The sequence below is a fragment of the Gobio gobio genome (genome assembly GCF_949357685.1).
Source record: "Gobio gobio genome assembly, chromosome: 17".
NCBI classification, from domain to species: domain Eukaryota; kingdom Metazoa; phylum Chordata; class Actinopteri; order Cypriniformes; family Gobionidae; genus Gobio; species Gobio gobio.
The window spans coordinates 23,460,345-23,532,433 of NC_137110.1; the positions used below are offsets into that span (position 1 = coordinate 23,460,345).

At 38.1% G+C, this 72,089-nt stretch overlaps 1 protein-coding gene across 1 annotated transcript; it reads right to left on the minus strand.

The window, feature by feature from the left end:
• Window positions 1–4,757: 4,757 nt before the first annotated feature.
• tprg1 (tumor protein p63 regulated 1) lies at window positions 4,758–34,046 on the minus strand. Its single transcript, XM_079841467.1, has 6 exons — window positions 33,939–34,046; window positions 32,663–33,271; window positions 31,712–31,803; window positions 27,759–27,935; window positions 9,586–9,739; window positions 4,758–7,456 (listed from the first exon to the last, which is right to left on the minus strand). Exons 2-6 carry the CDS (start codon window positions 33,263–33,265, stop codon window positions 7,262–7,264), a joined length of 1,221 nt encoding a protein of 406 aa, XP_079697593.1. The 5' UTR covers window positions 33,266–33,271; window positions 33,939–34,046; the 3' UTR covers window positions 4,758–7,261.
• Window positions 34,047–72,089: the final 38,043 nt, after the last annotated feature.

The window sequence follows — 72,089 nt, forward strand, 5'->3', positions numbered from 1 at the left end:
GTCAAGACTACAACTCCCATGATTCCACGTTTATTCAAAGCGTCATCAAGCTACGCCTTTGTTTTGAATAAGCGACCTCTTGCAGCGAAAGTTACATACTGTGCCTCTAAAGACAAAAATATAAATGTTCATGGTGAGAACCTGGCATCATTACATAAGAAAAGGTTGGTATCATGTACAAAACTAACAATGTAGTGTAGATAACAGGTTGAGAAGCAAGCCATAAGCTTGTTCAGTTGTAAATGGATATTGTGAGAGGTTGATGAATGGAAAGAATGCACATATTGACAGAGCTTCTGGTTTGGGATCTGGTAGCAGGCTCACTGTGCCATTGTGCAGCCTACAGAAATATAATCAGATAAACAAGAGATTAACACGTAACATCTGCCAGACCAGAGTTATGGTGTACATTCTTTAAGTCTGCATTCAAAAAACGTTCTGCATGTTCTCTTGCACAATCCAATGTGCACTGTGTAAGCCACTTTGGGCTCTCTTCTCTTCTCTTCTCTTCTCTTCTCTTCTCTTCTCTTCTCTTCTCTTCTCTTCTCTTCTCTTCTCTTCTCTTCTCTTCTCTTCTCTTCTCTTCTCTTCTCTATATTTGTTTGAGAAGCCGTTTTACCTTGACATATGTCACAATAGAGAGGAAAAGGTTACTGCAACTTCAGTTTCATGCCGACTTTAAGGAAAAAGACACCACAGCTGAATAAGGTAAAAAAATCAATTAAAAAAATCAATTAATATCAATATAAAAAATTTATATCAGTTGTTTTGTATTTCAAGTTTAAATATGTAAACAAGGAATTATCTTAGTAAATATGCACTGATTTGCATACATTTCTTGACCAGAAATCTGAATGCTGGATAAAACTAAAATTAGTGTTTAATTTTGCAGACATATTAGAGTTAAAGGTTTTTACAAATAGGATTTTGGAAATCTCTTTTTATCACTCCATGAAACAAGACAAGGAAAAGAAGTTAAATTGCCAAAAATCTAAAAATTGACCGGTGCAGTTGCAGTTGATTCAATTCTATGACTGCTTTCTTGAAGGACCCTTAATTAGGGGCCAAGCACGGAAGGTGCGTAGGCACCTATTGTAATCGTTGGTGAACTTATTATACAGTTAAACTATAACTGCTTGCAGGAAAGTTTTGAGATTTTGCACACAGATGGAGTCTCTAACTCAATCCCTCAAGTGCCACTAACTGTCCAAAGTTGCACTCACATTTATGCTAATAACTTTTGAACCTTAAGGGCTAAAAACCAAATAATTTTTCTTTGATTCCTTGGCTCAAGACGATTCATTGAACCAGATCATCTTCAGACCATGCCGACAAAGAGTTATGAAATTCAAGCCGATTCGTCATACCATTCTCGAATAATGTGCAAACGAATTTGATGAAGTGCCCACCAAAATGAATGTGAGGCTACATCTTTGCAGCGGTTTAGCGTATTCTGACCAAACTTGGTGTGTGTTATGACAACCAATGACCTAAGGATACCTGCACAGTTTCGACGGTGGTGAAGAGAAATGAAAAATTGCCATTTTTGCTTATCATTTCTGAATGCTTTGGCCAAAATTTACAAAACAGGGGCCTCATTTATTAAGCGTGCATACGCACAGATTTGATCTTAGTGTGTGCATACACTAAAATCGACGGCAATGCTTATATTTTTAAAAACTGTCTTTGACGTGGAAAAGTGCTTAGCGCCACGTCAGGGTCTGAGCAGACGTACGCACTTGTCCTTGTCGGGGTACTGCAGGGTTTTGGAAATCATTTTAAATGAAAGGATTTGGATGATGATGGTGCTCTTTTATATGTAAGTGACATTAATTGGAAGTTGTTTTACTGAAACCATTTAGCTGCGCGCAATTTCAAGATAATTTCAGATTTCACATCTGAAAGAGAGGCGTACGCACGTTTTCTGTGCATACATTCATTCTATGAATCACACGTACGCACATTTCAGAAAATGATCGTAAGATCAAATTTAGGATGGTTTCTACTCACCATTTTTATAAATGAGGCGCCTGGTCTCTTTAGATTCGGTGCAGTATGCAGAGTCGAATGATACATTTTCCCTATCGCCCATTTTGAATTTTTGTCGCAAAATGCTATATTTTACGAACACATTGATCTATTGTTACGAAACTCGGTATGTTTCTTTGGCACCATGCCCTGAAGTTTTGATTTAGAAATGTCCAAAAAATGCTAATAACTTTTGACTAAATTAGCCTATTGAAATTAAACTTACTAGATTCCTTGGGTCAAGAACATAGATACCTATTTTGCCATATTTGGCCAAACTTCCTATCCGCCTTTTTGATTCTCTTTCAAAACATACTTTTTCTAACTCCTAGACTGTTTGTCAGATTTTCACCAAAATCGAATCGTATCATCTTCAGACTGTGCTGACAAAAAGTAATGGATTTCTTTTTGATACATGAAACTGTTTTCGTATTCTGAAACAACAAATTGTTAGCCTACCAAGCCAGACCCACATCAAGATGTTGGGTCTGGGAACTCACCATTGGCAGGGCTCAATCCGAGGGGCGGGATAAACAGTTGTCTTTCAAATTCCCTCTGCACGCAATAGGATAGCGCTACAACCAACCAGAGCAACGAAGAAAGTGAAGTGGAGCTAGTTGATAGAATAAACTTTCGCCGTATCTGGTCAGAAAAACTCTGAACACATCTTCCTTTTTTAAGAATGACTTCGGTGTCGTTCTTTGTTCTTTTCTCAAAGAAAAGCTTAACTCCAAGCCTTCTAGTCGCAGCCAAAGCCCATTCGAAAGACCGCTGTTCACCAGCTTCTTTGTTTACAAGTAGCACATGGAACCACGGCAACTCTGCCATCATTATGGTAAGCCTGCCCACCGACTCTAAACAATGTGATTGGCTTGTGCAGAGTTTGGTTTTTCCAGCTCGCAAGCCAACAAAGATTTGCTAGACTACCCTGGCTGCAAATTAGATTTTCGGCTGTATCTCTGCAATGCTTTGACATATTGACACCAAACTTTGTAGGTGTCATTGTCACGTTGCTCTGACCACATCACATCAATATGGTCACAGCGCCACCTATTGGTCAAAAGTGATAAACCATTAATTCAAATGACTAATTATTGCCATTTTGCCTAAAATGATCTTAATATGTCTTTAATTGCTCATTGTTGCAGTTGGTCTGATGCTCCCAGCCATGTTGGCATGACTTATCTTGTGTTTTTGCTTGGCCACCGATAATTGCTGCTTGAAGCTATATTTTCATTTCCAATTTCCCCCAGGGGCTCAATAAAGTTGTATCATATCTTATCTTTTATTGTATAAATAAAGTTTATATATTTCCCAAACCATTCATTCAGTTTTTTGATTGCTTACACACTAAAATTAAAATGAACACACAGTTAGTGAAACCTGACACTCAAGGCGCAAAACCTCAGCCCAGATCTGCACAACTATAAGCACATTCTCAGTCTCACACTTTTCGCAAAACACTACACACAGACACATAAATCTAACACAATGTCACTTTTTTGCCATTTCAAGGCACGGCTTTCCAAAAATACCACCCCTATAAACCAGTTCATCAAACATGGCCGTCCGCTGTGAGACATAGGTGCTTAACTGTAAACTCAACAATCATTGTAAGCACTATAAAAAGGCAACAGGTGAGTTCCCCTGTCTTCAATAAAAATGAAAGGCAATGTTACAGTAAGAGGAAGAGGGAGAAGCATCATTGACCACAGAGCTATTTTGAATATTGTGTGCTGCAATCAATAGGGTCCTTAGGAACTTGGGTCCTTTCAACACAGCCCACATACTCACATTTTTAGACTGACTACATAACATCGTCACAGCAGACCACCAAATGAATGCAGAGCAGATGAGATACATTCTCATCTGGGACAATGCATCTTTCCACCGATCTGCTCTGGTCCAAAACTGGTTTCATGAACATCCACAATTTTCACTCCAATACCTTCCACCATACTTTCCCTTCCTTAACCCCATTGAGGGAGGTTTTTTTTCCGGCTTTGCGGTGGAAGGTTTACGATCTCCAGCCCTATGTCACTCAGGATATCCCTCATTCACGCCATGTAGGAGGCCTGTGACCTAACTGATGAAGGGTCTGTGCAAGGATGGATTCGCCATTCAAGAAGATTCTTCCCTCGCTGTCTTGCGAGAGAGGACATCGTCTGTGATGTGGATGAAGTGCTATGGACAGATGAAGATTTTTTTGCTTTCTTTTTGTACTATACGATATTGTATATAGAATATGTTCTGATTTTCAGTACAAAATGCCACTTTTGGAAATGCTTGGATGTATTTTACAATGTGGAGATTTTCATCATTGTGCAGTACTGGTCTTGTGTTGTGTTTGGTCAATATAAGTACTTTACTAATAAAAATATATCTGGAAAAAAAATCTAACCCAGACTATATCATTATAAAAGTAGAAATGTTGAGAGTTTAAGATTGAGCACAGCCGTGTGTAAGAGGTTCAAACAGAATCAGATTGTATGAACCATGTGTGTGCCATACGGTGACAAAATTGGGTTTTGTTAAATAATTGTAAAGTTTTGAATGGAGTGTTTTGTTTTGCAAAAGAACTGAGGTGTTCTGCTACTTGTGTGTGTGGCTGTGACTTGTGTGTAGTGTTTTGACAAATTGACACTTGTTTTTGAAATTGTGCTTAAGCAATCGTAAAAAAAAACTGTAACACGTTTAGTTTTCGCACACATTCAAATGAAATCATTCATAAAACATAATTCATTAATTCAAGAATCAACTCAAATAGCACATTTATCCATGAGTAAATATTATAGCAAAACTGATGACACACCAATCAGAATCTCAGGTTAGCATAAATAGGAGCACAGGGGATTATGTGCTTTAGAAAATGTTCCTAACACTGGAGAGAGAGCTGAAGAAATCATCTACATGCGGTTTTTATACTACTTACACATACAGTATAATTACAGTACATTAACAGTACTTTAGATGAGGGAAATTTCACTTTGTACAGTAAACTGAAGAATGCTGTACACCAATTATTTTTTACATGTATGTTTTACATTTTTGCAGAAATGAGAGACAACTGTCTAAGGGAAGTTGTCAGAAGACCAATAGTACAGTGTACTGTAATGAAATGTGTCCAAAGGTGCAGAGGATGCTGAATGTATTGATTAATTTTCTACTGTACTGTAATTGACAGTATGCTCCTCTATTGTGTTGGATACCGAGTTCCTATTCAGTTCTTTGGTTTTTTAAATTTTCTTTTCATCTACTGTAAGATCACTTTACAGTAGTGTAATTAAAATCAATTTTTCCTAAAGCTCATTGTTGTATTTTATTTTCACTCTTTAATTTATGTTGTATACTGTAATAGGCTTTGAGCTGCAAACTCATTGCTGAATCCCAATAGGTTTTTGTTACAGTGTTATGAATTGATCTCACTAGTGTTCACTGGGTAGGGAAGTAGTATGTGTATTTGTTAGGTTTAGTGTGTCATCTGAGGCCAAAGTTTGATTCTGACAAAGTATGTGTTTTTGACTGAAATATTTGAGTTCGATGTGGAAGTTTGAAGTTTGTACCGTGGTGTGTAGTTACGAGATTGTGTTTATAGTTGAGAGAAAATTGTTGTTAGCAATCAAGAAAAAATGTAATGAAACAACTGAAAAGCATCCACATTCAATGACTGTTGTCAACCACGTTAACTGGGGTGGCCACACTGGAGCCAGTTTTTAGGGAACAATTTGTCTTTACCTTAAATGTAAAATGTACATGTTTTATACTTATTTTAAGCTTGTTACAGTTTTTCTCAATTGTTTAAACACAAATACGGGTACTTGAGACACAATGACCTCAACATGTAACTCATGCACCAACCCCCTGAACCAATTCTGCTAAACTACAAGCACAATTCCTGCTCAAATTAGTTCTAAAACAAACTTTTTTCAAAACACTACACACAATTCTCTGCATTTGGCACAATTTTCATGCAGAAAATCTCGTTTTCACAAGGAACACAATATGCACATTGACTCATCACATGGGCAAACACCTGTCACACAGTTTTACAATTAGCAAACAGAGCGTTAGCATAAAAGGGCAACAGGTGAGCTCTTCTGTGTTTTTTTAATTTTTTTACTGTAACTGTATACAGTAAATTATTCTGTTGTTTTGTATGTAGACCACTGTATGTGCAACTTTGTGTTGGTTGGGATGTACACTGTGTACACTGTTTTTGTGGGAAAAATTAAATATATTTGTTACCGTGTAATTGTGTGTTCTGAGTATAAAAGTAATATACTCAAATATTTTACAACACACTTATGTATGTACTGTCTGTAGTAAGTGTAACACTGAACCAAAAAAAGACCTAAGTCATTATGATGAATGGAGAAGAAGTGTTTTCCATTCATCATAGTGTTTTACATTGAGTACATCAACTGGTTCTTATAAATGTCTATTCATATGATGGTTTGTGTGTGTCATTTGAAAACAAAACACCATTTTGAGAAGAAATAACATTGTTTTGAATGTAAAGTTTAATTTTGCAGGAGAATTGAGGGGTTTTGCCCATTATGTGTGTGTTTTTTGATTTGTGTGTAGAGTACTGAGAGCATGAGGCATGCTTTCAGAAAATGTGTGTAAACAATCGAGAAAAACTGTAACATGGGGGAACTGGCCCCACCTTAGAGATGCCCAATACATCAAAACAGTTCAAACTAGTCAGATAAATGAAGCACAGCTAAGGCACAATTTAGTTTGAATTACTTCTAATTGCAGTAAACAAAAATGACTGTTTCAGCACTAATCAAGCAGGTTTGTTCTGTTTTTGAAACATATCAAGGCCACCGAGTGAATGTAGTAATTACACAATCAGGGAAAATCCAGAACTGCGTTCAGCTGTAATAATAAAACCAAAATGACACATAGCGAAGTTTCACACACCAAACACAAGATATTTCTACACAGGAAGTCGTAGGAACAGAGACAACATACTTTGTATGCTATGACACAACCTAAAGGAAATGTATGATTGACATTGTTATATAAAAGAAAATTGGGGCTAATGTAACGAGATGAAACTGAAAGGTTTGATGAACTTTAGTATAGATAAATGTACTTTAAGAATAGAAAGTATACATTCCTCCCGCATATTTAAAATATACTCCATTATCTAAAATAAGTATAAATTACTCAGCTAGTGCAAGAGAATTACTTAGTGTAAACAATCATTGGAAGACTCAAAGTGCCCTCAGAAACCAATATTGCCCCGTGCTAAGCAATAGCCCAGCTTGTTTTGGTTGCCTATGACAGACATCAGACCCACGTATGCTTCGATTAGAATGGCTTGACTCAGCACAAGAACCCCGTTGGCTTTCCCAGGTACAGGATTCTTACTGTGGGCTTTCTGCGCAGCCAAAGTCAGCTCGTTCCTGAAGTTCTGAATCTAAATGATGAAGAAAAAATATGGTAACTTAGTCATTTATTCAGTACTAAAAAACACAGCAAAAAGATATTTTAAATGTTTATTTGACTCAAGTTTGTTTGCCAGGTTGGCGGTTTCTGCTTGTCAAAACCTTTGTGTTTATGCTTTCTCTTTTTTATCAACCGTACTTCATTTTTGTTGAACTTGCTGTTCACCTCAGTAGGCGGAGTGGAATGTGAGGAATGGGAATGAGGCTGTGGGATTAGACACCCCCGTAGTCCAAATGACAGGTTATGCGATCTGTGAGGTCACCTGCATAAGACCCTTCGCTCACACCTTGAACTACATATATACTTAAAGGGCAGCAGATTGTCCTGGGCCCCCCACAGCCACGATGAGTGAGCCAGGGACCAACAAATCTAATTTCAACATTTTTGAAAGTGATCTTTCTATACCGACTTGGATTTTATTTCTCGTTTATTGTTTTATTAAATTATACAGCCTTAAATCACGGTTTCTGTTTATAAAAACTAGTAACATTTTATAAACCTCAAATGTCCACAGGCCCCCAAGTTGATCATGACATAATATAAGGCAGGGGTTATTTCTATAATTAGCAATGACAACAAAAACATTTAATAAAATATGAGTTTATCTATCTCCATATCCCTTGTGAAAAAGAAGACCTTAGATGTATTGAATGTGCACTTGTAGTGAACTTCAAATCTTTATCCTTGCTGATATTGTAATAACATTTTAAATTATTATCATTTTAAATCAATATGTTTTAGTAAAGTTGGCATGTTTTAAAGAAGTGCACTTATTTTAATGTTACTGTAACAGTAACTGGGTGTTATTCAATATAATATTTAAAGTGAATATATTAAAACATTTACTAAATTGCAAATTCATCATTACAATTACTAATGTACCACTAATTATATTTAAATACATAACATGCTTTGATGACATTTGTATTGAAACTTGTATATTTTTGTTTCCCAAGAATGCTTGTCAGTACTTTCATCAGTAAACTTTAAATAGATTTCAAAGACAAATTATGAATTATGAAAGTACATTTAAAAATGTACTTAAGTCCTAGTTAAGTGGGTCAAAAAGCACTTAGTTTAGCTAATTGCATTTAATAAAAATTTAAGTTATAACATTTTCATTTATTGCAATTAACATATAATTAAGTGTCTGAAAACAATACTTGTTGTTCGCACAAATATATTCTTTTAAAGTGTATTATTACTTCAAGCTTTTTTTTAAACTAAAGTGTACTTCTTTTTCGCAAGGGAAAGACAGATATAAAAGCTTTTATATGCATACAAACATGAGCAAAAAAAATAACAACAAATAATTAAAAAAATAACACCAAAATACCTGCAAAAACAAAAGAAAAGGTATTTGGTAAGCAGATGCTAAAAACGATAGGCTGATTTTTTTTTTTTGCAATGGCATATAAACTATAATTATTGCCATACTGACATCTAAATTAACAACTTTCAGTGCTTGGCCTCTTAAAACCTGGATTATGACTGTTTTATTGCCAGGAAATTACTTAATAGCATGCATATAGACAGATGAACTATAAACCTGAGTTTGGCTCACCCAAGTTTAACACGTCACTGCCGATGCATCACTAAGCCCCTTTGTAAAAGTGTCCAGGTGGAACTAGTGAGCCTTTCATACATTAATACTTATAGTGAGTAACTTAAGTCAATTTATTTATGCAGGAAATTTCCACTGACACCATCTGTTTTTTGAATGACCCCAGTTTGAGAAACGCTGCCTTAAGTAACCTTGCCTCAAGCCTCAAGTAGTCGTTCTTTAAAATCTTTATCATGTAGTGAAATAAATATTGCACAATTAATGTTAACTGAACACGTAATTTCTTCCTTAGACGACTTCCAAGAAATTGTGGATTCTTACTCCACCTCTGCAAGTCCTCTGGCAGCTTCTGTAACGCTTGTGATTAACAGCATTTGAGAATGGCTAAGTGAGCTAATTTAATGGTAGGGTTTTGCTGTTATTAAGTCTGATAGTTTAACTAAAAAAGGAGAAGATATTATAGAAAATATGTCAGAGGTAAGGAATGAGACCTGACTGTGATAAACGTGTTCCGTGTGTTGCAGTGTAATACTCACCTCACACAGGTGACCCAGCTGCTCATTGCTACCCTTGACAGGGTGATAGGTGAATGTAGAAAAAGGATAGTCAACAGAAAAAGGATTCCAACGGGACATGAAAGATGGTTCTCTGAGTTTATCCCAAAACACCCGCACACCCTCACCTTCTCTCCTGAAAAAAAAACACACATATCGTAATGCTTGTATGCTGGAAAACAATGACAGATAAACGATAGCATTGCTAGAGAAATCTACATTTACACTAAACTCTATAGGGGACTTTACAAGGAAATGCTATAGGGAAACGTTCATCACAGAATAAAAACAGAAACGTTAAGAGAAAATAAATAAAAATAATAAATAAATAAATAAATAGGAAAAAATTTAATAAATTAATATTATATTTTTTCTATTTCTATTTATTTATTTATTTTTATTTTTCTATTTATTTAATTTCCATTTATCTATTCAATTTTTTCTATATTTATTTATTCCATTTTCTATTTATTTATTTTTATTTATTTATTTATTCTATTGTTCTATTTCTATTTATTTGTTTGTTTCATTTCCATTCATTTATTAATTTTTTTCTATTTCTCATTATAAAAATAGAAAGAATAAATAAATAGAACTAGAAAAGACAGACAGACAGTTTATAAAAATAAAAAAAATCTCAGTATAAAATATGAAAATAATCATGTCTTTTTATTTTAGGACGAGGTTATCACCCCATTTGGGTGTCCCTGAAAAAACCCTGACAAACTGAGTGGAAGTGTAGTGGGAGGTCTAGTGGAAGAATTCGATGAGAGCAAAGAAAAACACTATGAAAATGCAGATACGCAGAAAAATGCATTACAAAAGAAAAACTAAATTAGTTCCACGAGTTTGCTGAAGCGTGCACAAAAAGCACTCAACTGTACAAAAACAGGAACAAGTGCCACATATCTTTTGATGCTGCATCTGTAAGCCCTTACTACTAACAAGTGCATTATCTGCTCATCGATTCACAATTTCATGCTTTCAATTAGGTCAGCTTGACCCCAGACCCCCCAGCTTCCCCTCCCTGCCAAAACTGTCACCATTTCTCTTCAGGTCGCCTCCTTTATGCACAGGCCAATGTACTGTTTGCTGAGCTTAGAGGCAATTCCCTCCGCTCATCAGATTTTCTTTCATCCCCTCTGCCTTTCTCTTTTGCCATTTTAAGTAAATAGATTTTAATGAAAAGCCTAGAGGGTATGTCTTTATTTTCCAGGCTGATGAAACCTCAGAAGACAAGAGAGCGCCTGGCAGCAAACACAGGGCTTTAAAACCTCCAAACATTCGCTCTTTGAAATGTGTTGGCACTCTTCCATATTTTACAAGCATCTTTCACAATAGACAATGTACTGTTTCTCCATCAGTCATGGAATAAAAGGCTGTGATTTCTGCAACTGTCCATGCAGTCACACTAAGAGACATTCTTCGTTTATCACCGATTTGTAAGTATTGCATCATGTATTGGTGCAACAAAATAAATCAACAACAAATAAATAGTTTTTGCCCTGCTTGGTTTCTATTTCTGTGCCATTGCTCCAGGTAGCCCCGCCCACAGTGAAATGGCATTGGTTTAAAATCACATTCCTCTTAAATGTATATGAAACAATAAATATGTTCTGACACTCACACACCGTTTTTTACTTGTTTAGAGAATGATTAATAACCAGACAAGAAGTTTCCTTAAAGGTCCCATTCCGCATGATCCCATTGTTCAAACTTTAGTTAGTGTGTAATGTTGCTGTTAGAGCATAAATAATACCTGTAAAATTATAAAGCTCAAAGTTCAATGCCAAGCGAGATATTTTATTTAACAGAAGTTCCCTTTCAAAGCCTACAGCGAACGGCTGGCTTGGACTACATCCTGGTACTTCCTGCTATAATTACGTCAGTAGAGCAGTAGAACAGACTAACCTCCGCCCACAAAGAAACGCGAAAAAGGGGGCGCGGTCTTGTTGCTGTCCCACGTGGAGAAGCGGACGGTCGCGTGGAGAAAAGGAACTGTTGCGTTGAGTGTGTTTATCGCCATGTCGTCGAGACGCTGTTATTTTCATCCAGGAGTCAAATCACCTTTGTTTGGCTTTCCCAGGGACGCTGTAGAGATTATTGAACGCATTCATCTCTACGTTAAGAGGCGTGATCTTTCCAACATGCGCTAAGCTGCTGTCGAATCACAACACAGGAACTGCTGGCACGTGCGCTAAGCTGCGGTCGAATTACAACACGGTAAGCGCTGGCACAATCAGAACTCGTTACGTGTTTCTGAAGGAGGGACTTTATAGAACAGGGAAATCACCAGCCGTTTTTAGGACAGTGGAAACAGCGGTACACAGATAAGTACATTGTGTGAAAAATACTGTGTTTTTTTACACGCGAAACATGAACACATGTTATATTGCACACTGTAAACACAATCAAAGCTTAAAAAAAACACGAAGAACGGGACCTTTAACTTCGTGAAAGCTAGCTTGTATAAATTCAACTTCAGGAACTATCTAGATAAAGTTTTCGAAAATGGAAGTAAAAGAAGTTGCGCTTCGTTAGTGACATTTCATAAACGTGTGGCCTGAGAAAAACACTTCTCGTGTGTCTCGCTGAGACTGATATGCCCTTCAGCACAACACCACCGTGGCCATTAAACCTACGCAACCACATAACCAGTGACCCAGCTTTTCCCTCTTGCACTCTCATACAGACAGACTGGGCTCCAGGTAAAGTCAAGCATCTACTGAAATCACTACAAAGCAGTCAGTGTTTAACCGCAGGAGGTATTTCTCTGTTTTTCTAAGCTGACAGATGGATCCATCCTTTTCTCTGAATTCACTCAAAATTATGACAGTTCTTGCATTCTGAAAAAATGGCCACATCTAAATAACTGTTAAGTTAAAGATATTGAATAATATCGCTGAATTAATCTAAATAAAACTAATATTTATGGGCTAAATCAGGTAGAAATAGTTTGTAGGTTATCTTTTTTTCAGTTTAGTACAGTCATAATCATATGATTTTAAGATATGATCATACATGTTGCACAAATATTAAGGGAAGATACATGAGAAAGAAACGTAATACAACCTTTATTTACTGACAGCATGCATTCTAGACATTTTTAAATCAATTATTATTCTCAAATATTATAATAAATTTCAAAACCTTAAACTGTTACCTTTTTTTGTTTTATTCTAAATGTTATATTCTAAAAGACATTGTATGGGCTTGACATTGACTTTTTTGCTCACCAGCCACTGTGGCTAGTGGTTTTCCAAAGTTACTAGCCACTCAGCATTTTCACTGGATACAATTTTGACATCGATACCATGTGGAAAACTGCCACGTTTTATTTTTTTTTTCTAATAGTATTGCTTTTTTTCCTAATAGCAGGTATATTAGGCCCCGATCAGATAGAGCATGTTTTTCAGGTTTGAAAACACGAGGCGTGCCGCCTTTTTTTGGTTTACATTTTTTTATTTAGAAAAGAGCAGTGTGCTGCAGTTTTTTTTTTTGTTGCTAGAAAACCCCCAAATCAGCTGTCCTGTCAGTCTAATCAAGGTAACCGTCACCACAACGGAAGGCCCGATTTTTTTTCAACTTCAAGTGCTGAGCGATCCTTTGTGCGGGGCGCACAAACAGCGTGCAAAGCGCTCACTGCCAATAGAAAACATTTAAAAAAGGCGTCTCTCACTGTGCCAAGTGTAAACGTTTGGTGGAGGGGGGGTTGTGGGAACAACCGTTGTGGGAACAGTTTGGGGTTGGCCCCTTGCTGTTCTAACATGACTGCACACCAGCGCACAAAGCAAGGTCCATAAAGACATGGATGAGCGAGTTTGGTGCGGAGGATCTTGACTGGCCTGCACAGAGTCCTGACCTCAACCTGATAGAAAACCTTTGGGATGAATTAGAGCGGAGACTGAGAGCCAGGCCTTCTCGTCCAACATCAGCGCCTGACCTCACAAATGCGCTTCTAGAAGAATGGTCAAAAATTACTATAAACACGTGTGTTTAAAGCTAAACCTTGTGGAAAGCCTTCCCAGAAGAGTTGAAGCTCTTATAGCTGCAAAGGGTGGGCCAACTCCATAATAAACCCTATGGATTAAGAATGGGATGTCATTAAAGTTCATGTGCATGTAAAGCGTCCAAAACGTTTTTTTTTTTTTGTATGTCAATGCATTTAACTTTTAAATGTTTAAAGTAGTTAATTGTATGGCAATGTTTATATTTTTATTCTTATTTGGACATCCATGGATAACAGTATGGAAGGATATCGCGGACAATTTTCAAAAGGAATTGCATAAAATGTGACAATCCAAACGCAATTGCAAATCTTGCATTGCCGTTTGCATTTGCGTTTACGCGAACGCACAACGACTGCCAAATTTCAAATGGAAAAGCAAAGTCTGTTTGCAATTGCATTTCCAATGTCTTACAAGTTATGACCCTGCTCACATCATGTCAAGTTTCTATAGATTCTCTGAATTTTAACTCATCATGATAATTTACTGTGTCCGCTGGAATATGATGATATTTGTCTGATACATAGCCTACCGAATGCAGTCATGTCAGTTTTCTTATTTGCTGTTTTTTCTGGTTGCCAGGTGAACATACAATCAGTTCTGCATTTTGACTTTGTTTGAACTAAAGAGTTTGAATTTTGGTTTTTATTACAAAAATAGCCAAATCCCCCATTTCCACCACTTGAGGGCGTGGCCTACTTTCAGACTACATCAATAAACCCCACCCTCAAGCCTGATTGACAGTTGACTGTGTTAGACATCGGAAATGCAAGTGCAAAGGGGATTGCGATTCCATTTGAATTTTGTGCAGGTTGTGGCAGGACATGAAATAGCAAATAGATGATTTTCTATTGCTATTCCAAAATGGCAGGGTCATAACTTGTAAGACATTGGAAACGCAATTGCAAACAGACTTTGCTTTTCCATTTGAAATTTGGCAGTCGTTGTGCGTTTGTGTAAACGAAAATGCAAACAGCAATGCACGATTTCGTCCACAAATTGAAAACGCAATTGCAAATACAAATTGCAATTCCTTTTCAAAATTGTCAGCGATATCCTTCCATATTACAGTTTGAAACAACATGAGGGCGAGCTAATAATTTCATTTTCATTAATACTTTAAAAGGTGCTGTATGCAAGAATGACAGCTAGAGGTTGAAATGGGTTGCTCAACTCACGCGGGTTGCCAGTTTGAGGGCACGCAACAGGAACGAGCACAATTAACAATGGAAGACGAGGAGACTTACACACTAAGTTGATGTGTTGATTATCCGTGTTTTATGTGCTTCCATTTCCTAGAGATGGAGGCTTTTAATGTCGGGTGGAATCTGTGATCTCTGACCCGGTTTGTTTGCTTCCATGGCAGCCATACGCAATAAGTGTTTTCTGCCAACTGGCAACCTGTGGTGTCGAAATACTATTGGGTAAACTGGCAACGTGCTTTATTGCCCAGACAAAAACAAAAACAGACATTCCGACATGGAACGCACATTTCAAAGTAAAATAACAGGCTGTAGCATTGTTTTTCAGAGAAACGATTATGTGAACTCAGCATGTTTCCTAAAAATCTGCAAAAATATATATATATTTTTTCGACTTTAGTCAAAAACTTACATACAGCACCTTTAACATGCCAAACAATTAATTATTGACTGAAAATCTTCCACTGCAGCTCTTATATGCCATTTTCCTTCAAACTGACACGTCGTGATTGGTTAAGACACAAACCAAAGGCATTCCTATTTTAAGGAAACTATAGAGCACAAATATGGACTACAACATGGTCGTAAGAACTATCATCAATACTCTGCTACTTTGTACCACAGAAACAAAAAATGAAAGGCTTACAGGTATGGAATGAAATGAGAGTGGGTAAATCATGACTAAAATATTGAGTATATAAATGATACAAAAAATATGTATGTATGTATGTTTTTTTTGGGTGGGTGATTCCTTTAAGTATGTGTAATTTGTGATTTTTTCATTTGAGCACATGACCCTTGGTTTTCAGTGTACACAGAGGTGTCAGTGCTTGGAATCTTTACATAAATATATATTCAGATGCATATCTTCAACACGAGACAATCGATCCAAACATGTGCACAGTTCCTTAAAACGTGCGTGTTGCATTTCCAGGTGTGTCATATTTTGGCAAAAACCAACAGACTCCAGAACACACCTTAAGAAGGACCAGTTCCTGCCAAACACACATACCTTAAAGCTACAGAGAAAGAGCGACTCTTCAGATAGGAAAAAAACATAACTACAGGGCAAGGCTGTGTCTACAGCTCTCCCGATGCTGCCTATGTTTACACTAACACTCTCAGACCTTGACAATGGCTGCTGAGGTCTCGCGGGCTACACCCTGCTGAATAAACTGTTGTGTTGAGAGAAAAAGAGAGGAAAGGTGATTATGGGGCGGCACAAAGACCGACTCAGAAAAAAGGTTGAAAATGTGACTGTTTGTTGAGTATGTAAGGTTTTTGTATGTTTGCTTAAAAGCGTTAAGTGTGCTTTGTGTGTACATGAGCAAGTACACACGCACACACTGTTTGTGCCAAAACAGTTGTGTATTTTACTGTGTGTGTGAGTTGATCCAGATGATTCCAGAGGTAAGCTATCAGTACGCGAGGGCCAGTTGAGACAGGCAGAGGGCTGGGCTGTAGCAGCCAACGGGCTGGGACATTCACTGTTTATGGTACAGGCTTGAGCTTTCACTGATCATTGCCACTCACTCTCTTACGCACACACACACACACACACATATGCACAGACAATTTCATTCCATCACTCTACATGATTGAGAAAGATTGAGAAGGGGAGGGAAAGGGAGGGATAAAAAGAAAAGGTGAAAAAGAGAAGGTGAAAAATGGATGCTAAGATCCGTCATGCATGACGCACAAGCTTCCCCGAGACGCATTACACACAGAAGTGCATTCCTAGAAATAAAGTCACACTGAATTTGAGGTTTCCTGCTGGCTATAAATTTGGAATAATAGCCAGCAGGAAACATTACATTTATTGTACAGTACGTGTGTACAGTACACAAAATGTACAGTACTTTTCTCAAACAAGGATGAAAAAGAGTGATTTTTAAAAATGTCAATAGTCTTATAAATAATATCTAAGTGTATTAATATTTTGCATTATTATTCAATTGAATAACATTATTTGGTAACACTTTAGCATGGGGAACACATATACACATTTAACTACGACTTTTGCATCAATAAACTCCTAATTTACTGCTTATTAATAGTTATTAAGGTAGTTTAGGTTTCGGTATTGGGTATGATTAAGGGATGTAGAATAAGGTCATGCAGAATAAGGCATTAATATGTGCTTTATAAGTACTAATAAACAGCCAATATCCTAGTAATACGCATGCTAATAAGCAACTAGTTAATTGCGAGCATTGAACCCTAAAATAATAAAGTGTTACTCATTATTTTAATTTTGAATGTTGTTTTAAGCATGCAAATTTGTTATTGTTCCATACTGTTTAAAGCTGCAGTTCGTAACTTTTGGTTCTCTAGCAGTTAATAAACAGAACTGCATGCGTCTTGTGGATGAACATTGCAGCCGGAGCTACTTCTCTCTGTTTATATCTATGGCAAGTCACGCAGGGACTGTGCTCCTCCGCAACAGTTCCTACCAGACCGGTCTGAAATAGTCCCAATATAAACACTTATTATAAGTGTACCATAATGATTCAGGGTAAGACAAAAACATGGTTTGGAAAATTGATTCATGTTGTACATTCTCATTATATAATTTTTTGTAAATCTTGAACACAAAAAAGTTATGGACAGCAGCTTTAAAGAAAGTAATAAACAGATTTGTTGTAAAATATAAAATTTTTGTAAAAAGGTCAAATACATTTTTAATATATATTTATTTATTTTTCATATTTACATAAAAGCAACTGTCACTCATTTTAATGTCAAAAAGTGATTTTATGTAAACATGAAAAATTCCTCATCAGTGCCATTGAACGGACAATGAGTTACATATTTTGTGAGAACTCACAAAGTTGTTATTAGCTTTAATAAGGAGCAATTTTACTGACAAGAACATGGCAGTCAATGGTAATTTGTTTTTTCTATATCAATTTATCATAACCTCGAATGACACAAGAAAGAAGATAAAGTTATTCAAATAGCACAGTTGGTTTAATTTAGGATTGATGAGTTACATTTTTTTAAACTCAACAATTTCCAGGTTGAAATGTCACTGCAATTGTAGAATGACTCAAAAATAAACACAGCAAGAAACACACACACCTAAATGTATTCTTAGTTAATCTTTGGTGCAGCGTCTTGAAATTCCTCTAGCACTGCACTTATGTATGGCTGAGGACTGGTAAATCAACACACTAGATGAATATCAGTAGTCTGCTACAGCTGTCAGAGTAAGTGACTCGCAGAGTGCCAGAGCCAACAAACAAATCCCCAGATTGCTCAATAGATCATACAATTGAGCAGCATGGGCATCCATGAGCCAGTTTTTTACTTGACATGATAGAAAAACCAAATTCATGCAAAAATATCAGAGCAACAGAATAAGGGCGAGAGGAAGAAATAGGTGGGGCGTTTTTCCTGTGACTAATTTCCTTCAGGAGGTGAAGATCCAGGAAAGTAAATGCCAAGAAATGATGCATCATAATGCTTCTGTTTTATATAGGCAATATTTTATTGCAATCAGGCACAAATCAGTGCTCCACATATACAACACCACAAGATTTAGAGATTTAGCGCTATGCTTCCTGACAATGACAAATCAGCCCAGAGTCTCTCAGGTCCAAACAGTGCTGACCCATTATTCTACATGAGCGCAGTGGACACAGTCAATACAGTAAATGACCTGGCAAGCTCTAGCATGTTGACACATAGTTAAGAAATGGTTAACAAATCCCTATGTAAACTTTAGCTAATCCTTCCCAGGAAGTCAATCACAATGAATGCAGCAATACAGTTCTGTTGTTTGTGCAGTTTTTACCCCACCCAGAGCACTTAAATGGAAACAGCTCAGATTGATTGCAAGGTCTAGGAAATATGCAAAAATTAAAAAGCTTAAAGTCATTCAGAAGTTATATCGGCAATGCAGTTCTTAATCAGGTAATGTGTGCAAGGTGGTTTTGGTTACAGTGCAGTTGTGGGAGGATATGTATTGAATGTGAACGCTGTGCACAGCTGGTCTAAATGTGTGAAATTGCGCCCTCTGCTGACCAAACTGCACAATTATTCATAATCAAGTGATGGTGTGGATTAGTTCAGATACTGGGAAAGTTTGGAAAAATGTTTTTGAAAGTAGTCTCTTAATCTCACCAAGGCTGCGTTTATTTAATAAAAAACACTGTAAACACAGTAGTACTGTGAAAAAGTATTTCAATTTATTTCTGTTGTAATATATTTTAAAATGTAATTTATTCCTGTGATGGCAAAGCTGAATTTTCAATGTCACATGACCTTTCAGAAATCATTCTAAGATCATTTCTTATATGTTGAGAACAGTTTTAGCTGCTATTTTTTTTTTTTTTTTTTGATAAATTAATGACACACTGCCATTCAAAAGTTTGGGGAAAGATAAAAAAAAAAAATAGAAAGAAATACATTTTCTTTTCTTTTCTTTTTTTTTAGCAAAGGCACATTAAATTTATCAAAAAAGACAGTATGAAATTGTACCAATTTTTTTTGGAACTTTCTATTCATCAATGAACCCTGAAAAAAAAATTCCCAGAATCTACAAAACATATTAAACAGCATAACTGTGTCTAACATTATTATTATTATTAATATTATTATTATTATTATTATTATAAATAATAAATGTTTCTTTGGCAGTTGAAAATTCAGCTTAGCCATCATAGGAATTAGGGCTGCTCGATTATGGAAAAAATCATAATCACGATTATTTTGGTCAATATTGAAATCACGATTATGTAACACGATTATTTCACATGACTTTGGGAATGTGTTGTATTTATTAAAAATACACCTTTCAACAATTCAATTGAAATTGTAACATTTGTTGTACTTTTTGAACTATTAAAATAAATAATATAACATATATTCAAATCAAAGTATAAAAGTATTCAAGTAAAAATGATAATCACAAATAAATAAGATCAACAATATGGTTCGGCTAGATATGCTTTTCAGGTACGTCTAATATTAGTTTTCAGGTACAGAAATGTATCAAATGTAAGGTAGCATTGCATATTTGAGTGCATAAATTAAAGATGAATCCTATTAAACTTACAAAAGCTGTTCAATCCGGATCGGATATGCGTCGTCTTTCTCGACTGTATAAAGTTCACTTAAGGCATATACAGACTATGTCTGCTAGGATACTCATCAAGATGGACATGTTGACATACGTTTTGTGTGAGTTTGTCCGTTCAAGAGCAAGACTTGAAAGAGAACTCAATATTTGCGCGCTGAGAGACGTGTGCGCGCTCTCGGATGAGCGCACAGAGATACATTTCCTCACAGCGCGTGCGGCTTCTCATTCGCGTCTTCTGGCACAAAACCCGGGTGATGACGGTGAAAACGACTGGTCATATTCAAACATACGGCAGCACTCGCATGCATTGAACAAAGTTTACAAAGAGAGAATTATTTGAAAAATATGAGGGGAAAAAAGGACGTTTACACGGCACCCCTGCTCTCGTCAGTTTTTGTTTCTTTATTAGATTGTCATAGGTCACTCTGTTTAATTTTCAAGTGGTTAAACAAATTCGTGATGTTCCCTTGCGTTGCAGCCACTAACATGTAGCAAATCTTGCACGTAGCATGTTTCTGCTCGTCGTCTGATTCCTCGAAGCCAAACTGTTCCCAGACAACGGAGTTGGTTTTGCCTTTTTTGCTCACCAAACGCTGCTGTAACTGCCCTCCTTCTGCCATCTTTACTCGCGCCGAGTTTTTAAATTCTGCACACGAGACTCCCGATCTGAGAAAGTTTGTGGCTTCGGGAGGGGCGGATGAGCGCGTGCGCGTTTCATTCAGAACGCAAGGCAAAATAATCGTTTTTTCTCGATTGTACTATTTTGGTGATCGTTGGGAGGCAAAATCGAAATCGAAATCGAAATTCGATTAATTGCACAGCCCTAATAGGAATACAAATATATTACAACACAAACCAATATAATAATATTTCACACTGTTTTACTGTATTGTTGATCAAGTAAATGCAGCATTGGTGAGATTAAGGGACTACTTTCAAAACACATACATATAGCACACTTTGGCATTTAATTTAATTTTGAAGTTATATTATGCATAATGTGCATGTATACTACCATTCTAAAGCTTGGTTTATTTATTTTTAAATAAATGTATATTTTTTTGCATAAAGAATGCAGGGCAAACAGCATTTAAATAGACAGGATAATAAACTAAGAAAACAAGACACAGATGAAACAGGTTAACTAATAATGAGCAGAGGATACTGGGAAAAGAAGTCCGAGAATAACAGAGTCTGTGGAAATGAGGCTGCCATCTGCTGGTACATAAGGGTACCCCAGCTGACAGATGTCACAGTTACATTTATATTAGCATAGAAAACTAGTTGTTCTCTATGTCTTCTCTGTGTCAATCGCTTTGCCTATCCAAGTTTTCTAATGACAACCTTCCTTGCTTAATTGAATATTTCATACTTTGTATGTTTTCATTTGACAGAAAGCTGAAAAATTACCTCCAAGTCTGACACATTTCGATGATTTATAAACAGCCTCTTTACACTCGAAATGCTGAATATATTTTTTATAGCAACAGTCCGTAAAAATGTTTAAAAAAAGCTCTTGTCAGCACGAGCTAGGCTACTGAAGACACATGAGTGATGTGCAGGGTAGATGGGTAATTACTTTGTCTAGACAGTCTGGGTGAAAAGCACTTTTTGACAACATTGCACACTTCTTCATCCAGCCACAGTGAATGAACTCTCTTTGCACCACACTGGGGCTAAGACTCATTCAAAACCACCATGAACCATTCTCACTGCAGTTAAGGGAAGTTATCAGTGGCCTGCAGACATCTGGGGTAAACCCTTACTATAACCCATGATATAACTTCTGGGGTAAACCCTTACTATAACCCATGATATAACTTGGCCATGTTTGAAGCACTGCATTTTTTTTGGCTGCACTGTAAATAAATCTAATTAGTGCTCTTTCTTTGAAGCTCAGAAATTAAAAACAGAAAGGGTAGAGATTCTCAAAAAGAATTGTCTCTCTCATTCTCAGTAAAGGCAGTAGTCCAATCATTAATCACTGTAATGACTCGTGGCTAAAGCCCACACACAGTCAGACTCCGCATACTTTTTTTTCCTACGCTGATAGTTGGAAAATACTGTGGAAATCTGATGGTTTTATATATGAAAAAATGAGCTGAGAATATAGGAATGCACATTCAAATTCTGGCTGATAACGATACAGTTCATTATTTTCATGTTATTATTTAAATTCTATACTACTTTGAAAAAAGTAAAAAAAACATTATAGTATACAAAAAATTTAAATCAATAGTTTTAAATTCTACATCTGAATTTAGGCATCACAACATTATGATGTACAATATGAAAGATTCATATTCATATTGAGATCTTCTAAAACATTATGCGGCACATAAAATGCTACTAGAGATGACAATAAAAGGTAATTTAAATTTGAAAACAGGGGCATATAAATATACAATATTGGCAGAAACTATCATACTACCATTTAAAAGTTGATTTTTAAAAGAAATGAATACCTTTATTCAGCAAGGATACATTAAACTGACCAAAAGAGAACTAAAAATTATGTCAAATAAATAGCATTCCTTTGTACATTCTATTAATCAAAGAATCCTGAAAGAAAGATCACAGTTTGCATAGATAATAATAAGATATGTTTCTAAAGCACCGAATAAGCATATAAGAATGATTTCTGAAGGATCATGAGACAGAAATAAATTACATTTAAAAAAAATGTTAAAAACAGCTGTTTTAAATTGTAATATTTCCCAATATTACTTGGTGAGCATAAGATCTTTCAAAAACATAATACACATAGTGTATCTAATCTTGACTGATACTAATGTATTATTAAAGAACAATTATATCAGTAACAAAATTGTAATATATTCCAGTAATATGTTCATAGTGGTAGCAGAAAATTAGCAGATCATAAAAAAACCCTGGGGCCCTGATCACCCTGTCTGTGGTATTACAGTAATATTCATATTCAGTTTCCCAGTGTCAACGTCTAATGACTCAAAGTGCGATTGCTCTGTTAGTGTGGTTTATTTGAATAAGTGTGAATGCTGCCGTTCGAACCCTGGTGTGTCCCAAACAAGTGGACCCAGACCAGTGAAAAGGGTCCGCTTCCAAACAAACTCTGGTGCGGTTTGACTGAAATATGAATGCAACATGGACCAAAGACATCTAAACGAACCAAAAACAAGATTGATATCAAAGATGCAACCCTAAAAAGGACAGAATGCTCAAGCATACCTACGCTGCGTCTGAAATAATTTACTTTCCTCAAATGTAGCGCCTACTCAAACAGTATGCGATTTTGGACACAGCTCTGTTTTTTTCATAGCTGTAGGAGCTGTGTTGCCCAATACAGTTCAGTACAGACACCGGAAAGGCCATCTCCTTGCAGCAGATCTTTGTTTGTGTGTGTGTGATGAAGGAATTCCTGGTGCTGTTTTGACCCCTTTCATAAGCTCTTCACAAGTTCTCAACTGGTAAAAATGTCATAAAAGATGTTTTTTTGTTTTGTATCTTTAGGTTCTGCCTTAAAAATGACCCAACATTAAATGTATCATTTTCTTTGACCAAAAGAACCGAACTACAAATGTGAACACATCCTACGTTTCCTTAGAATGCATGCAAATACTGTGATGTGGGGCGTCACAATATACAGTCCCCTCCAAAAGTATTGGAACAGTGAGGACTATTCCTTTATTTTTTCTATAGACTGAAAACATTTGGGTTTGACATCCAAAAATGTATATGAGACAAAAGATCAATCTTTCAGCTTTTATTTCCAGGCATTTACATCTGGATCTGATACACAACTTAGAAGATATAACCTTTTGTTTGAACCCACCCATTTCTCATGTGACCAAAAGTATTGGAACATGTGACTGACAGGTGTGTTTTGTTGCCCTGGTGTGTCCTATTACATTGATTATTCAAACAATAAATAGCACTAAATGTCTGCACTCAGTTTCAGATTTGGGTTTTGCCTGTGCAGACTGCATTTATAGTTAGACGTGTAACCAACATGAAAACCAGAGAGCTGTCTATGGGTGAAAAACAAGCAATTGTGAAGCTGAGAGAAGAAGGAAAATCAATCAGAGCCATTGCACAAACATTGACCATAGCAAGTACAACCATTTGGAATGTCCTGAAGAAGAAAGAAACCACTGGTGTACTAAGTAACAGACCTCGAATGGGTAGACCAAGAAAAACATCAGCTGTTGACGACAGAAACATTGTGAGAGCTGTAAAGAAAGACCCTAAAACAACTGTTAGTGACATCAGCAACAACCTCAAGAGGGCAGGAGTGAAGGTATCACAGTCTACTGTCCGCAGAAGACTTCATGAACAAAAGTAGAGAGGCTACACCAGAAGAGGCAAACCTCTCATTAGCAAGAAGAATAAGAAGGCCATGCTGGAATTTGCCAAAAACTACAGAGACAAGCCTCAAACATTCTGGGGCAAAGTTTTATGGACTGATGAGACAAAGATTAACCTCTACCAAAGTGATGGAAAGGCTAAAGTTTGGAGAAAAAAAGGACCTGCTCATGACCCCAAACATACAAGCTCATCTGTGAAACACGGTGGAGGTAATGTCATGGCTTGGGCTTGCATGGCTTCTTCTGGGACGGGCTCATTGATCTTCATTGATGATGTAACACATGATGGCAGCAGCAAAATTAGCTCTGAAGTGTACAGAAAAATTTTGTCTGCCAATTTACAGACAAATGCAAACAAACTGATTGGGAGATCCTTCATCATGCAGCAAGATAATGACCCAAAACACAGTGCCAAAGCAACAAAGGAATTCATCAGGGGCAAAAAGTGGAAGGTTTTAGACTGGCCAAGTCAATCTCCAGACTTAAACCCTATAGAGCATGCATTTTACCTGCTAAAAAAGAGACTGAAGGGAGTAACCCCCCAAAACAAACAACAACTGAAAGAGGCTGCAGTGGAAGCCTGGAAAAGCATTACAAAAGAAGAATGCAAAAGTTTGGTGATGTCAATGGGTCATAGGCTTGATGCAGTTATTGCAAGCAAAGGATTTTCAACTAAATATTAAGTCTTATTCACTTTAATCTATTTTAAGTTAATCTGTTCCAATACTTTTGGTCACATGAGAAATGGGTGGGTTCAAACAAAAGGTTATATCTTCTAAGTTGTGTATCAGATCCAGATGTAAATACCTGGAAATAAAAGCTGAAATGTTGATCTTTTGTCTCATATAAATTGTTTGATGTCAAACCCAAATGTTTTCAGTCTACAGAAAAAATAAAGGAATAGTCCTCACTGTTCCAATACTTTTGGAGGGGACTGTACATGCGGACATGAAGATCATACTTCATATGCAGAACACAGCTCTGCACCATTCACTCAATATTCACTAATTCATCGGACTGATGCTGGACAATGGTGTTGGGTCATTACTGAGGTTTGCCTTTTTGAGTTTGTTAGTATTCTGCTGTCCCGCTACTGTACTGTAATTAGGGTTCTGTACAGAAACATCAGAGGTGCCATCAAACAGGTGACTGACCATAACAGAATGAAGGACTCATCAACTGGAGTGATTAAAGTCGAAGAGACAAACAAAATGTAGTGGAAATGAGAATCAGAATAATTTTTAAGTGGTGTGTTGTGAGTAAAATGAGAGCATGAGCGGAGAACTTGTTTAAAAGAGAGAAGTGCAGACAGCTTGAGCATGAGATTAAGAGTGAGAAAAGACAAAATAATGAGGGAGATGGAAAGAAATGATTAAGCAAAAATGGAAGGAGACGGAAAAAGAAAGAGTGGCTTTAAAGCTTGCCTTTCTCCTCCAGCACTCTAGGGTGGTTTTCAGTGGCATTTTATTTATAATTGAATGTAATGTACGGAGATAAAGTCAGCCCAATACGGCCTGCCTCTCCTAAGCACTTCACGCCACATTACGTTTTATTCATCAAATTAGTTTTACTTGGGTTGGTGTCCCCTGAGCCAGCTTTAAAAGGTTTGGATGAAAGGACTACATTAATTTCTACCACTAATCGGTTACACAAGAGCTATACTGACAGCTCTCCCCTCCCTGCGTTATAAAGTCCTCCTTACATCCCATTTCTATTCACATAATCCCTCCACACAAAAATTAAGAGAAGAAAAGACACTCTGGCCTCCTTCCCCTCTGATACCATTTGTTAAATCCTGCTGCATTGTGGGTATTATCACCCTGTAAAACTGCTAATACGGTTAGGAAAAATGACTCATGGTCTCAGATTTTCCTCATTTGTCCTCGTGGAGAAAAGTATAGAGATGAATGAGTCAAAAGCAATTAGCTAAAATATTCACAAACATACAAAGTGCTATAATATGAGAATATTATAGGTTACTGATCCCAGTTGGAACACCTGGGTACTTCAGTGGCAACTCAAATAGTCTTCAGGACCTTGAGGACCCCGACCTCTTATGCTCATAATTTTTGCATTTAATACAGTAAAAATAAAAAATACAGTAAAAACTGTAAAATTGTGAAATGTTATCACAATTTTTCTATGTTATATATAGAGAAAACAGTTGTTTTAAATTGTAATAACATTTCACAATATTACCGTTTTGGACCCACTTTATATTAGGTGGCCTTAACTACTATGTACTAACATTTTAATTAATAATTTGATACAATGCACTTATTGTGTACATACATGTTTTTACATTGTACTTACATTTTTTAAATTAGCTGCATGTAATTACATCTGTAATTAATTTCTGTACTTACATTTATAATTACACTGTTGACACTCCGTTATACCTAACCTAACCCTACCCTTAAACTTACCCAGACCACCACACCTGTCCCTAACTTTACCTGTATCCCACCTTAATATCAGCAAAAGTGTTTTGCAATACAATACTTTGTACTTATTTTTTTGATGTTAGTACATAGTAGTTAAGGCCATCTAATATAAAGTAGGGCCACAGTGTTTACTGTATTTTAGATTTTAGCTGTTTTAAAATGTAATTTATTCCTGTGACGGCAAAACTGTATATTCAGCAGCCGTTACTCCAGTCTTCAGTGTCACATGATCCTTCAGAAATCATTCTAATGTATTGATTTGGTGCTCATGAAACATTTATTATTATTATAATTATTAATATCAATGTTCAAAATGGTTTTTTTTTTGTGGCATTTCATTTTGTGGAAACCGTGATACATGTTTATTTTATTCTTTAATGAATAAAAAGTGAAAATGTTTTATTTATATATTTTTTGTAACAATGCAAAAGTCAATTTAATGCGTCCTTGCTGAATACAAGTATTATTTCTTTCAAAAGACAAAAACAATCTAACAGTAGTGAGACTTCAATTCGTATATTTTTTCAATCTATTTTCAACCAGGTGTCCAGCTATTATTAAGACCACCAAGCAGTTTCGGTAACACTGGCTTCTCCCTGTGTTCACTTGCGGTTATCACATCCACAATGTCCTTACTGAAGCAGAACACGAGTCCATCTCTCATTCTCGACAAGCCCTGCCAGGTTGTCATCAACATAGGGAGCACTTCTTTGTGCTGTATCTCTCCCCAGACTTTGCTCTTATCATGCAATTAAGCATGACATGAAAAAGGTGGGGAGGAATTTACAACTGATTAACAAAACTGGCAATAAGCCAGCATGGCTTTTTTGAAAAAGAACTTCTGATGGTTATTGAAGGCTTCATTACACATGGCAACAGGTGGCACAATAACAATCAGCGGAGTGTAGAAAATTATTTGGGCTTATATTTTTGGTTCTGATGGTCACAGTTGATCAGAAACTATGAAGTACAGTTAAAAGTTATGGAACATTCACAGACTTTTTGTTGCATTAGGGAGTTGTGACCTTTTCAACAAGGAATAAACTGATACTGATAAAGGAAAGGGTGTTACTCACTTCAGGAGGGCATGTGGTGGAAAGCAGAAGGGACCATGGCAGATGCGGTCAATGAAGTTGAGTGGAACCTTCTGGATCTGCTCACAGTGAAGCATGACGAAGTCATACTTGCAGATGAGGAGGGTGTTCTCTGTGATGAGCACCAAACGCTCTTTCTCATTGTTCCAATGATCGACCCTACACAGGAAAAGGGAGAGAGCATTAAAAATATGGGTATTACTTGTAAAGATGCACAACATTAAAATTCTGGCCAATGTCAGAGCCAAAGCCTTGTGGGGAGTACTCTGATATATGATGCAGTAGCACCTTAGGCAATCTCACTCCCCTCTCTCATTGCCTCTACTTCACTCTAATAAAAGGCAAAAAAAAATGCCAAAAATGCCACAAAAATAAACTCTGGCTGAGTGATGTGTTATATTCGGATAATTACTTTTTATGTTATGGCCAATAACAATTCAATTGTCTTAAATGCTTTAACTTAATTGCATTGTAACATTATAATGTATGGTGTGAAAAATTTATATTTATTTTGAAATTTGAGGATTACCAACATGATTCAATTTTTTAACATCATAACATGAGGGTCAAAGTAATCTGAATCTATACACATATTGGAAATGAGCATACCACTACTGTACATATCCAATATTGACTGACATTGATAAATAAAAAATATCTTAACTAGTATGATACAGATACACTTTATTGTCAAAAGTTTTGGGACGCCTGCCTTTACATGCACATGAACTTTAATGACATCCCATTCTTAATCTGTGGGGTTTAATATGGAGTTGACCCACCCTTTGCAGTTATAACAGCTTCAACTTTTCTGGGAAGGCTTTCCACAAGGTTAAGGTTTAAACACACAAGTGATTATGGGAATTTTTGACCATTCTTCTAGAAGCGCATTTGTGAGGTCCGGCACTGATGTTGGACGAGGAGGCCAGGCTCGCAGTCTCCGCTCTAATTCATCCCAAAAGTGATTTTATTGGTTGAGGTCAGGACTCTGTGCAGGCCAGTCAAGTTCCTCTACACACAAACTGCTCATGCATGTCTTTGGGCACCAGTGCACAAAGCAAGGTCCATAGTCATGTTGGAACAGGAAGGGGCCATCCCCAAACTGTTCCCACAAAGTTGGGAGCATGCAATTGTCCAAAATGTCTTGGTATACTGAAGCATTAAGTGTTCCTTTCACTGGAATTAAGGGGCCAAGCCCAACCCCCCTGAAAAACAACCCCCACACCATAATCCCCCCCTCCACCAAACTTTACACTTGCCACAATGGAGTCAGGCAAGTACCATTCTACCAGAAGTGAAGTGTGATTCGTCACTACTCTAGAGTCCAGTGGCGGTGTCCTTTACACCACTGCATCCTACGCTTTACATTGCACTTGGTGATATAAGGCTTGAGGAAATTTCACGAATGGACTTAATCACGACACCACGCTCGAATTCACTGAGCTCCTGAGAGCGACCCATTCTTTCACAAATGTTTGTAGAAGCAGTCTGCATGACTAGATACTTGATTTTATACATTTTGGCCATGGAAGTGATTGGAACACCTGAATTCAATGATTTGGAGGGGTGTCCCAATACTTGTGGCAATATAGTGTATATTGTGCATTTTTAATTACTTGGGTGTTAGAGTATTTTTTTAAAGTGCTCTGAAATATCATCTGGTAGTTGAATTAATTGTTCAAGCGCCATACTCAACTTCATAAGCAGGTGTTAGTTTTTCACGGAAGAATGCTTTTCTGCTACTGTTGCTTTTGACTACTTTGACAACACTGAGATGATGTGCTACTGCTCTTCTGCTTCACACCGAAATATGTCTCAATGGTATGTTTGTGATAGTCTGACAGGAACTTCACAGAGGCTAATAGATTACAGCATTTTTAATTAACATGAGTTTAATTCTTTGGAACATGTTAGCATGGGTCCCCTACTGGGCCCGACTGCAGACCTCTGCTGTGTTGCATACAGTACATCAATGTAACTACACCAGCACTGGCCTACATTCTCATAAATCTGTCACTCACAATTCTTCTACAGCTCTGATCAAGCAGAGAAGGATTCTAAAACAAGTTTTTGGACATATGTTAATTTAGAGTTTGACAGATTAGTTTAGCACATGTAGATGTATGAATCTAGTCACATTATTGTTTTATTCCAGCTTTTTCATGTCGAGTATGATGATCCCCTTGTGAAGCACCCCTTGCCTAAAGTGTCAAGACAGCTTTTTGTGTTTTCATATATAGACCCAGTTATACTGTTTAAAATAGATGCCAACATTTTTTTTTTATTGTCAGTCATCTACAGCCTATTCAGTAAGAAAAAGTGACCTAACTATTTTATTTTAAATTCCTCCATACAAAAATTTCTATAAGCTTGTGGGTGTCAATTATGTAGGCCTAGATATTCTAAAAGCTTCAACATTTCTGCAATTGCCTTTGGCAAACTTCTTAAAATATGCATGCCCACATTTTTAGATCCCAGATGTTATGTCAAAACAAAGATATGTGCTTGAAAAATGCATAACTGATACATAAAACTACTTTTTATATGAAGTAAAAAAAAATGTGTTGCCAAAACACCAAAGCACATTTCTTTTGTCAGTGCTTTCGCCCCAATTGGCCAGTGAAAAGTGCATATATGGAGGGCTCCTACCCATGAGACAGAGACAGGCGGTGCATGTTCTCTATTTCTAAAAACTTTCTCTCTTGCAAGGAACTGTGAAAATTACTCAATGATGACAAGGTAAAAACACAGGACTTGTATCCAGATGTGTATACTTCTATGTGCATGTTTCTCTTACTCACAACATCAGATCTCGACAGTGACAGTAACAGAACATGAGAATCTTACTAAAATACAGGGCCTTTATACACCCTGGTGTCTTATTTAGGTATTTCTAACTAGGCTAAGAATAATTTCAGTATGTGGGACGTACAGTAGGTGTGAAAGACCACAAACATTTACACACCACATAGACACCTCTGGCTCTCAGCGGTGCTCCAGGGACTTCAGATATAATACTGTAAGCATAGTTGTCCTTGACATCACAAGACTTGTTAAACTCTACAGTCTTCCTTTATCACTAACGGCCATTCACATACGAAGCTCTGTGATTAAGCCTCAAATAATGATTTTGTATCTTTTTTTAATTAAATATGCAATGAAATGTTATTACTACATGAGGAAGTAACGGTAACAGTGACGATTTTAGTAATGCAGTAATTCAAACTTTTACATGATACTGTAAAGAGCTTATTTTACATTTATTTTAAATTATGCACATAATGTGAGGGCATGCACAGAGCAAGATAATGCATTTAATGTCTTTGATAATGAACACGTGGAATACAAGACTATTTTAAGCTAATTTTAACGCTACTAACCTATTATGCCTTTCAAGTGTCTTTGTTTTGACAGCACAAAAACGCATGGTACAGCTAAAGGTATTTCCTACAATGTCTTCCATAAGAAATTAATAGCAGTCAAAAATAATGAATTCCATGAACTTTATCTTTTGTTTCAGGCCTAAACTCAATGCTGGAAATAAGCATTTGTGAGTCCGCAATTCTGGTTACCAGTCCGGAGCATTGGAAATATAATATATATTATTAATTATCACCGAGCAAGGTTTCCTGAAAGCGTGCTCACAGACAGATAGAAGTTGACATCTGCCAACACATTTATCAAAATGTATTTTAGCAGCCCCATTCTGCTGCCTGTTTATTTCACTTTATTTCCTGTACATTTTACTTATTTACAGAACACAGAGTGAGATAATGGATTGCAAAATGAAGTGAGCGCCATGTGATGGAAGAACTAAATGAGATTCTCTTATTCCACGTGAATGTTGCACATTAGCAGAACAGTCAATATATGGTTACTCCAAAAGTGCTCTTAAACTAGGGTGTTTTCTTTTAGAGAAAGAAAAAAACACTTACTCAGCCATGAGCCAAACACTGTGGACAGCACCATCTTCTGTGGGATCCACCAGAGATTTAACATCTTCAATGGCTTGGTCCAATGTTCCAGGCTAAAATGTGACAAAGCACAATAATTCAACTTCATCGAGTCATATTACAACCAGTGGCATCTGTACATTAGAGGCCGGTGGTACCTCTAAAGAGTACGCTAATTAATATTCCTTAAAGAGTTCCTTAAACAAGACCGCAAACTAAACTTGTTCTGATTTCCTTAAACAAGACAGTTGGATTTTTTTGTTAAACTCTATTGACATAAACAATGTATGTGATGTTGAAGCCATATAATTGTTCAATATTTTTGTGGTTAATCATTGCAGAAGTGGAGAATGTCACACCCCTTTCTTCCGATTTTCACATACACTGACCAAATATTAGCATTTCATAATGTTCTTGTGCACATTGTGTCCAAATGAATTATAATGGATAAAAAAATTAATTAAAAAAAGTAAACCTGGATGTGCTTTTCAATGAAAATTAATTAATGTATGCCAGATGCACACTGAAAAGTTCCACTTTCACAAAACAAAGTCTGGTCTTTGAGCTGGCCAACATATTTGCTAATCAAATGTCCTCAGGTAGACTGAGGAAACAGAAAACAGGAAGACAACTGAGGAATATATTTTACTCTGTATACTGCAGACAATAGTCAGTGCTGGACGAGTGATGAGTATTAGGACTATCATTGTTTGCTGAATAGGTGATTGAGGATATTCGTATTTATAAAAGGTGTTGCCAGCAGCACTCTATTGTACTGCAGAGCAACCGTGGTTTGTTTTCACCACACCACTCAACATTCAAAAGAAGTGTAGATTATGTGTCAGAATGACTACAAAAACAGTAGAACATCAATTTGCAGTCAAACCAGAAAACAGAGAGGTCATTGAGACTTTAAAAAAGTATATACGTTACCCTGAGGACAAAAAATTTCTTGATTTTAAACTGTTCTGCAGATGATTTCCATTTAGCTTTGAGCGCTGAGGAGCGTGGAGAGGGAGTGGTTTCTGCCTTGGCCTCTGCAGGTGTAGGTTTATCTGTTTCACTTTGAGATTGTGGAGGATGAATGTTTGGTTCTGGAGACTTTTGAGTTTGCTGCTCCAAGTCCACAGACTTGAATGTAGGAGATTGTTGAGGATGGATGTCTGGTTCTGGAGACTTTGGAGTTTGCTGCTCCAAGTCCACAGACTTGAATGTAGGAGATTGTTGAGGATGGATGTCTGGTTCTGGAGACTTTGGAGTTTGCAGCTCCAAGTCCACAGACTTCAATGTAGGAGATTGTTGAGGATGGATGTCTGGTTCTGGAGACTTTGGAGTTTGCTGCTCCAAGTCCACAGACTTGAATGTAGGAGATTGTTGAGGATGGATGTCTGGTTCTGGAGACTTTGGAGTTTGCAGCTCCAAGTCCACAGACTTCAATGTAGGAGATTGTTGAGGATGGATGTCTGGTTCCGGAGATTTTTGGGTTTGCTGCTCCAAGTCCACAGACTTAAATGTCTCCTCGTCTTTTTCTGACATAGTGACCTAAAAAGAGTAGTTCGTTTTATCATTAAAATTAAGCTGTCATTAAAAACATCCATAAAGCATAAACGATAAATAAATAAGAATTTATAAGTTTAAGAAGCTCAACTTTTCGTAACCGAAAAAAGCATCTGCATTCAGCATCATGGAACATGCAGTTCGACTAGAGTTCGATTCCCATTAATATTTTTGTCTGTTCTTTTTAGTGAATAAGCAACAGTGTAGTCAGATATTCAAACTCTTATGAGCCGATTCTTTAAAATAAATCAATTCACTTATGAATCAGTTGGCGAGGTGCGACTCACTTACGGAATCAATTTCGTCATATCTGAAATATAAATAAACCAATAAATGTGTGATGTTGTCATGCTGTTAAAAACTCATTAAACGTCTAGGTACACAAATCTTTTGCAAGAACAAGAACTATATTACTTTTACTTCTGTTCTGTTGTTAATTCTGTTGAAATGATCTCATCATTTGGCAACAGCTGCTTTTCCCCGCCCTCAGTATTAAAATAATAGTTATGGTTCGCAATCGAAACCAGCAAGTTAGCCTAATTCTTATAATTTCCATCTCTGTTCTGTAACAACAAAATATTTATCGAAGTATGACACTGCTTAAGTTACTATAGATTATTATAAAATGCGGGCAAGAAATGTTGTACCTTACCGATGACTGCAAGAATGAACTCAAGCTGCTGTTTTTACTTGACGGTTTGACTCTGCGTCAGGTGCACCAGAAACTATTTCCTGCTTCCGTGATATTTCGTGATGATCTGAAGAAATGGGCGTTGAGCAGAAAACGGAACCTCCCTTCGACCACAGCAACTGTCTTATTCAGTAAGTAGGCTAAAGCATTCATTTCAACCATAAGTAACAGGATTTTTATGTAGAACCAATTAGTTCATAAATCTCTTCATCTCAATATCTAAATCTGGACACCTTGAATAACCAATCAGACTGTGGGAACACTGGCTTTTTCTTTCCCATCTTTGACATCAATAATTCACCTAGCCCAAACCACCCACATTTCTCCAGATACACAATAAGACATAACTGGCAACTGTATTTTTCTCGACAGCATTTAGGATTTCACACTTATGCTTAATCTTCTGGCAGAGAGGTGCATGGGTAGCTACAATTTGTCCCGCATGCTTTTCACACACACTGGCCTCAGATTCATTGTGCAGTTTACTCTTGTTTTACGCTTATGTTCCACCTTAGACGTGTCCTTCCAAAAATACCAATTCAAGAAGCCAATCGAAGCCGATATTCAGTAAAACAATTATTTGAGTGGGATGTTTGGGGTTTGCTTTCTTGAGCATTAGAGTCTCCCATAATGCATCAAAAGGCTTCACCATTCAGGTGTCATTTTCCATTCCTGCTAATCGCTTTTGACGTGACACGCTTCCAGGCCACACGCCGCTCTTTAACTGGCCTGTTAGAGAAAGCTATTCAACTTGCATGATGGGAATTTGAAGAAAAAAAAAGGAAAAAAGAAAATGAAATCTGTGCAGTTACAATTCCCTTTCAAAAGCATATTAACTGTGTGCATGTGAGAGAGACACTTTGTAATGTTTTTTTTTTTTACTCCCCCGCATGATACAATAAGATTCTATTTTAAAATGGATCATAAGTAAATACACTCAGCAGCCACCACAGAGCAGCTTTTGCATTCAGCTCAAGTCCAAATTGCTTTGTCACAAACTCTTATTAGCTTGCAAACTAAATTTTGAGTCAATAATTATCTTCTTACTCTAATATAATAGAACCCGAGTCTTCTGAGGCAGATGGCTTTCTAGGAAGGCACATTCTTCAAACGTCTACATCAAACAGCATCTTGTATCATTCTTGTTGTGTTCCTATAACACAGATCTTATGGGTCACATCTACCCCATGCTTTGTCATATGTTATTTGAACCCTGATATTTGGGAACATAACATCTGTATTTTGTGTATCCACAATGCGCATCCTCCATATGTGTGATGTTAAACCGAATAAGATTTGATGACCCATAAAGCGATGAAATTTCCCCAGGAGCTAGGAATAAAATAACTTTATTAACCATGGAGAAACATTATAAATGAAGCTTATTTGGTCAAGTAAATGACAGCGGCTTAAACAGCACGCAAGTGGGAACTTGAGGAAATGTGACATCTCATTCTGAATTGTCAGACATTGTAAATTCAACTTAATTGAAATGAACAGGCTCAGTGCAGCTGAATAATAATCTCTAACAAAAACACTGAACCATGTTTTACCATCTGCTCAACACAGTTGTTAATTTTCCTATACCATTGCAGCATCATTATTTACATCAAACCTGTTTGTATATAGACAAATGAGGCTGTAGAGTTTCAGAGCAGAAAACAAGGGAGCCTCATAGGCCTCTTTACCTGTCAAAAAAGACCTTCACATGATTACGTGACCCCTTTATGTGCCCTTTAGATACTGCAGAATCATTTATATGTGTGCACTGCACACTGCACGTTTTGTGTTGTGTTCACCGTACACAACTGCTGTTTTGGCAATAGCAAACCTTTGCAAAAGCCATGTGTTCACTTGCTGCTCAAATGCACAGTTTAAGCATGTGGCGATCTTCTGTCTTCCCTGTACGGGCGGAGACGCTGTAATTCAATTATACGACTGCATGTTTATCTTTGTTGGGCCAAATGCCAGTGAAGCTTAAATGAAGTTCAGGACAGTGCGCCTGATCAGCAGATGCTGTACAACCTTAAATGCCCCGGGGAGTCCACAGCTGTGTTTACTGAGCAAGAATGAGCGGAATTCGGTGTGTATTCATGGGCATACATGAGTGTGGTGGGAATGTGTGTTGTTTGCATTTGTGCGACTGTATTTATTGTTTGATATGAAGATTATAAGCTTGCGTGTGTGTCTGTACAGGGTTTCTGAGGCAGGGTGACCCTTGCAACTGCTTATGTTGTGCAGGGGTGTAAAGACATGGTTATGAGGCCTCATTAACTTTGCAGTTGATCATTCAGTTGGATGACATCCAGCAATAACACCATGCGCAATGCAGCAATCAGTCCCTCTTTAGCCGTACGTCACATTTTTTTCTCTGTGATGCAGCTCTACCTGTAAATCTAGCTCTGCCTATGCTTATGATTTAGGAGGTGCTGTTTTATTTCTGACATTCTTCTGGGTTCCCAATTGAGAGTGCATTCCAACATGATTCAGCATTAACTGCCTCCACAGGATATGTTGCTTTTAGGAAAAGTAGTCTGCTTAAGTAAAGTAGTAGTAACCTTGAAAAGCAGTGTTTACAGGAAAGTGCTTTACAGGAAACATATAAATGGGCAACGAACGAACACGGTGTGATTATGATTGCATGATTATGTGAATAGGCCACATAGGCCTACACGACATTGGCACACTTAATGATTTTAATAATATAATATATTATAAAATTATATTATATTATTAAAATCATTAAGTGTGCTAATGTTGTGTAAACCTATGTGGACTATTAATAAAAAAACCCAGACAATATGGAATTGAGTAGGGAGCAAAACTGCATGTGGATTACATTTCAGAACAATTTCATCTAACTCAGAGCTAATTATTCTAGTACTCTGACCCATATCATCGCTGCTCCCAGGGTTCTGACTGTACGGTAACTTGCCTCTTCAGCACCTTGCTCTTGCCCTGATATGTCTGGAGGGTATGGTTTCATGCTCATCCATCTGTATTCCACTATCACATCAACACTAGAGCGAAAGACATATATGGGGCAGACAAGCTACCGTGCACAGTGGTAGTATCCCTGTACATGGAGAGCCAGAACATTTGACCAGAGTGTCCAGAGAGACCTCTTCCAAATGACTGCTGACAGCTACCTCTCCTGAAAGCAGCTCCTCAGAGTCAGCCAGTATGTCCAGGAAGGTAAACAATGTTGCACAAGCTGATGTGACGGCACTTAGTCTGCTGCACTGTGACAGAATGTGACAAATGATTGCAAATGAACAACAAATCTTTAAAATGTGAATCACCGGTGACATTTGATAAATAATAGACAGCAGTTAATCACCATTTTTATTTAGGTTATGTCATTTATTTCACATATTGTTCATTGTCGCTTGCTCGGTTGCGGTTTAAAAGACTTATATTATTACTATATAATATTATTATATTATATTACTAATATTCAGTAATATTATCAATTTAATTAAGTTGGATAATGACACTAACTTCGACACTGTTATTGTACTAAATTGAATCAACACTAATACTTTTGCCTTCTGTAGAGGTGTTTATTGAACTTGTTTCATTATTTGCAACATTTGAGACAGATACTGAACTGAATTGAAACAACACTGAACTAAATCAAGCTGAAAAATGACACTTATCTTCTGTAGAGCTTCTTTACATCTGAAATGGAATTCATTTCCTAATTGATGAATTTTACAACACTAACAATGTTATTTTTTACTATTGTATAAAGTGCTAAAAAATTATGTGACTTGAAGTCATATTCACTCGTAATACAGTACATTAAAATGTTAATTTATGCAACTATGTATTACTAGCCTATATATAGAAATTAGCATTAACCTAGATTAATACATTCTGTAAAATGATAGTTTATGATACCTAATGCATTAACTAATCAAACCTTATTGCAAAGTGTTGTAGAATCTTTAAATTAACTGTAATATTTCTATATTCTTGAATTATTTTTAATAAAGAGGATAGGAATTCATATGAATATTACATGTCAAATCTGAACCTCCTTAGAAGGCATTACGCTGTTAAAAGAACCATCTGTTACTATTTATACCATTAAAGAACAGAAAACCCTGACATACTTTTCCTCACTCAGCATTTCCATAGATAGAAACCGAAAACATGAGTGGTGAATAAAACCCAGACTTCAAGGTTTGTATTATTTATTGTTGTCTAAACGCTGACCTCTAGCCAAAACCCCAGTAAGCCAGCACTCATCAAAGACAAAATATGTGTAGTGTCAGAAAACTGCAGCTGCATGGTCTCAATTCTAACTCACATTAGAAGCAGATTTGAGAGTCGTTCCTGCATTGTGCACAGGGTGGCAGTGTTCTCTCAAGTTTGATTCGTACACCATCCAGACTCTGGAGAGGGAGCGCTCCGCTCCAGCTGCCTCTGAGAGAGGAACAGTGCTGCTACTAATACACTGTTGACTCTCATTGACCTGAATGGATCAGGCCTCCGCTGAGATGATCTGGTCTGATTACTATTAGAAGTTTGGAATGGACTCTGCTGTGGGGGACATGGGTCAAATAAATCTATCCACGATATCTTTACATTCCTAATGAAAATCCCTCATGATGATTAATCCCTGCCCTTAAAAATATCCGATGATGAAAATAAGCTTTGATAAGGCAGAAAAATTACAAAGAACATCTCATCCTCCAAATGCTGATCTACTACAACAGATATACAACAGATGAACTGATTTAATATCAGGCTGTGCACCTTGTGCTGAACATCAGGCAGCTTCTGTCCCAAAAGTCCACAAGAAAATGAAGCTATGTTGGACGGTATATCTGATTTGTTTGAAACACATCATTGCTGTAACCCGGCCTGTTTTGAGGTCACCGCTGGGTGAGGGAGTGACATTTTGGCCCTTTTCAAGAAGTCCAGAAACTTTGATCGGATCTGCTCTAATCCGTCTTAAGGTTGTGCATTTCTGCCTCATTTCACTCAGGCTGCCTCCTTATTGCACTGCCCCACTTCACTTGACTTCTTTTGGCCTGAAGTAAACAAACAAAAAATTCCTCTTGCTTATCAGGTGTTGTAAACTGGTCAAATTGAGGCGCAGAGTAATTAACAACAGTGTTTTTGGAGGGATTTTGAGGGAAGTTTTTTTCACGAGTGATCTGCTGTGAGATGTGTATTTACCTTGAGGTATCTGTGTGTACTGACCCTCTTTTCCATGTCCAGATGGTCCCATACACCTCTGCTCTTGTCTTGCTGTTAAACTCTGTAAATGGGCGGCGGTGGCAAACTACAAAGATACCTGCACCTGCTCTTTGTGGAGCTCGTGAACAACATGCAAGATCTTGCATGGTTTTCTCCATGCTCGCTGCTTCGTCTGAGGTGATCCGTGTGTAAATAATGGTGAAAAGAACAATGTTCTCTTTTATTGAAGTCAAATATGAATTTCCCCAAAACATGTGGAAGTCGACATAGACACATGTAAATGTAAATGCTCAGCAGTCCAGGAAATTCTCCAAATGCTTCGACTAAGGCTAATTCGGCATCTCAGGGGTTAACGGCAGATGCTTGTGTTGTAGGCCGCACAATTCCTATAGGATTACAGTACATTTTCAGCCTGGTTGCCCACTTCCATTCCGCTCTACTGGGTCTGGGCTCCTTATGTGTTTGGAGCGCTGGAGTATGTAACTGCGTGGGGTTGCAGACAGTGTGCTGGATGACTGGATAGGTTGCAGTAACGCACTATAACAAAGTGATCCTCTCAACTAGTAGGCCTGTATATATTTCTGACAGTGTGGCCTAACTGCATTTGGGCAGCCAAATTGTAGGGTATGTCTCCCCGATTCATTCCTGCGTCATCCTTAATCAGTCAGCTAAGAACCTGACAGCAAACATGAGAGCGTATCCTTCTAAAGCAAAGTGAAAGTACAACACCTCAGCAGGAAAAGAGCCAAGAGGCTGATGAAACAGGGGTCCACTTTGAGGGTTTAACAAATCCTACACGTCCCTCGACCATCAAAGACAATCCACGCAGCTCTCCCCTCACACGCACACGCACGCGCTCTATGCTCTGACATGGCCTCTCATCCCCGCAGGAGGGCATTAAAGTTTGAAACCGGATTAATAGCTAACTCGACTCGCTGGCAAATTGAAAATCTCGACTCTGTGTATGTTTGCCTGATATATTCGGCTGATGTCTCGTACAGAAACTCCGCATCTGCAGTTGCCCATTTGTAAGGAGTGTGTGTTAGGCTCTAAAAATAACCTTCCAGTGACCTACTTTTCCTTTAGGATTCATGTGTATTGTTTGCTTGAAATGAACAGAAAGGCGAGAAAAGCTTCAAAATTGTTCAGAGCGTTTATTTGGGAAATCAGATTGGGTTCTTAAAACTTGTTTTGCTCATGATAAAGAATCACAGGAGGCAGAGTGGTTTTGTGACAGGTGTAAGGAGGGTATCAGCCAGCTAGGGTTGTGTTTGTTGACTGTTGTTGTGTTTCCACATCTTTTTGCCCTCTGGGACCTGATGCGCAGTGAGACGCGGAGCAGGGCAGCAGTAAAAGGGAAGTCGGATATATCGGCACTGAGGAGATTGCTCTGACATGCTTGTCGGATTCTGTTCTGACCGATGAGGTTACCTCGGGCGATGAAAAATGACACCTCCTGCGGTCTCCTCCGTCCTCCACACTCTTTCTTAGTCCTGTTGTTAATAAATGCAACCTGTCAACCTGAGCAACTCAGGGTGTAGAGATGAAGAAGAACCCTAAGAAATTAGGAATCAGTCGTGGGCTTATGTAACGTAATGTAACCCTGCATTTTAAATGACTCAAGCATGAAATGATCTTCTTATTCGAGGAATCTCCAAGAAGATGGACGGTTTCCTGTTGTAGTTTTCCTTCTTCTGCTCGCTCATGTGATTTGATAGTGAAACCAGTAAATTTTACAGGCAGGTCAGGAAAGCGGGAGGCTCATTGCCCCTCTGGGCTTAGATACTCTGACATGTGTGTGTTTACACACAGCCCCAAGGGTACGTTCAATGCCTCTCAGTAACACAACTGCAGTGTATGCTGGGACTTGCAGGTCTTATTTATGAAACATAAACAATACATTTCTGTGGAAATTAAGAAATTCATTATCTTTCATAAATTGTCCCATTTAATTAAAGGCAAAATGTACATGCAGACATGTTTCAAGCATTTCAGGAATAAGGCCCAGAGGTTTTAACATACACAAAGCACACCTTTAGAAGTTTGCAAACATTCATAGTCTTATAGAACAGTTCCGCAAATGTGGTGTTTACAAGATGCTAATACACAGGCCAAGAACACTAGGAATATTATCAGAGTGAAACCACTTCTCGAACAGAAATAAAATGTATAAATTTTTTATTTATCAATTCATTATTAATCCCAGATGGAGGTGGGGAGATCGTTCTACCAGCAAGGAACAGTGAACGAAAATGTTCTGGAAAGGGATTTCATGCCTCTCTGTGATGGTACCACAGCTGGTCATCAAAGGATACTCCAAGATTTCTGACCGACCTTGAAGGGATAATCAAGGATGAACCTAGCTGGATGGTGAAATCGTGTTGTAGAGTCGGATTGGCAGGGAAGACGAGAAGCTCTTTGCCAGGTTGAGCTGCAGGTGATGTTCTTTCATCCATGCCGAGATGTCCGCCAGACAGCTTGAGATTCGTGCAGCTTCTGTGGGATCATCTGGTTGAAATGAAAGGTAGAGCTGAGTGTCATCAGCATAGCAATGGTATGAGAAGCCATGTGCCTGTATGATGGGTCCCGTTGATGTAGTGTAAATGGAGAAGAGGAGAGGTCCAAGCATTGAGTCCTGAGGAACCCCAGTGGTCAGTTGATGTGCTTTGGATACCAGGCAACCTTGAAAGACCTACCTGTAAGATAGGACTCAAACCAGTGGAGTGGAATTCCTGTGATGCCCAGTGATGAGAGGGTGGACAAAAGGATCTGATGATTCACAGTGCCAAAGGCGGCAGATAGATCGAGGAGGACGAGGAACTATATGTATGTTGGGCAGGATTTGCTGCGATCTTATGTGACAGGGGTTGCGTCCGAAATCGCATAGGTACTTATTTTGATAATTACTTCACGATCGCTAAAAAACTAAAGTTGTCGCTTGGACTTTTGAGTATACAAAAACCTATAGATCTCTTGTAAGATTTGTTTTGTTTGGATGATTCTAGAGACCTTCATGATTATGTATATATAATGTCAACAAAAAATACTTATTAGTAACATGAAAATGACCTTTCTCTGGGAGGGTTTGCCTTCTCCTTGCTTCCCCCCTTCCCCTTGAAATACTTTATTTGGTTGTTTGCTAGCATGTCATTGAGACATAAAACATGGATAAAATCTAGAAAAATACTTACAAAAGGAAAATGACAACTATACACTGGTGGGCTTAAATGGGTTGAATACATGCTGATATTCCTGAAAACAACACTTTTTCTTGTGCAATATTCCTTAAGCATAGCTATTGTTTAGTTTACTATTTGAATTTTGTTCTTCATTGAACATCATCCATAAGACAAGGGATAAAGACACACACACATGTACGTTAATGATTTTTAATTAATTCAGCAGCACAACTTAATTATCTATGGGTAAAGTTGAACGTTTCACATCTGATGAGAGGATTACAGAAAACAAAGTGAAGTACACTATGGCCCTGTCCCAAATAGCACACTTCATGTTCACTTTTGGTCTTGTGGACTTACAATGGCCGCTGCGTGTGCGTGTCCCTTAAGTCCACGAGACCACAGGGTGTCATTTGTCATTTTAGATCTGAGAAGGGTGCTCACGAGCGCCCCCTTTGAGGTCGATATGCGCCCTCGATGCGCACTTCTGCCGAGCCCACACTGGTGCAGGTTATGCAGTGGACTTCTTCCCGACAGTCAAAGTGGCATTACGTCGTGAAAGTGCGGACTCGGAGGAAGACCGTGGGTTTAGGGTGCTATTTGGGACAGGGCCTATGTTGCCAAAAATATTGGGACACCCCTCCAAATCATTGAATTCAGGTGTTCCAATAATTCCCATGGCTAAAGGTGTATAAAATCAAGCACCTAGGCATGCAGACTGCTTCTACAGACATTTGTGAAAGAATAGGTCACTCTCAGGAGCTCAGTGAATTAAAGCGTGGTACCGTGATAGGTTTCCATCTGTGCAGTAAGTGCATTCGCGAAATTTCCTCACTACTAAATATTCCTCGGTCAACTGTTAGGGGTATTATAACAAAGTGGAAGGAATTGAGAACAACAGCACCTCAGCCACAAAGTGGTAACCACATAAAATCACAGAGCGGAGTCAGCGCATGCTGAGGCAAACAGTGCGCAGAAGTCACCAATTTTCTGCAGAGTCAAAAGCTCTGGAGTGACGAATTACGCTTCTCTGTCTGGCAATCTGATGGACGAGTCTGGATTTTGCTTTTGTCAGGAGAACGGTACTTGCCTGACTGCATTGTGCCAAGTGTAAAAGTTTGGTGGAGGGGGGAATATGCTGTGGGGTTGTTTTCAGGGGTTGGGCTTGGCCCCTTATTTTCAGTGAAAGGAACACTTAATGCTTCAGTATACCAATACATTTTGGACAATTTCATGCTACCAACATTATGGAAACAGTTTGGGGATGGCCCCTTCCTGTTCTAACATGACTTCGCACCAGTGCACAAAGCAAGGTGAAATAAAGACATGGATGTCTTTATCCATCCATGTCCATAAAGACATGGATGAACGAGTTTGGTGTGGAGGTACATGACTGCACAGAGTCCTCAACCTGTTAGAACACCTTTGGGATGAATTAGAGCAGAGAGACTGCGAGCCGGGCCACCATCTTCTTGTCCAACATCAGTGCCTGACCTCACAAATGCACTTCTAAGAATGGTCAAAAATTTCCACAAACACACTCTTAAACATTGTGGAAAGCTTCCCAGAAGAGTTGAAGCTGTTTTAGCTGCAAAGGGTGGGCCAACTCCATATTAAAACCTACCGATTAAAAATGGGATGTCATTAAAGTTCATGTGCATGTAAAGGCAGGCATCCCAAAACGTTTATCAATATAGTGTATTTTCATTTCACCATGTTGTATTTTGCCAAAGGTATTCAAGTCTGCTTGATACAGAAAATACAGTGGCTACATACAAACAACAAACAACACATATCCTAAATTTTATTCAATAGGAGTCATAACTTTTTTTTATTCAAAGCAAACCCTAAATCAAAATATGACTGCAATACACCAATAATCTGCTCATGTTGCTATATTTGAAACCATCTGCTGACCAGTTTCTGCCCTTTTGGGAGGAGATAAAGGACTGGGAAATTCCTGAAGCATAATTCATTATTAATTCAAGATTTCAGAGAGTCCCAAGAATGACACCCTGTGAAATTAGAGCAATCTTACTAAGTTGTAAACCCAAATAAAGATACATTAAAAGTAAAACTGAGAGCCTGATTTCTGTTTAATTATAGCAACAGCAATCAAATGATTAAAGCAGTTTAAAATATGCAATTGTGAGCTGATCCGCGTTTCCATGGATAACTGGCACTATACTATACAGACTTAGTTTCATTTAATGAGACATTAAGAGAGAAATGACTATACACATAAGGATAAGTCATATCATATCAAGGCCTAGGATTGTGTGTCTGTGGACCTGTAGTAGACACATTCCAGTACTGGAAAGCTTTTATGGCTTATCATTTCAGCCTTAAACAGGTAATTAATCTTCATTACCCCTAGGTTACTGGCTATTAACCAGTTAATATTGCATAAAAGCATAGGACAAGTACTGAACCACCAGACTTAATTCATACCTGTTTCCAACAACAAGGATGCTTTGAGGTGCAGCAAATCCATTTCATAAAAGGGTAAAAAAGGAAGCATGTTTCCATAGCAACAGAAAAAAATACAGTTTAAATGATGACAAACAGTAGGTCTCTGAACCTCCACCTACGTGTGTACTTGAAAAATACAACCTCTCAGAACCTCTCAACGTAGCAACTTAGTGAATTCTCACAACACTAATGGCTGGTAGCAGTCTTGGCTTAAATAGGTCACGGCAGGGGAATAATTGTATTAAGTCTGCTGCAAATAGACTAGGAATTGAACAGGAAAGAGGCTTTCTATGACATTTACACACACACACACACACACACACACACAAACTCATAAAGATGTTTAAAACAATTACAGAGATGACAGAGTTGCTGAAAAGCTTCACGTATAGTTAAAAAAACAACTTGAGCTCAGAAATTTCATGAAGAAAAAAAAGCGTATGTATAACCTCTTTGAGATAGACTTTAAGACAAATTGACACTTAGCAGCCCCTGTTATAGCCCCTCATGTGAATCTGATTGCAGTACTGAAGTTTTGGCTAGTAAAGCATCGAATAGCAAACCATGTGATGCATAACTTTTGCAAAAACGTCCCCAACTTCCAGCACTGGCCAGCTGCAAAAAAGAGGAGGAAGAGATGAATCAGAGTCATTAAACGATGACAGAAATTTCATTCTCGGGTGAAGCATTCTTTTAACTTACTGTTCTCATTTTATTTTGGCTGGGTGGTGTGTGTGTGTGTGTGTGTGTGTGTGTGTGTGTGTGTGTGTGTGTGTGTGTGTGTGTGTGTGTGTGTGTGTGTGTGTGTGTGTGTGTGTGTGTGTGTGTGTGTATTTTATAGATGTCATAGTTTGGCCATCGTTTGAAGCCAAGAACTAGTTGTACCCTGGAGCAAGGCCAGAACTGAGCACAGTAACATGAAAATGGGCCAAATGGGAGGAATTAGCACTCTGACAATAACAACAGGTATATAATCACCAGCAATAAATATACACATACATGTATGGAAACAGTGGAACAGTGCATTGGCATAGAAACTGATTCACAAAAATTAAGCTTTAAAAAGTATAAATTCTTCTTTATTATTTTAACCTTTAGACCGTTACTCAACAGCTCACTCCCTGTCCACAACAGCAACAGTTTTTCTCTCTTTCTTTAACTTCTGAAAATGTAAAGATGTTTATGCAGATTGCTAAATGCTAAGACCAAAAATTAAGATGCCAGGGCACATACTGTACAGACAGTATGCAAACACGTGTATAAGCGTGTGTTGGAATACACCCCTTACTTAAATCCTCCTCCGGGCTGGGAGCCTGAAGCACTTTTCTCATCCTGTTGGACAAAAATGCAACTTCAAACAGAAAACACAACTTTGAGTTCACATCAGAAATATTCTGCAACACCCTTCCATGAAAACATAGGCTGTGTAACATTAAAGCACTCATAATCAAAATTTGGTTTTGTGAGAGATTAAACTGTAAATCAATACTCTCAGAAAACACAGATAAACATTAGACAAATAAACATAGGCACAGTTCCAATGGCGGAACTACACCAATGAGCCATTACATTATGAGATCAATAAGCGCACCTGGCAACTGAATGGTGGCGCAGGTGAAGTTCACAGAGCAGTATATACAGTGCCCTCCACTAATATTGGCACCCTTGGTAAATATGAGCAAAGGCAGCTTTGAAAATAAATCTGCATTGTTTATCCTTTTGATCTTTCATTCACAAAATCACAAAATTCTAACCTTTCTTTGAAGTAAAACAATTGAAAGTGGGGGGAAACTCACATTATGAAATAAATGTTTTTCTCCAATGCATGTTTGCCACAATGATTGGCACCCCTAGACATATCTCTGAAGTATATTCCCATTCATATTTTTTTTAGCACAACCGGGTTACTAGGAGCACGAAATTGTCCACCCATGACTTCCTGTTCCACAGGATTATACATATGAGGAAAAACAAAGGCCAAATTCCCTTAATCATTCATCACAATGAGTAAAACCAAAAAATATAGTTCTGGTGTGCAGCAAAAGATTGTTGAATATCACAAAATAGAAAATAGCTAAATACCCATTTCCACCATCAAGGCCAATAATTAAAAAGTTGCAATCAACTAAAGATGTTACAAATCTGCCTGAAAGAGGATGTGTGTCTATATCGTCCTAATGCACAGTGGGGAGGATAGTTTGAGTGGCCAAAGACTCTCCAAGGAACACAGCTGGAGAATTGCAGAGATTAGTTGAGTCTTGGGGCGAAAGCCTAAAAAAACTTATCAAACAAGTTGTTTGGGAGGGTTTCAAGAAAAATCCTCCTTGCTCATTTAAAAATCAAAAACTCCAGCATATTCAGTTGTCAGACACGACTGGAACTTCAAAAGGGACCTGTTTCTATGGTCAGATCAAACTAAATAGGTTTTTTTGCAGCAAACTTGGTTATATGGTCAGATGAAACAAAAAAAAAATAGCTTTTGTGGCAGCAAACCCACTAGATGAGTTGGGTGCAAACAGGGATAAAAAGTACCCCATGCCCACAGTTAAATATATTGTTGAATATTTAATGTTGTTTACCAATTTTTTTGCTGGAGGTCCCTTGTTCAGATACATGGTATCATGGATTCTAGCAAATACTTACAGATAAAAAATCTAAACCTGACCACTTCTGCTAGAAATTTTGTAATGGGCCTTGGATGGATCTTCCATCAGGAAAATGATCCAAAACAAACATCTAAATCAACACAAAAATGCCTTTGCTCATATTTACCAAGGGTGCCAATATTAGTGGAGGGCACTGTATACCACCTGAGGACCGGCTTTCAGTCAGTAGAGTGTTCAGTGTCAGAATGGGAAAAGCTGCTGATTATTCAGAGTTTGATAAAGGACAAATTGTGATGGCACAGTGCCTCGGAACTTCGATCTCAGAAACGGCGTGCCTTGTGAGATGTTCACGTGCCGCTGTAGTGAGTATGCATCAAAAGTGGTCCACACGCTCATTGATGCCAGAGGGGAGCGGATTGTTCACAGTGACCGCAGGGCCACAGTGCGACAAATCACCAGCAGCTACAACAGTGGTGACCCGGGCAATGTGTCACAGCACACAGTTCATCGCAACCTTCTGAGCTGGGTCCCCATACTAACTGCACGCCTTCGCCAACAATGCATGAAATGGTCTGACGAATCAAGATTCCTGGTGCATCACATTGAGGGCCAAGCGCAGATACGCCAATTACCAATAGAGGCTATGGCACCTGGATGCACTGTTGGGGGATATGAGCACTGTTTTCTTGGAATACTTATACAATAGCCTCCATTGAACATCATTGCAGACCAAGTGCACCCATCACTGGCAACACTTTCATGCGCAATGCCACACTGCCAGAATCGTCAAGGGGTGGTTCAAGGAACATGATGGTGAATTTATGTTAATGCCTTGGCCTCCAAATTCACCTGACATGAACCCAATTGAACATTTGTGGTTTGACTTGGAAAAGCGAGTTTGTGCTACATCACCACCACCCCACAATGTATGGGAACTGGAGGACCTGCTGTTGACATTATGGTACCAGATACCTCAGGAGTATCACCACCTCGTCAAATCAATGCCGGCTAAAGGAGGTTCCAGGTTATTTGGCAGAGAGGTGATCATAATGTAATGGCTCATCTGTGTAGAGTTTTATACATGGAGTGGCCAGGTGGCCAAGGCTACTTCAGGGAGTCCAGAGACCATGAAATACATTCTTTGTCTAACCCTAACCTGGCAAAATGCATGAATAAATTATATAATTGCTGATTACAGGTAGAAGCTATAACCACAAATTCAAGAATGAAAAAATGGTGACGGTGAGTTTTGTTGTAAAAAAAAAAAACCGAGAGAGAAAGGGCGATCTATAGTCTATTATTATATGATTTTAATCAATCCACATAAAAACAAATATATTATTGAAAATTGTCTATACACACTCTTCCTGTACATTAACAATGATTTGGGACCACTATAATGGAAAACTATGTGAGTGCATGACGCTCTGTGGCATGGCAGGTTTTTGAACAGCTCTGCTCTTCTCGTACAGGGTGCAACCTCCTTGATTCTGAATCTTCTGTATTTTGCAACTAATGTTAATTTTCTCTTAATATTCGACATTAATATACATATCAATGTGCCACGCCGCCACATGTCAAAATAACTGCTTCTTTTAACAAGAGGTCAAATTTAATTTCAATCAGCATCAAACTTCCCGTATAGCCAATTCAATTTCAGGGTAGCACCCGGGGTGGCCAATCAGATGTCAGGGGTGTCCAGTGCCACCACGGACACTTCTCTGGCTCCGCCACTGCACATTTCTAGTTGGTACCTTGACCTCACTGAAAAGGGATAAACAGTTCTGCCATTATTTATGCTCCCTCATGTTATTCCAAACCTGTATGACTTCCTTTCTTCTGCACTCTAAAAAATGCTGGTTTAAAAATAACCCAAGTTGGGTTGAAAATGGTCTAACCCAGCAATTGGGTTGTTTTAAGCAAACATTTAACCCAACTGCTGGGTTAGTCCATTTTCAACCCAACTTGGGTTATTTTTAACCCAGCATTTTTTAGAGTGTGTGGAGCATTAAAGGAAATGTTTTTAAGAATGTTGGCAGTTAAACAGGTGCCAATTAGCTTACATTGTATGGACAAAAAACAAGTTTAAATGTGAATTGTGCAACCAAATATACCTCTATAATTTGATGGGTTTCTGAGAGAAACTCATTAAAAATTTTCAATGAGAAAAAAGAGGGTCTGTGTGGAGTTCCGACCAGCTGTGAATGCATGACTTTTGGATCTGTTTGGAACTTTGGATATGTTGAAATATATATCAATTTGTGCAACTACACAGAAGACAACCCTCTGAACAGATGGGATATATTCCATACATCTATGTGCATGAGCTGAGAATTATTAATATTTATTAAATATTTTTTGTCTGACTTTGTGAAACATCTGCTATTTCTGTCGAATGAATGCTTATGAACAACGTGAAAAATAATTACTAACTGTAATCTTGTGCAACCCATGATGTTTCTTTGAAAGTTATATGTGCCATAACTTTCTAAATGCATTACCTAAAGAGAAAGATACTGTAAAATAATATTCAATGAGAAATAAGGGTGGGACTTTTACCTTATTCTTTGGGAACTGATTGGAAAAAGTGGGCATTATATATCAGGATTGAGCCAGACTGAATGCAATATTTTTATTAGCTAAATTTGTGGCACAATTTTGTGTTTAGATAAATGATGCCACAAATAGTTTAGGAGGAAACACATTAAGGGTTGCCCAAGACTAAAAAGAAAAAAAAAGGTAAAGATGTACAGTACTTCCAAGGTGTAATGTAGAGATTAATCCACACCATTGGTTTTTAAAGTATGGAGTCTGCCACACGGCTGGGAAAAGGGAGGAACGAAACACTTTACTGCACACCCCCTAAACCGCTATCAACATCTTCAGATGTCTTTGATCATGTAGCTTCTGAATGATTTACCATGAAGATGAGGAGCATTCCAAACATGCATGGCCAGCATGGGATACGAGTAACCAGCACAACACGGAAATCAGAATCGCCCCCAGAGACACCATTAAACTTTAACAGGGCAAAGGGTTCAGGGGGCTTATGGCTGCCAAGTCGATTTTGAGCAGTGAATGTCCAATTAAACCATCAAATGATCCATCTAAACTCGAGAAACAACTTCATGCATGTGTAATATAATTACATAAAAGACATAAGTGACAAACCTTTGCTCACGTGACGCAGGGATGAAGGTAACTGAAAGAAATTACGGAAAGATACGAGGACCGAGATGATGCTGTTTCACTCGTCAGCTGAATAATTAACAAGACTTGACAAGATCTGATGTGCTCCCACAAAGCCGATGTAACGCATCTGAAGCTAGCCTTTTAGAACATAGAGATGCACTCTACTCTAGAGGATAAAAGGTGTCAGGAATATTTAAGCATTTCTTTTCTGAAATGTTGACAGCGTGACCCCCAAGGCATGAAGCGATTTGGATCTTTTAAAACTGTGTCACTGAAGGGGCTCAGTCAAGATTCCAATATTAAAAACGCACACTCTTTCATCTTTTTTACTCGCTATCATTGGTGTGCATTCGGTTTCAAAGCGACGAGACCTAAAAACAATCAAGATTTGTGGCTGGAATTTCTGCTCCTGAATGGATCCCCATACAGCCTAAATAAAAGGATGGCACTTGTGTCGCCGAATAATAGGACTGAACCAATCGCACACTGTGCCTCTGATTGCTGCAGAAAACATCCTTCAGATAATGTGTGTGATAAGCAGAAAAGCAAGCCACTGCTAAGTGATGACTTGCCTGGCTCCGTGTGTGTGTGTGTGTGTGTGTGTGTGTGTGTGTATGTGAGGCAGTGTGAATGAAAATAAATTGAAGAACCCAGAGGTTAAGCCAGGGCACATTTACGAACAACGTGCTATCGATTTGGCCAGTGCGTCATAGCAGCTAGCAGAGGCGGGGGTTGTCATAGTTACATATTAGAATTAACAGCGCACCCTAGCAACTGAAAGGTCAAGGCAATTCATGTCCGGATGAGATTTCTTGTAGGAACATGTTTTCTCGTTTATAACCACATTCCCCCAGCACACCTGACTGCTGTTCGACATAGAGGGGGCTTTAACTTGCACAGTTTGTGTTCACAATTACTGACCGTTATGTGCAGCCACATAAGGATTTATGAAATTAAAAGTGCAATAATGAGCGTGAATCGCTCTGTGGCAAAAACAAGCAAGACTAATTAAACCGTAATGTGGCCTCTGCATCTGTCTATGCTCACCAGCTGATCTGACGTTAAAAATAGCATTTTTCAAATGCAAATATTCTCTGAACTGGTGAGACTTGCGTATGATCAGTGCTATGAACCCATTTACCAGATATCATTTTATAGATAGATAACCACTATATAACCAAACGTACTGCATGTGGATACCAAAACACCGTCCTTACTCCCAATAATTAGCATTAATAATTGCATGTTGATGTTGGGTTGTGCAGGAACGGCACTCCGGGGGGCCAAAAATATATTTTTTAAATTTTATATTGATATAATTTGTGCCCCTGATGCTAGTATGTATCTCAACAACACCTGGGAAAAGTCTCTGCAAAGGACAGACACGATGCTGGATTTATGGCAGTGGTGATGAAGCAGAACAAGCATCAGGTGCACTTTATCATGCACTGCCGGCAGTGCTGTTGTCACATCCCTTCTTGGCCATCTGCTTGTGTCTTGAACCTGGATATAAGGGCCAGGGACACAACAGGTATGTCCAATCAACCAGTTGTGCCCTGCAAAGTGGAATTCACAGGGTATTTTAGGTGGCATTTTTAGTCACCATGAAATCAAAATGTACAAATCTTTTTTCTTTCTTTTTTTTTTTTTTTTTTTTTTACAGAATATTGCCATTTTTATAATAAATTATTTATCCATGAACATTATTTTGTTTAAATTTGTGTGCACTCGTAATCTTTAACCAAAAGCTAACCTCCCTCCCCCTCGAAAACAACATCTGGGCTGCATCTGAAAAAAACGCCTTGCCTTCGGAGAATGTATTACATACACATTCTTACAAGGTAGAAAGGCACCAAAGCACGTCCGAATACCTCTCCTGATACCATCATCTGATCCATTTTTGAAGGCATCCTTCGCTTCCTTTGATATCCCACAATCCTGTGCTTTCCAAAAAATAAAGATGAAAAGTTCAATTCAACACATTTATTTGTATAGCGCTATTCACAATACACATTGTCTCAAAGCAGCTTTACAGAAAATGCATGCGTCTGCATTACAATTTAGAGTGATTTGTTATCAGAGGAGACTGTGTCCAAGTTATGGATTTCAGAAAATGTACAATCACACAGTTAGCTAACAATGTATTAATAAACAATGTAATAATTTAAGGCAAAAAACAATGGGCTCATTGAAGTAAAGAATACATGTTGCTAACAATGATTAGGGTATATAGTTGCGGTTGGTGCTCAGTTTGTGTGTAAATGTATGTTTTTGACTAATGGTTTCCACTTTTGATATCATTTCTAGCAGGAAATTTCTATTTTGCTGTAGATCATTAAACCGTTACACTGCCTCAGAAGTCATGTCCGAAATCAGTTTCGTGAGGTACCTACCTTCATGCGCAAACGCTGCCTGATGCAAAGTCATTTCCTGATAGGGCAGTGAGGCAACAAGTCAGCTGCCTAGGATTTCGGACGCTGCCCTGTTCTTCATAACGTATGGCGCTAAATATCCTCCATAACTGATTGCAAACTGACATTTAGATCTGCCTCCATTTATGGCCAACTTCCTACGATCCAATTAATTCCTGAGGACAAAATCCAATCCTGCCCTACATTTTATCGAATTCCACAAGCTGTTTCACTCTGATATACGTCACAATAGAGAAGAAAAGACTATCGAAACATCCGTTTCATGCCGACTTTAATCAGAGGGAGAATTTACTCTCAGTCCAAAGGGCACTGTAAATGGCACAGTGGAGAAATGTATACCTCATCATATAATTTCAATATATATTTATATATGAATATATTATATATTTATATGATATGTTATCTATTTAAATCACAATTTGTTGTATAAAATACTGTAAAAAAGTTTGGGGTCAGTAAGATTTTTTTTTAAAGAAATTAATTATTTTATTCAGTAAGGATGCATTGAAATTGATCAGTGACTGTAAAGACCTTCACATTGTTACAAACAATATATTTTTAAATAAATGCTGTTCTTTTAAACCTTCTATTCATCAAAGAATTCTGAAAAAAAGTATGGTTTCCACAAAAAATATTAAGCAGCACAACTGTTTTCAACATTGATAATAATAAATGTTTCTTGAGTACCATCAGCATATTAGAATGATTTCTGAAAGATCGTGTGACACTGAAAACTGGAGTAATGATGCTGAAAATAAATTACATTTTAAAATATATTAACAAATTTAAAAATAATAATAATAATATTGCAAAATTTCAGTATTTTTGAATAAATAAATGCAGCCTTATGTGAGCAGAAAAGAGAGTTCTTTCAGAAACATTAAAAAATTTAACTGACCCTACATTTTTTAAACCCCAATATACACTCACCTAAAGGATTATTAGAAACACCATACTAATACTGTGTTTGACCCCCTTTCACCTTCAGAACTGCCTTAATTCTACGTGGCATTGATTCAAAAAGGTGCTGAAAGCATTCTTTAGAAATGTTGGCCCATATTGATAGGATAGCATCTTGCAGTTGATGGAGATTTGTGGGATGCACATCCAGGGCACGAAGCTCCCGTTCCACCACATCCCAAAGATGCTCTATTGGGTTGAGATCTGGTGACTGTGGGGGCCATTTTAGTACAGTGAACTCATTGTCATGTTCAAGAAACCAATTTGAAATGATTCGAGCTTTGTGACATGGTGCATTATCCTGCTGGAAGTATAGCCATCAGAGGATGGGTACATGGTGGTCGTAAAGGGATGGACATGGTCAGAAACAATGCTCAGGTAGGCTGTGGCATTTAAACGATGACCAATTGGCACTAAGGGGCCTAAAGTGTGCCAAGAAAACATCCCCCACACCATTACACCACCACCACCAGCATGCACAGTGGTAACAAGGCATGATCGATCCATGTTCTCATTCTGTTTACGCCAAATTCTGACTCCACCATCTGAATGTCTCAACAGAAATTGAGACTCATCAGACCAGGCAACATTTTTCCAGTCTTCAACTGTCCAATTTTGGTGAGCTTGTGCAAATTGTAGCCTCTTTTTCCTATTTGTAGTGGAGATGAGTGGTACCCGGTGGGGTCTTCTGCTGTTGTAGCCCGTCCGCCTCAAGGTTGTGTGTGTTGTGGCTTCACAAATGCTTTGCTGCATACCTCGGTTGTAACGAGTGGTTATTTCAGTCAAAGTTGCTCTTCTATCAGCTTGAATCAGTCGGCCCATTCCCCTCTGACCTCTAGCATCAACAAGGCATTTTCGCCCACAGGACTGCCGCATACTGGATGTTTTTCCCTTTTCACACCATTCTTTGTAAACCCTAGAAATGGTTGTGCGTGAAAATCCCAGTAACTGAGCAGATTGTGAAATACTCAGACCGGCCCGTCTGGCACCAACAACCATGCCACCGTCAAAAATGCTTAAATCACCTTTCTTACCCATTCTGACATTCAGTTTGGAGTTCAGGAGATTGTCTTGACCAGGACCACACCCCTAAATGCATTGAAGCAACTGCCATGTGATTGGTTGATTAGATAATTGCATTAATGAGAAATTGAACAGATGTTCCTAATAATCCTTTAGGTGAGTGTATAAATGACCATAATTGAATTTACAGTATAATCAATTTATTTTTACAAATATTACGCCATTATACTCAAAACCCTACCTTTTTTATTTTACTGTTACCTTCAATGAACACATTTTGTCAAGTCAAGTGAACTAGTAAAGACATCCCCTGCTTAGTGTGTAGGGAGCTTTGTACACAGCGTATAGAGACCCTGTGAATCGGAGCGCAGCTAATTATTTTAGAGAGGGTAGATCTTCTGTCACAGGGAAGACTGACAAACACATGGACTAGGAACATGAAGATTTTATCAGACAGGATTGATCCAGTATTGTGACAGAAAGTAGTTCAGATGGACTGTGCTTAAAATGCAATTTTAAAATGAGATCAGAAAAGAAAAATCATATGAAATATGCAAACATAAATATCCTTCATTTAAAAAAAAAAACCTAGCTGCTCAATCATCTGCAAATTCAGATTTCAAAAGAGACTTCCAGAAGCAAACAAGAGCCAAGTTTGAGTGTCTCATAAGGCTAGAGAGTTAAACATTAATGTGAGACTATAAAAAGCATCACCTCTACGGCTTGCTATTTAGTGACTACATATAGAGGTTCCTAGTGCCAGGAAGCATTTGTATGGATTATATTGCAAATTAATAAAGTACGATCATAAACAGACAGACTTTCATGCATGCATCTGAATCTTATAAGAATGAGGAAAAAGAGGGAAAACAACCCAATGCTCTCTAGACTTTGAAGAACGGAGCCTTTGTAAAACACAGCTGATTTATATATCCTCAGGAAAAGATTCCTTTGTAACAAAGCCACAGGCAACTCCCTCACACAAGCAGAAGAGGGTCATGAAACAGACAATCTTACAATCCTGTCTTGCATATAGAACAATTGTCTTATGAAAGGCTGGGAGATAGCATGGTGAGAAAAAGATTTTGATGAAGATTGCAGCTGAAAATACCTTTGAACAAATTGCTGGTGGGTTGGCATAACCAGATGTTCATCTTCTGAACACTCATCATGTTTCACATCTTCTCTAAACAGCAAAGGAAAAACACTGCAGGAGCCGTAACACCGAACACATGCACAGAAGGTTAACTTTGTTTAAAAAAAAATCCTGGTTACACTTTTTTTTAAAGGTATCCTTGTTACAGTGTAATTATACATTTAAGTGCTGAGTAATATTAATGAATAACATGTACAAATGGTGCGTTCAAGTCATGCTCCGATCTGTACGAGTTGGTGGCGTGTTTGCGAGAAACCAATACTTACAGGTATTTAGCAGTGACTTTGTCAGGATTTTTTATTTACAACAAAATAAGCGAATTGCCCAAACAAAATATGATAGTATTGTAATATAACAATACGATACATTTTAAAGTGGCTTCCTAAATTAATGAAAAACATAAAAAAGCAAAACATTCCTGATTGTTCTCTATTTTCTCAAAGGAGAGTTAAAAAAACAAAACATTTTGTGTAGTTAATTAAGAGAAGGTACACTGCCACCTTGATGAAAGTGCACCTGACTTCCCAACTCATAAATACGAACTTCCCAAGAGGTCTTGAATGCAGCATTACAACATAATTAGGGTTAGGGTTTGGCAGGTTAGTTGCTTGTAATTATGCATAATTTACTATTATTACTAACTGCATGCAAGATGTGCAACAAGGACACTGTAAAATAAAATGTTACCAAAAAACCTCTTGGCAGAGGCAAATTAGAAAACTAGCTTCCACTTGGTAGTCTCCATTGTGAGTTTTGGTTGATCTACCATGTATTCCCACTTTGTTCGCTTGTACTAACAGTTCAATAAGGCATTTGGGTGCAGGGAAGAGCCACTGTACTTGAACTAGCTGATAAATCAGCCAAGGATTTGAAGTCAAACTGGCCAGAGTTGTATCTCCCGAGATTGTTTATATCCTTCGCCTAAAACTCTTTAAAACTGGGGCGACCACCCATACAGAGACTATACCTTGTTCTTTCATGATGCAATGATAAGGCAATATACTGTACACAGCACTTTTCCCACAGCCTTTATTCCATAAGCCTTAAAAACAGGATATGTGCTAAAAAAAAAAAATAGACAATGAAAGTACCACCAGTCAGCATGTTTGTATTAATTAATTGATTAGTGCATCTCGGTTAATCCATCCAGCTGATTTCAAGTCAGGATCTGAAGAACTGAAATTCCACTGTTTATTTACAAATGTCAGAGCAGTAATCTGCCAAATCCCACAATCCCCTTAAGCAGGACCACTTAATCCTTGACAAAATTGTTAGCAAGACTGTCACTGTTGGGTGTAGGAGGGAACCAGAGGCACAGGGAAGACATACATTTTTGTTATTGATCCAATTTAGGTTGAGTTATTCAAATTTCCATATGTATATATATATATATATATATATATATATATATATATATATATATATATATATATATATAATACACTGCCAATTTTGCAGGTTTTCCTACATACAAAGCATGTAGAAGTTTGTAATTTTTATCATAGGTACACTTCAACTGTGAGACGGAACCTAAAACAAAAATCCAGAAAATCATTAAATAATTAATTTGCATTTTATAGCATTACATAAGTATCTGATCCCCTACCAACCAGTAAGAATTCCAGCTATCACAGACCTGTTAGTTTTTCTTTAAGAAGCCTTCCTGTTCTCCACTCATTACCTGTATTAACTGCACCTGTTTGAACTCATTACCTGTATAAAGACACCTGTCCACACACTCAATCAAACAGACTCCAACCTCTCCACAATGGCCAAGAACAGAGAGCTGTATAAGATCATCAGGGATAAAATTGTAGACCTGCACAAGGCTGGGATGGGCAACAGGACAATAGGCAAGCAGTTTAGTGAGAAGGCAACAACTGTTGGTGCAATTATTAGAAAATGGAAGAAGTTCAAGATGACGGTCAATCTCCCTCGGTCTGGGGCACCATGCAAGATCTCACCTCGTGGGGCATCAAGGATCATTAGGAAGGTGAGGGATCAGCCCAGAACTACACGACAGGACCTGGTCAATGACCTGAAGAGAGCCAGCGCTCAAGCCAGCGCATGTCCAGGCCCGTCTGAAGTTTGGCAATGACCATCTGGATGATCCAGAGGAGGAATGGAAGAAGGTCATGTGGTCTGATGAGACAAAAATAGAGCTTTTTGGTCTAAACTCCACTCGCCGTGTTTGGAGGAAGACGAAGGATGAGTACAACCCCAAGAGCACCATCCCAACCATGAAGCATGGAGGTGGAAACATCATTCTTTGTGGGGATGCTTTTTTTGCAGAGGGGACAGGACGACTGCGCCGTATTGACGGGAGGATGGATGGGGCCATGTATCGCGAGATCTTGGCCAACAACCTCCTTCTCTCAGTAAGAGCATTGAAGATGGGTCGTGGCTGGGTCTTCCAGCATGACAACGACCCGAAACACACAGCCAGGGTAACTAAGGAGTGGCTCAGTAAGAAGCATCTCAAGGTCCTGGAGTGGCCTAGCCAGTCTCCAGACCTGAACCCAATAGAAAATCTTTGAAGGGAGCTGAAAGTCGGTATTGCCCAGCGACAGCCCCGAAACCTGAAGGATCTGGAGAAGGTCTGTATGGAGGAGTGGGCAAAAATCCCTGCTGTAGTGTGTGCAAACCTGGTCAAGAACTACAGGAAACGTATGATCTCTGTAATTGCAAACAAAGGTTTCTGTATCAAATATTAAGTTCTGCTTTTCTGATGTATCAAATACTTATGTCATGCAATAAAATGCAAATTAATTACTTAAAAATCATACAAAGTGATTTTCTGGATTTTTATTTTCGATTCCGTCACTCACAGAAGAGTATATAGCGATTTCAGACTAGGCCTAACGACTTTATCACCATAGTAAGTTTCTAAACAGTTTCGCTAGAATAATGTTTTAATTACTTCATTACTGCTAGCGAGCTAACTGGGATAGCTAGGGTTTATTTCCAATCGAGAGCATTAAAACTGATTAAAGGGAACTTCGTTTTTAAAAAATAAAAAACTCAGTTTTAGACTATACGTTTCAGTATACAATACATAATGTTATAAGAGTTGTATACATAAAACACGTTATGACTTACCTTTCAAATCATAATCAGGCTGCAGCAGCTTCTTCTGTTGACTGTCACTGGCCGTTTTGCCGTTAAAATTTGAACCATCGCTGCGGAAACCGTATTTAACCCAACGGCCGGGTTATTACTAAAAATAACCCAACAATGTTAAAATGACCCAACATTTTTGTAAAATAACCCAACATATTGACCCAATACGTGTAACGGTTGGGTTACAAAAATAACCCAACGTTTTTTACTGTGTACAATGTGTTTTTGTTTTAGATTCCGTCACTCACTGTTGAAGTGTACCTATGATCAAAATTACAGACTTCTACATGCTTTGTAAGTGGGCAAACCTGCAAAATCGGCAGTGTATCAAATACTTGTTCTCCCCACTGTATGTATAATAATGAAAATGAAATAAAATGAAAATGAACCAATCTGGCCAAATGCAAATATTAATCGTGATCCTCGGCATGTTGTTCTCAAAAGTCTCTGCATATGCACAGTATTAACAACAAAGCTCTCTTTAGGGATTACAATGTGCATCACCCTAAATGACGTGCAATTGGGCAGACAGTGTGTATATGAGACAAAGAGAAGGGAGGAGAATGAGAGTTTGAGGCATCTCTGCACAATGCACTTTCAAACATGGGGTGGGAGAAAAGTTCGACAAGTTTGATCTGAATAATTTATCACGCCTGTGTTTCGACGCGCTTTGTTCTCTATCCAAAGGATATGCATTTTAAGCTTTAATACCATTTATGGCTGAAGTTATTATGCGTGATCAAATAATTCTCAGTCCAGGGATTTTCAAAGAAGGCTTCTTGTTTTAGTACTCTCAGCTGTCAGAACGTATGCAAGCCACATGGGCATGCTATCTTTAAGCTCCTTATCCCTTCCTCATTTCAAAATTACAAATATATAACTATGTCCTGGGTGTTTAAAAACTCAGCTCTTCATAAGAAAGGCCTAAATTATTCATAGCGTTAAACATTTATTTTGTTAGAATTTCATATTATCAAAGCGAACATTCTCCCAACAATAAATGCATGCATCCGATCGTACTACAGTGGCGCGGCCTAAAATAATCTCGCTCTGTGATTTATTTAAGGTTATTAGATAAAGGGTCTCCAGGAACCTGGCCTAGATTTAATCACACACTTTGTTCATGAATTACATGCATATTGAAAGGCGCTGTAATTTTAAAAAGACTGAATTAACCAAGAGTGATCAAATGCATGTTAATGTTTTGAAAAATAGTACGGCGCTACGGTGAATAATAACTAATATGTCTGCTCAGAGCTAAAGAGGCTTTATGATCTCATTACTTATACACAAACATATAAGTATCTAGAAACTTGAGTTAATTGCACTTCATGGAAGGGATGAATATTTCAGTAGCAACCAGCATCCTCACATGGGTGTCGTGAACCTCATCAGCGAATGACTGAGTTCATCTAAATCAAGCGTGCGTGCCATGCGGCCGCGCTAAATTATTCACCATATTTATCTGTGGTCATTCAATATTCATATGCTTAATAAATGTGGATTTTCAAGAGGGGGGGTGGGAAATCTGTGAAGCACTACATACACTGAGCTGCGCAGCTCTCTTTAAAGGTTAGAAGGTCACGGAGTGAAGGATCTCTTTAAACTTGCGAAGACTCTATTAGCTTTAGATGGGGCTGGGGCGGAGGCCCCTGGTGCTTTGGTGGGTAAAGTCAGTGGACTTAGCAGGATCTAAGGGGCCGTTTGAGGTGCATATAAAACAGGCAGCGTCCAAGACCGGCTTACTAGTTAAGGTTACACAAAGACCGCGCTGATCCAGGAAGAGAACGAGGAACTGCTCACGAACTCCTGTCGTTGTAAAAGGCTGGGATTTTTTTACCGATTGTATCTCATCAAGCGAAATAAAGTAAATGCTTGAGAATATATTTTAACAGTGCAGTGCAGGCCGCTGCTGAAAGTGGATGATGTGATTAAGGATCAAAGGTAGGGACATAACTGAGTGACACGGGAAAGCACATCGAGCTGCTTTGAAGGGCAGAGGCATTTCTTTTCTGAGCAGGTCAGGTTAGAAGAGAAAGCTGTCAAACACATTTCACTGAATAAGAAGCAGTGACTAAGGATTAATGCCTTCACATAAATGGTCTGCTATCCTTTCTTGCACAGCAAAGAAGATAAAAAAGTCGATCTACTCTTCTGAAAAAGAAATAAATAAAATGACAAACCCAGCTTAAAGGAATAGTTCATCACAAAATGGAAATGTACTTTTTACTTTCATGTTTTTCCAAACCCATGTGACTTTTTTCAAATGTGAACGGGGACTGGGGCTTTCAAAAAGAATGCAAAAATGCCATAAAACAGTCCATACAATTTATGCACCACATTCCAACTAAGTTTAAGCCATTCTACACTGATAATGTAACACTGTGGTGGGCTGTTAAGAGCTAATTGTGTCAAGAACGGAATCGTTTATCAAGTTTTTGTGAACTGGTTCAACTAATTCATCGATTAGAATGACATGAGGTTGAGTAAATAATGACACAATCTTTGGTCTGTTTGTGGCTGGTTTTACATTGTTTCTCAATGGTATACGCTGGTCAATTAAATGACCTACCAGCTGATGAACCTAGATTTGACCTTATAGGCCACCTTGGACCAACATTAAACCAGCTTCCATGTAAAAAAAAAACTGCTTGACCACCTTAAGCTGTAATGGCCTGGATTTTCCCAGTGTAGTATGACTTTCTATTGAACATAGTCAAGATTAACTCAGGAAAGCTGTCAGGGCTTGCATGACTAAAACGGCAAGGGTTTGCTTAGCCTTAAGTTCAACCAAAGGAAACCTAAATAAGGCCTTCAAATTTTTAAGATACCAATCAGAACCCCAGCCATTAAATTTAACTGAAGGACATTGTTACGTTAATGTAGAGGTTCTCACAGGGTGGCAAACTGTTTTTATGAAAGCATGGAAAACTAAATTTCTTTGCATATCTCAACCTCTAATGGTCCCTGACTCAGTGGGTGCTTCTCTGTTGCTTTGTTTTGAGTTTTGGGAAAAGAGTTTGAAGTTACTGCGAAACCATAAAACTAAGAGCTCTTGCTTTCATTGGACACTGATATTAGAGTGTGCAGCCAGACTGAATTAAATGAACATGAGGTAGTAAATCTTTATGAGGGGCACTAGCAGGGCTCATAATTGATTAATGGTTGTCAATGCAGAGCAGACAGCTTGAACTTCTAAAATAGCTAGCGAGAGCAAACACTCATGTGCTTATTCCTCATAAGTGCCAAGAGAAGGAAACTGATGAGAGAAATCACATCGTTTTTTTTGGGCCTTGTTGCCAATGCAGTGGCCTGGGTTCACAATTGCATCAGGGACATCTGTAGGTTTTTGAGTCTTTATTGTTTTGTCAAGCATTACATTTATCTGCTGACAGCAACATCCTTATAGCCAAGACATAATCATTTTAGACAGTTCTTGAGATACATTTAGTAAATCTCTCTAGATACCCCATGGGTAGCTCTAAGCTACTTGTTCAGACATAGGCTACATCAATATGTAACGTCTACTACAATTAGGAATATGAAAGGTTTTTACCAAGAGACTGACAAAAAATTCAGTGGAACAAAAATAACATAAAACACTTTTACACTTTTTCACAAAGGAATACTTATTTCACAAATAAAATTCTATCATTATTTAATCACCCTTGTGTTGCTCTGGTGGCTATCTTCCATTAAAAATACAGTGAATTAAAACTCAAACTACACAAAAGCACCATAAACTCACAAGCACAAAGTCGTGCATTTGACTTCAACATTTTTAATCCAAATATTCTGAAGTAAAACGATTTCAAAACACATAAGAAGATACACTATATTGCCAAAAGTATTGGGATACCCCTCCAAATCATTGAATTCAGGTGTTCCATTCACTTCCATGGCCAAAGGTGTATAAAATCAAGCACCTAGACATGCAGACTGCTTCTACAAACATTTGTGAAACAATGGGTCGCTCTCAGGAGCTCAGTGAAGTCAAGCGTGGTACCGTGATAGGTGGCCACCTGTGCAATAAGTCAATTTGTGAAATGTCCTCACTACTAAATATTCCACGGTCAGTGGTATTAAAACAAAGTGGAAGCAATTGGGAACAACAGCTACTCAGCCACGACCTTCAGCCTTCAGATTAGCTCAAGAACAGTGTGTAGAGAGCTTCATGGAATGGGTTTCCATGGCAGAGCAGCTGCATTCAAGCCTTACATCACCAAGTGCAATGCAAAGCATTGAATTCAGTGGTGTAAAGCACACTGCCACTGGACTCTAGAGCAGGAGAGACATGTTCTCTGGAGTGACAAATCACGCTTCTCTGTCTGGCAATCCAATGGATGAGTCTGGGTTTTGCCAGGAGAACGGTACTTGCCTGACTGCATTCTGCCAAGTGTAAAGTTTGGTGGAGGGTTAGGGATTAGACAAAGCAAGGTCCATAAAGACATGATGAGCGAGGTTAGTGTGGAGGAACTTGACGGGCCTGCACAGAGTCCTGACCTCAACCCGACAGAACACCTCTAGGATGAATTAGAGTGGAGACTGAGAGCCAGGCCTTCTCGTCCAACATCAGTGCCTGACCTCACAAAAATGTGCTTCTAGAAGAATGGTCAAAAATTCCCATAAAAACACTCCTAAACCTTGTGGAAAGCCAACTCCATATCAAACCCTACGGATTAAGAATGGGATGTCATTAAAGTTCATGTGCATGTAAAGGCAGGCGTCCCAAAACTTTTGGCAATATGGTGTATTTTGAAAAATGTTATTACCATTATTTTGGTTACCATTGATATCCATTGTATGGACAAAAAAAAGACATTTCTCAAAATATCTTTTATGTTCCACAGGTTTTAAAAAACATGAGGGTTAATAAATAATGACAATGTATTTTTTTTTTTTAGATGAAACATCTCTAAATCATTATTCACTGAAATGCAATGTCAGATTTGTAAACAAATCATTTAGACCCGCTTCGTTTCGCTTTGTTAACTGGATTAACTGATTCATCGAAAAGATCAGACTCAAAAGAATTATTAAGTATTGGCTTAAATTTTGTTTTGTTCCTCATAAAAATCTACTGGATAAAGTATATTTGGAATGTAGTACAAACGTTGTATGGACTGGATTTATAATAAGTTTATGGTGCATTTTGAAGCTTGAATGTTTCAAAGCACATTCATCGGAATAGCATAGAAAGACCCCAATGCATTACTCAAAGTGTTCCACAGAAGAAAAAAAAAAGTCAGGTTTGGAACAACATGAGGATAAGTAAAGTTAACATTTTAACCATTTTTTGGGTGAACTATTCCTTTAAGCTAAACAGCATATTTTATGACCTTTTTGTAAATTTGGAGGGTGCTTGAAATAACACAGACACATGACACCTCATGACCTTGCATTACCAACCAACAACCCAGTCCACCTACGCTAAAGATAAGCACAGTGCACAGCACAACTGGGGTTTAATTACATAGCGTAATCTCATTATTTTGTTTTCTAAACAGACTACTGAACAGCCTGCTAGCTGTGCACGTCTAATTGCCATTTCTCGAGGACAGAGTCACTGAGAGGAAAATCAAAGCCAACAGCAGAGGGTAAATTAGGCCCACAACAGAATTGAAATATCAACCCTTAGGCAGAAAATCAGCATTTCTGCCACATCACTGACCTTTTTCTCTTTTCTTACTGCACATTGACTATCACAACAAAGTGAAAACAAAAAATTATATTTCTTCGATTAAAAACAATACATTATATACAGTACAGTAAAGTTAACTTTAATTATATTTGTTGTATTAAAAGTTAACTCCGCTCCTCGTATTTGATTGGCAGAGTGGAGTTCCAACAGTATTTGTTCCAACAATATATTATACTTATAATGTAATAAATACTTTTATTATAAATATAGTATACATTCACAGCTTACTGCAAAAAATCTACCTCTAAACCTAACCCTCAGTGGGCTGAGTAGATCATGGCCGGTTGCGTCGCTTGCGAACACATATCCCCAGGAGGCACTATGGGAAGAAGGCAAGCCGGCTGAGGCAGTGTGATGCTTTGGGCAATGTTCTGCTGGGAAACCTTGGGTCCTGCCATCCATGTGGATATTACTTTGACAAGTACCACCTACCTAAGCATTGTTGTAGACCATGTACACCCTTTCATGGAGAAGGTATTCCCTGGTGGCTGCAACCTCTTTCATGCGCCCTGCCACAAAGCAAAAATGGTTCAGGAATGGTTTGAGGAGCACAAGTTTGAGGTGTTGACTTGGCCTCCAAATTCCCCAGATCTCAATCCAATCGAGCATCTGTGGGATGTGCTGAACTAACAAGTCTGATCCATGAAGGCCCCGCCTCGCAACTTGCAGGACTCAAAGGATCTGCTGCTAATCTTGGAGCCAGATACCACAGCACACCCTCAGGGGTCTAGTGGAGTCCATGCCTCGATGGGTCAGGGCTGTTTTGGCAGCAAAAGGGGGACCAACACATTATTAGGATATAGGTGATAATGTTATGTCTGATTGGTGTACACTCACCTAAAGGATTATAAGGAACATCTGTTCAATTTCTCATTAATGCAATTATCTAATCAACCAATCACATGGCAGTTGCTTCAATGCATTTAGGGGTGTGGTCCTGGTCAAGACAATCTCCTGAACTCCAAACTGAATGTCAGAATGGGAAAGAAAGGTGATTTAAGCAATTTTGAGCGTGGCATGGTTGTTGGTGCCAGACGGGCCGGTCTGAGTATTTCACAATCTGCTCAGTTACTGGGATTTTCACGCACAACCATTTCTAGGGTTTACAAAGAATGGTGTGAAAAGGGAAAAACATCCAGTATGCGGCAGTCCTGTGGGCGAAAATGCCTTGTTGATGCTAGAGGTCAGAGGGGAATGGGCCGACTGATTCAAGCTGATAGAAGAGCAACTTTGACTGAAATAACCACTCGTTACAACCGAGGTATGCAGCAAAGCATTTGTGAAGCCACAACACGCACAACCTTGAGGCGGATGGGCTACAACAGCAGAAGACCCCACCGGGTACCACTCATCTCCACTACAAATAGGAAAAAGAAGCTTCCAATTTGCATGAGCTCACCAAAATTGGACAGTTGAAGACTGGAAAAATGTTGCCTGGTCTTATGCAGTGTTAATTTCGTTGACGAATAATTTTCGTCATAATTTTTCATCAACAACCTTTTTGCACTGACGAAAACGAGACGATAACTAAATAAAAACTAGTGTTCGATGACTAAAACTATGACGAAAACGTACTGTCATTTTCGTCAACAAATAAAAACGAGACGAAAATGTTAGGGAGGGTCGATTAGGGAAGAAATCCAGTCAGAACTGATGTCCTGTGTAACAGATGCGCACATTTGATTCGAACCTGCTGATCTAACCGCTGGAAAACACGGCGCTGTTGTGCTTCTCCAGGCTCACACATCCCCAATCCAGCACTCCAGAGCGGTTCACAATCAATGAATAGCGCACATTTATGCCACGCAATTGTATATGAACTAATGCTGATGAATAATGACAAGGTTTACTTTATGATGATTATATAGTAATATGTTTTAGACGGTTGTAACAATGCATATATTATCTCCTGAACTTGAATGAGCAGCTGCAACTGCAACAGAGGCGCAGCAGACATTTCAAAATAAGAGTCCCGGTGTATTTCGAGCTTGTTTATAATTTAAAAGTCACACATTATACAGTATATTCGTATTTGGTTACACAATAAACTGTATTTCATTCCCATTCCCATTTAATTAATAGTCAGGAGGAAAGACCAGTATTTGACACATATTCAATAAAGTATCAGGGTTATAATAGTAAACTAAAACCATTAAAAAAAAAACATTACTTGAAATTAAATAAATGTTAACTGAAATTAAAAATAAATAAATAAACAAACTTATTTGAAGCTTTAGCTTTACCTGATATGGCCTACTAACTAAAAGAAATACAAAGTTATAAAAACTATATAGATGTTTAAAAAAAAAAGAAAAAAAAAGTGAATTGAGCTCTCTTTTGTGTATTTTTTTATGTCAAAAACAAAATTATGTCAAAATTAAATGGAGCTTAAATGCTTAATATATTACAATTTAACTAAACTCATTAGATTAAAACTAAAAACAATTCAGGTGACTATGACTAAAACTAAATGGCATTTTAGTCAAAAGACTATGACTAAAACTAAATAAAAATTTGCTGTCAAAATTAACACTGGTCTGATGAGTCTCGATTTCTGTTGAGACATTCAGATGGTAGAGTCAGAATTTGGCGTAAACAGAATGAGAACATGGATCCATCATGCCTTGTTACCACTGTGCAGGCTGGTGGTGGTGGTGTAATGATGTGGGGGATGTTTTCTTGGCACACTTTAGGCCCCTTAGTGCCAATTGGGCATCGCTTAAATGCCACGTCCTACCTGAGCATTGTTTCTGACCATGTCCATCCCTTTATGACCACCATGTACCCATCCTCTGATGGCTATACTTCCAGCAGGATAATGCACCATGTCACAAAGCTTGAATCATTTCAAATTGGTTTCTTGAACATGACAATGAGTTCACTGTACTAAAATGGCCCCCACAGTCACCAGATCTCAACCCAATAGAGCATCTTTGGGATGTGGTGGAACGGGAGCTTCGTGCCCTGGATGTGCATCCCACAAATCTCCATCAACTGCAAGATGCTATCCTATCAATATGGGCCGACATTTCTAAAGAATGCTTTCAGCACCTTGTTGAATCAATGCTACGCAGAATTAAGGCAGTTCTGAAGGCAAAAGGGGGTCAAACACAGTATTAGTAAGGTGTTCCTAATAATCCTTTAGGTGAGTGTATAAACAGTATAGGTCTGTCTTTAAAGGTTTATCATTTATTGGTAAAAATCAGTTTCCATATGGCAAAATAACCTGACTGCTGCAATCGAAACATATTTCTTCTCGATATTTGCGCAGTTACTATTCTATAGAACAAATGTTTGAAATGTTTCAGTCCAAGAACATTTATTACTACAAACAACAACATGTTATGTAGCTCACAGATGGGAGACAAATATTATGCTGTTAATGGAATGTGTTAATCTGTGTATAAAAAAATATTATATAGAATTTTGATTATTGCAGTTTGTTTGTCAGTACATTCCATTTTCCCGTGTCCAGTTTTTTCTTCTTCTTCCAGTACACACGTTCCATTTCCATTTAGCGAGTGTATTCACTCAAAAAAAAAAAAAAAACACGTTAAAGTTCATTACATTAAGCATTATTCTTCCCTCTAGTCACTGATGGACCCTGGTAGAGGTGACATATTTGCCCAGAGCGACACTGTTGTCAAGAGCAGCACAGCTCCATCTCGCTTTGCTTCAGTGAATCACAAAACAAACTGCAACCAAATGTGTTTATGATATATCCACTGATATATATGGAGAGCTTTACAGATGTGCGGCTGTATACGAAATTCCACGTTGTAACTCGAGGAATTCTAATGCAGACTGTGAACATTCTCAAGCTGACCTCAGCTTGCCTCCACCAAACAGCTGGAAAAAGTATGTGAATCATTTTGCTAGCCTGAACACATGCTTTCTAATGCTATCAGGAGACATCACTTTTCTTAACGATACACCAGGAATCTGTCAGTGTTGCGCATTGCTTGAAGTCCAAGGCTAGAGCTTTCAATTTATGCAGTGAATGTGATGGTGCCATGCATTAAGGAACTTTGGCAAAAAAATACTTCATCTGAATAGACACACACACACTACGAATGCATCACAGCATGACAAACCCCTCTAGGCGATGTGTGATGGTGAATTGCGGTGACAGGCTGCCCCAACATTGGCCTCCATGTTTTGACGTTCTCTGAGTGTCTTTGCACGTTATTTACACATAAAACAGTTTGTGCCCTTTACTTCGCTTTTCCTTTTCCTTCCATACCCTGCAGTCTGCATTTCTCTCAGCTCTCACCCAGCATAGACCGGAGGGCAATAGTATGGAAGCCTGTTTCCCCCCACAGAGTACAAAAATGTACTTGTGCCTCAAGTACTGTACATCTCCCAATGCAATCTTGTAGCTTCAACTTTGTTTCTCATTATTGCAACTTCATATCTCATAATGGGACTTGATCCCGCAACGTTTTTATATCTTTCACTTGTGAAAATGCTTCTTTATTTTTCGCAACTGCAACTTTGTTTCTCATAATTCCGACTTCATAGATCACAGAGTAACTTTTTATCACAATTGCGATATCTCAAGGTTTTACAATGACATTTTATTGTGTAATGTAACTTTATCATTACTTTATTTCTTGTCATTGTGATTTTATATCTCAAAGTGTGACTGTCTCACAATGCGCAACGTACCTCACACACAAGGTGCCTTTATGTCTTTAATAATGTCTTTTATTTATGTATCAAAAAGTGTCACTAAATCCCACAATGTATCTTTAAATCGCGCAATGTAGTGTTGTCAAAAGTACCGACTTCGGTACCAAGTTGGTACTAAAAGTTTTAAAATGTGACACTTTGAGTGCTGTTGAGCGGAATCGTAAACACCTCTGATTGGCCATATGATCAACGCACGGGAGCGTTTGAAAGCACATGGAAGTGATTGAAAGTGTTTTGAAAGCGGTTTTGACTGACAGATGACTGCTTTCAAAAGCTCCAGTGTGTAGTGTAGAGTGGGGGAAAATGCCCCCCTTAAGGAAATTGTGACATTACAGTGAAACAAAACATACATTTGACTAGAATTGCCATCCCGGTTTTGAGTGACTATGGCAGGAGTTATTCACCAAATATTAAAATTGCTCAGCCTTCATAATTAATTAGTATTTTGACTGAAAATATTTTTGTACAAAAGGGGGCGTTTTGCCCCAGCAGTGGGGTAAAACGCCCCCCAAGGTGGGGTAAAATGCTCCCTTTCTTACCAACTAGTTTGCTTCATAGATCAACAGCAAAATGAACAGACTAATTTTTAATCTCTAAAAGTAAAAGGCAAGTAATGTATCAACATGTAAAGGCCTATATATATTTATATTTATTTGAGGAATGTCTAACATAAAAAAAATGTAACATTTCAATTTATACATATAACTAAGTCATGCAAACAAATATGTTGTAATAAATAAATACATAAATAAATATTAAACTTATAAATTTGTATATTTATGTAGTGAAATATATTCAATAAATGCATTAAAAGCAACTATGTTTTATCATTGGGTCACCTAACCACCTTCCATCAGGGAGCCTACTGCTATCAAGCTAGCCTAATACTCACTTGAGGTATTTTTATTTTATTTTATTCAAATATTTAGATTTTACCACCAAGTTATACTGCATTAAGTGTAAAACAAAGGATTTGATAGACAGAAATGTTATTATAGTAATTATGATAGAGAGAAACTATGCCCTCTGGGGGGCGTTTTACCCCACTAGCTATTTAAAAAATATATATAATTATATTCCTTATAAATAACATATCCTCTCAAACGACAGACTTCACTATTCATCTATCATACATCACTATGATATCATGCAGAACAATATTCTCTTAAACACTTGTTTACTAATATCTGAAAATTATAGTGCTTGCCATGTAATCCTCTTCTCTTCAAATACGTAGCTGGTGTCAGCTTCTCCAAGGAGATTTGTTTATCCCCATTGTCAAACGTAGTGCATAGCAACAGTGAAAATGTATCTTGACTCCCTCTAGTGGTTATTTTTGGAAAAACAGGTGGGGGGCGTTTTACCCCAGAGGGGCGTTTTCCTAGCTTGGCTCCGCCCTCCTACGTACTTACGCTCAATTTTCATTTTCCTTCAGTACTGGGGCTGCGTCCCAATTCGCCTACTTATACTACGTCCTAAAAGTATGTACTCTTTTTGTGAACCTTTGAGTGTGTAGCAGAAGAGTATGCAAGCTTTGGGACATACAACTTCGTCATCTTTAACGGACTCTGTTACGTGCGTCCCGTCACCGTTTAAACTGCCCTGTCAATCATCGTCACAGTTCAAATCCCCCACTTTCAATTTAATTTCCTACCGTATCGGAGAGAAATGTAGTCGCTCTATGATCTGCCTTTCGTGGGTCTTTAATGCAGAGACTCCTCTCATGTGTTTGCAAAGTTAATGGCCAAACGTATCATTACAAAAGTTCTCAATGCTGCTGAAGGAGAAATATAATGTGGATAATATTGAATAAATATCTTTTCGTCAGGTTAAATACTGATAATTGCTCACTCAAACCACTTTATCTAATCCTCTCCACTTAATCGTCAGACTCGCGTAACCGTCATGTTTGTAGTTTTTTAACACTTTTTATCCGCGTTTGTAGTTCTAATCGAATCCTCGTCCATCTCGCAATGGGTTGTGGGCAATATCAGCCGTTAGAGTGCGCATCGATCTACACTTCGGATTCTGACCGGAAATAGTAAACCATCCGGGAATCTTTGGAATACTTTTTTCAACATACTAAGATTTGGGACATACTAATTCTTTTTTCGAATACTATTTAGTACGGATACGACACAGCCTACGTCTGGGACTGCTGTATATGCTTAGGTTTTTGCCCGAACATTTTTTTACCAGTCCAATCAGCGAACAGAGGGAGTGGCTGAGAGCGATGACGTTGATGTCGTGCGCTAGTTTGAGTTGTAGTTCAGTAATGGCGGCGGTGAAAGATGCGAGTGTGTGGCAGCGCTGACGAATGTCCTGAAGTTAAAACCCGAGTGTGGCGAGGTGGACGAACGAGCGACAC

Coding starts and splice junctions, on each gene's coding strand:
- tprg1 (XM_079841467.1), bottom strand. CDS start 33,265: ATGTCAGAAAAAGACGAGGAGACATTTAAGTCTGTGGACTTGGAGCAG. Junction 9,740..27,758: donor CCACCACATGCCCTCCTGAA/GTGAGTAACACC, acceptor TTTTTTTTTCAG/GAGAGAAGGTGAGGGTGTGC. Junction 7,457..9,585: donor AGCTGGGTCACCTGTGTGAG/GTGAGTATTACA, acceptor TTCATCATTTAG/ATTCAGAACTTCAGGAACGA.